General features: G+C 44.0%; 3 protein-coding genes and 2 long non-coding RNA genes across 7 annotated transcripts; all 5 read right to left on the reverse strand.

Moving 5' to 3' along the window:
• Positions 1 to 1,772: 1,772 nt before the first annotated feature.
• On the reverse strand, positions 1,773 to 4,110 carry LOC121541715. The gene is made up of 2 exons (XR_005995785.2): positions 2,755 to 4,110; positions 1,773 to 2,560 (listed from the first exon to the last, which is right to left on the reverse strand). It is a non-coding gene; the product is annotated as an uncharacterized LOC121541715 (long non-coding RNA).
• Positions 4,111 to 4,149: 39 nt separating this feature from the next.
• Positions 4,150 to 22,840, reverse strand: mamdc4 (MAM domain containing 4). Of its 2 annotated transcripts, none has more exons than XM_041850967.2 (29): positions 22,683 to 22,840; positions 22,002 to 22,094; positions 21,519 to 21,680; positions 21,200 to 21,325; positions 20,824 to 21,060; positions 20,496 to 20,621; positions 20,258 to 20,416; positions 20,056 to 20,159; positions 19,361 to 19,516; positions 19,086 to 19,176; positions 18,796 to 18,912; positions 18,589 to 18,675; positions 18,290 to 18,427; positions 18,015 to 18,154; positions 17,744 to 17,852; positions 17,503 to 17,607; positions 17,178 to 17,312; positions 16,853 to 16,980; positions 16,476 to 16,689; positions 14,103 to 14,240; positions 11,762 to 11,889; positions 11,459 to 11,549; positions 10,990 to 11,139; positions 10,647 to 10,772; positions 10,194 to 10,318; positions 5,458 to 5,563; positions 5,159 to 5,364; positions 4,939 to 5,010; positions 4,150 to 4,831 (listed from the first exon to the last, which is right to left on the reverse strand). In XM_041850967.2, exons 1-29 carry the CDS (start codon positions 22,732 to 22,734, stop codon positions 4,796 to 4,798), a joined length of 3,657 nt encoding a protein of 1,218 aa, XP_041706901.1. In that variant the 5' UTR covers positions 22,735 to 22,840; the 3' UTR covers positions 4,150 to 4,795. The 2 variants fall into 2 exon arrangements, with proteins under 2 accessions (XP_041706901.1, XP_041706900.1); XM_041850966.2 differs by having other exon boundaries at positions 4,939 to 5,013.
• A 2,584-nt stretch (positions 22,841 to 25,424) lies between these two features.
• Positions 25,425 to 27,878, reverse strand: phpt1 (phosphohistidine phosphatase 1). The gene is made up of 3 exons (XM_041850157.2): positions 27,577 to 27,878; positions 26,153 to 26,280; positions 25,425 to 25,982 (listed from the first exon to the last, which is right to left on the reverse strand). Exons 1-3 carry the CDS (start codon positions 27,740 to 27,742, stop codon positions 25,890 to 25,892), a joined length of 387 nt encoding a protein of 128 aa, XP_041706091.1. The 5' UTR covers positions 27,743 to 27,878; the 3' UTR covers positions 25,425 to 25,889.
• An 82-nt stretch (positions 27,879 to 27,960) lies between these two features.
• LOC121541716 (ectonucleoside triphosphate diphosphohydrolase 2) lies at positions 27,961 to 49,010 on the reverse strand. Its single transcript, XM_041850968.2, has 9 exons — positions 48,699 to 49,010; positions 33,930 to 34,047; positions 32,403 to 32,553; positions 31,441 to 31,600; positions 30,798 to 31,025; positions 29,515 to 29,787; positions 29,181 to 29,300; positions 28,775 to 28,909; positions 27,961 to 28,546 (listed from the first exon to the last, which is right to left on the reverse strand). The coding sequence occupies exons 1-9, from the start codon at positions 48,813 to 48,815 to the stop codon at positions 28,331 to 28,333; spliced, it is 1,518 nt and encodes a 505-aa protein (XP_041706902.2). The 5' UTR covers positions 48,816 to 49,010; the 3' UTR covers positions 27,961 to 28,330.
• Positions 49,011 to 54,973: 5,963 nt separating this feature from the next.
• Positions 54,974 to 56,362, reverse strand: LOC121541179. Of its 2 annotated transcripts, none has more exons than XR_005995724.1 (2): positions 56,053 to 56,362; positions 54,974 to 55,469 (listed from the first exon to the last, which is right to left on the reverse strand). It is a non-coding gene; the product is annotated as an uncharacterized LOC121541179 (long non-coding RNA). The 2 variants fall into 2 exon arrangements; XR_005995723.1 differs by having other exon boundaries at positions 54,974 to 55,474.
• Between the last annotated feature and the right edge of the window lie 15,089 nt (positions 56,363 to 71,451).

The raw sequence follows: 71,451 nt of genomic DNA on the forward strand, positions 1-71,451 counted from the left end.
GCCATTGAAGAGGAGTGGGACAACATTCCACAGGCCACAATCAACAGCCTGATCAACTCTATGTGAAGGAGATGTGGTCACACCAGATACTGACTGGTTTTCTAATTTATGCCCCTACTTTTTTTAAAGGTATCTGTGACCAACAGATGCATACAGTGCATTCGGAAAGTATTGGAACCCCTTGACTTTTTCCACATTTTGTTACGTTACAGCCTTATTCTAAAATGTATTAAATTATTTTTTCCCCTCATTAATCTACACACAATACCCCATAATGACAAAGTGTAAACAGGTTTTTAGAAGTTTTTGCAAATGTATTAAACATAAAAAACAGAAATACCTTATTTACATACGTTTTCAGACCCTTGTATTCAGACCCTTTGCTATGAAACTAAATTGAGGTCAGGTGCATCCTTTTTCCATTGATCATCCTTGAGATGTTTCTACAACTTGAGTCCACCTGTGGTAAATTCAATTGATTGGACATGATTTGGAAAGGCACACACCTGTCTATATAAGGTCCCACAGTTGACAGTGCATGTCAGAGCAAAAGAAGAAATTGTCCGTAGAGCACCGAGACAGGATTATGACTGGGCACAGATCTGGGGAAGTGTCCGCAGCATTGAAGGTCCGCAAGAACACAGTGGCCTACATAATTCTTAAATGGAAGAAGTTTAGAACCACCAAGACTCTTCCTAGAACTGGCCGCCCGGCCAAACTGAGCAATCGGGGGAGAAGGGCCTTGGTCAGGGAGGTGACCAAGAACCCGATGGTCACTCTGACAGAGCTCCAGAGTTCCTCTGTGGAGATGGGAGAACCTTCCAGAAGGACAACCATCTCTGCAGAACTCCACCAATCAGGCCTTTATGGTAGAGTGGCCAGACGGAAGCCACTCCTTAGTAAAAGGCACATGACAGCCCGCTTGGAGTTTGCCAAAAGGCACCTAAAGAACTCTCAGACCATGAGAAACAAGATTCTCTGGTCTGGTGAAACCAAGATTGAACTCTTTGGCCTGAATGCCAAGCGTCACGTCTGGAGGAAACCTGACACTATCCCTACGGTGAAGCATGGTGGTGGCAGCATCATGCTGTGGGGGTGTTTTTCAGTGGCAGGGACTGGGAGACTAGTCAGGATCGAGGGAAAGATGAACGGAGCAAAGTACAGAAAGATCCTTGATGAAAACCTGCTCCAGAGCCCTCAGGACCTCAGACTGGGGCGAAGGTTGACCTTCCAACAGGACAACGACCCTAAGCACACAGCCAAGACAACGCAGGAGTGGCTTTGGGATAAGTCTCTGCATGTCCTTGAGTGGCCCAGCCAGAGCCCGGACTTCAACCCGATCGAACATCGCTCCCCATCCAACCGATCGAACAACGCTCCCCATCCAACCTGACAGAGCTTGAGAGGATCTGCAGAGAAGAATGGGAGGAACTCCCCAAATACAGGTGTGCCAAGCTTGCAGCGTAATACCCAGGAAGACTCGAGGCTGTAATCGCTTCCAAAGGTGTTTCAACAAAGTACTGAGTAAAGGGTCTGAATACTTATGTAAATGTGATATTTCCATTTAGCAAAAAATGCTTTGTCATTATGGGGTATTGTGTGCAGATTGATGAGAAAAAATAAATAATTTAATCAATTTTAGAATAAGGTTGTAACGTAACAAAACGTGGAAAGGGGTCTGAATACTTTCCGAATGCATAGATTAGGGCCTAATGAATTTATTTGAATAAGCTGATTTCCTTACATGAACTGTAACTCAGTAAAATCTTTGAAATTGTTGCATGTTGCATTTATTATTTTGTTCAGCATACTTGTTGCTCCATCACAGACAGTGGCAATTCTCTATGTTCACTGTGAGTCTTTCAATGGTTCATTTCAGAAGAGTGTTTTAATTCAAATGTTATTAGAGCCACATCCACAGTAAACACACCTGGTGGTCTCTACATTAGTGTGAACATGGCCTCACAAACATTTCTTAGTGTCTAAACAAAAAGGACACTTCAAATTCATGGATGCATCTGATGGACTATATAGCTTTTTTGGTGGTGTGGTCTAAAATACAGATCCTGAAGGGAGGATAACAGCTGATTTGGAATACAAACATCACCAAATAACATGATAAAATATGACTAAGACAATATAGATGAACAAATAAATAGACAAACAGTTGAAAATACAGCAATATTCAGCCTTTCCACACTTCCATAGACATTTCCTCATGTTGTACTGTTCTCCGGAGTTTAGACTCCATTGCTGTGTTGACAGACCACATCCCCATGGGCAATGTGCTGCTCAATCACAGCAAAGAGATGCTGCAGCAGATCAAGCTCTTCATACCTGTCAAAGTTCCAAGTTCAAGACAAGAAGAGGTCTTTCAGTCCAACAATCCACTCTGGGGTTGGGGAATTGTCTAAGTTCTGCTCAACAGATGCTCTCTCCAGCTCAGGCCTTTCTGACAATCCGCCTCCCACTCTTCCCAGCAGCCCTCCTCCAGTCTCGTCCTCTCTCTGTCCTGCAAGACTGGCTGCTGACCCGCCAGCTGCTAGGGCAAACTCGAGCACTGAGGGGTAGAGAGGAGGCAGTAACAGCTGAATTAATAATATATATATATATATATACAATATAACTGCATAATAGCCTGTAATGATGAATAGCAGTTCTTCAAACACTAAAATAAAGTTCATTATAATAGCCTTAGCCGACCTTTGATTCATTTTGTTATCCATTCCATAATAGCCTACACATAGCCCCTACCTGGTACTCCACATCGGCCCGGCTCGTTTGCGGGGCTTGGCAGCTTGCCTCCGGTACTGCAACCAGCCGCAGACCAGCTCATGAGCTATCATCATATACAGCAGGAAGATGAGCACAGCGGGATCCATCCGAACGAACGGTAACGGGCTGCTGTGCAGGTATTCGAAGAGGACGGATGGCGCGAGCCTGGAAAGGAGGTTGTTAAAAGGGAGCGGGAGCCAGAATGCGTGTACGCGCGTGGTATACTCTGTTTTTTCTCGAGAGCAATGAAATAATTTGTCCTAATGGAATTGCAACCGAGATTTTCTCGAGTCCTGCTCCCTCCTAATCTGCGCCTAATAACAACCCACATCTATGGGTGTGTGTGCTGTCACCGGGTAGCCTACCCCGCCCGTGCTAATCTAACTATAGACTAGGCTACAGCCGAAATGATGCCCCCCCACACCTATCAATACAGTGTGTACCCCAACTATCTTTGTAGGAGTTGGTAATCTAATCGAAAACAGGCTACTGTGCAAGTGACCATTATGCTTGTAATACTATTGAAGCCACCGAAGAGAACAGGACAGGGGAGGATGTTGCCGTGGCGACAAGGCGGTTGCTAGGGTGGGATGTCGTGTCGTGATTCCCTTGTCCATCTTTTTTTAAATTTTTTTTTTTATCAATCTCATTTGACCAGGGCAAAGCCATCTGGACTCTTGACCAGAGAGCCAAGAGAAATAACACGATTCAATTTACTTACGTTATGATTACATATTAGACCCATAATTAGGCTACAAATAGGTCTGACTGGTTTTAGTTTAATATATCTACCATGGATGTTACTTGTCACAAGATATGCAATAGACTCATAAGAAAATGAATAATTAGGCTATATTTATGGTAAAACATAACTGAAGCAATATGGTGCATGACATTTTCTGTTTTAATTAGTAATATTAATCATCTCAAAACATACAATTAAGCTCAATTTCAAAGAATTTTGCTTGGAAATACATGCTCTTCATTATATTTTCCTTTTAAAGTCTTCTTTTATTTGCCCCAGAACATCTGTACTCTATTTGGAAGCAAATTGCAACAAGGCACCTCTCTATCACAGGTTGTAATATAGGGCATCAAATCCCTCTCTCTGTGTCTTTATCTCTCTTGCTTGAAGTTTAACCAGCTGTACTCTTCTATGACAAAGTTGATAATTAAGCAATAATGCCAGAGGAGGTGTGGTATATGGCCAATATACCACGGCTAAGTGCTGTCCTTAACAACGACGCAACGTGGCACAAAGCCCTTAGCCGTGGTATATTGGCCATATATCACAAACCCCCAAGGCGCCTTATTGCTATTATAAACTGGTTACCAACGTAATTTGAGCAGTAAAAATAAATGTTTTGTCATACCCGTGGTATACAGTCTGATATACCACGGCTGTAAGCCAATCATCATTCAGGGCTTGAACCACCCAGTTTATAAACAGCTATATAGCATGGCTCTCATATCAATAAGCTATAAGTAAAATGTAGCACTGTAGCCAACCGATAGGATTCGGCGACAGACATTTTTGTCAGAGCGTTCTCCATTTCTACTCATTATTAGTAGAATTACCATAGCAGAGCAGTGTCTGTCTTGTCTCTGAAGACAGAAGGGGCAATTTCATGCTTTGGCAGCTAGCACTCCATACAGTGAGCCATCTCATCTCATTGACCTCCAACTATCCTAACTGTCCACCAGCAGAAGTCCCAGACTTCAGGACCCAGTCAGTCGAATCTGCAGCTGCTCCACTGATTGCAATGGTACATGGATGAGCGTGAGTGTGTTTGTGTGTTGTAGGGTTAGTGAAGGTGTGCAGTGGATGCTATAGCCATTCACTCACAGTTAGCAAGTCAATGCTATCCTGATATCCAGGTGTGTGTGTGTGTGTGTGTGTGTGTGTGTGTGTGTGTGTATATGTGTGTGTGTGTCAGGTGCAAGACGACACAAGCAGTTCTTCTGCTGTGATATCGCCTTCATTTCACAAAGCCACCACTAGGAGGCAGAGTCTCCCCTTCTACACCATCGCCTCCCTCACTAATTCTGTGGAATCCTGCAGACACACAAAGACCGATATTTGTAGTTTATTCACAGAGCACATTAGAATAGAATAAATAAGTGAATAGAAGTTCATTCATTCAGAATGGGACATGTACTTACAGAGACACATACTTCGTAAGTGATGTCCTCCGCCATTGGTTGTGCCGGAACTGGAGACACGTTCATTCGGTCCTGCTGAAAATGGACAAAAGGAGAATGATAACAAATGTACAAACATTTCATGTTAGAAACACCTTCTTGAGACGTTCCTTTAACCGTTCTTGAACCAGGTGAAACCCCCCCAGAAATGACCAAGAAATAGTGGCGCCATAATACTCACTGTGAGGCGTGAGTCATACATGTCGTTAGCAATGCCTTCGTTAGCTGAAGGCAAAGCTGATCGCTCCACAGCCCCGCCAGTCGTTGCCTTTGTTTTTTCCTGCGTGTGCAGGTGGTAGTAGAGCAATGCTCCTAGAGTGGCCAGCAGCAGCAGTACCACGATGATGGAAGCTGCAATACCCCCTGTGTTGTCTGGTTCTGGTGTGGCTGTATTGGACATAAGGTGTTATTAGACAAGGGTTGTTCAGCCAGGCCTGGCACGTGGTATGAGCCATGAAAAATATATTCCTTGCATCTTACTTGTCATTGGGTCTTTTGCTTCACCGGCACAGTTGAATCCTATGTTATAGTCAATGTCATCGAGAGCCAAGACTCCAGTGTCTCCTTTGAAACCCTCAAATATAATCTAGAAACACACATTCTCAATGAACAACAACCCTTCCTTGCAATAATACAGTATGAAACAATATATAGTGGTAACTGGCAAAAATAAAGGAAACACCAACATACAGTGCCATCGGAAAGTATTCAGACCCCTTGACTTTTTCCACATTTTGTTACATTACAGCCTTATTCTAAAATGTATTAATGTTTTTTTTCTCTCTCATCAATCTACACAGAATACCCCATAATGATAAAGCAAAAACAGTTTTTCATAAATTTTTGCTAACTGAAATATTACATTTACATAAGTATTCAGACCCTTTACTCAGTACTTTGTTGAAGCAACTTTGGCAGCGATTACAGCATCGGGTCTTCTTGCGTATGACGCTATAAGCTTGGCACACCTGTATTTGAGGAGTTTATCCCATTCTTCTCTGTAGATCCTCTCAAGCTCTGTCAAGTTGGATGGGGAACGTTGCTGTACAGCTATTTTCAGGTCTCTCCAGAGATGTTCGATCGGGTTCAAGTCCAGGCTCTGGCTGGGCCACTCAAGGACATTCAGAGACTTGTCCCGAAGCCACTCCTGCATTCTCTTGGGATGAAGGTGAACCTTCATCCCAGTCTGAGGTTCTGAGCGCTCTGGAGCAGGTTTTCATCAAGGAGCTCTCTGTACTTTGCTCCGTTCATCTTTGCCTCGATCCTGACTAGTCTCCCAGTCCTTGCCGTTGAAAAACATCCCCACAGCATGATGCTGCCACCACCATACTTCACCGTAGGGATTGTGCCAGGTTTCCTCCAGGCGTGACTGTCACGGATTCAGCCGAGGCTGTGTCGTGTATTGAGATTATGACGTTGTTAAATGTTTTTAAGTGGAACTGTTGATTTTAGTATCAAGAGGGAATGTTTTAGTGTAACATCACATACAACAGACAGGAAGTGTGTTGTAGACAGGGGAGACTGGTGATTGGCCAGAAGAGGGAGCCCATCTTTTTGCATTGTTTATAAGTAGGGGGAAAAACGAAGGAGAGGGCAGAGCAGCCATTCTGAGGCGTCGCTCTCCGGGTGGGCATGTCACCTGTCACTTATGCTAAAGCTTGTGATCTGAATAAACCTTATGATCAAAGATTCAGTATGAGCGGACTCCTTTGTTTATCAGCAATAATTGCCACCATTCACCCGATACGACAGCTGCTCCTCCTCCTTGCTCGGGCAGGCTTCGGCGTTCGTCGTCCCCGGAGTACTAGCTACTGCCGATCGATGTTTCGGTGTTTGTCTTGTTTTGTCTTTATTGTTTACACCTGCTTCCCATTATGTTGTATTGTATTCCCTATATTTACCCCTGTCTCTCATTGGTTATTGTGTGTGATTGTTCTTTGTCATTTCCGGCAGTTGCTTTGTGTACGGGTATTGTGTTTTCCTCCCTGTTTTGGAGGTTTGTTGTTTTTGTACGTTTATTACTGTGTTCAGTAAAGTACGTTGCCAGCCGCTCTGTGTCCTGCGTTTGACTTCGCTGACCGCATACACGTCACGTGACAGTGACGCTTGGGATTCAGGCCAAAGAGTTCAATCTTGGTTTCATCAGACCAGAGAATCTTGTTTCTCATGGTCTGAGAGTCTTTAAGTGCCTTTTGGCAAACTCCAAGCGAGCTGTCATGTGCCTTTTACTGAGGAGTGGTTTCCGTCTGGCCACTCCACCATAAAGGCCTGATTGGTGGAGTGCTGCAGAAATGGTTGTCCTTCTGGAAGGTTCTCCCATCTCCACAGAGGAACTCTGGAGCTCTGTCAGAGTGACCATCGGGTGTTTGGTCACCTCCCTGACCAAGGCCCTTCTCCCCCGATTGCTCAGTTTGGCCGGGCAGCCAGCTATAGGAAGAGTCTTGGTGGTTCCACATTTCTTCCATTTAAGAATGATGGAGGCCACTGTGTTCTTGGGGACCTTCAATGCTGCAGAAATGTTTTGGTACCCTTCCCCATATACAGTGGGGAGAACAAGTATTTGATACACTGCCGATTTTGCAGGTTTTCCTACTTACAAAGCATGTAGAGGTCTGTAATTTTTATCATAGGTACACTTCAACTGTGAGAGACAGAATCTAAAACAAACATCCAGAAAATCACATTGTAATTAATTTGCATTTTATTGCATGACATAAGTATTTGATCACCTACCAACCAGTAAGAATTCCGGCTCTCACAGACCTGTTAGTTTTTCTTCAAGAAGCCCTCCTGTTCTCCACTCATTACCTGTATTAACTGCACCTGTTTGAACTCGTTACCTGTATAAAAGACACCTGTCCACACACTCAATCAAACAGACTCCAACCTCTCCACAATGGCCAAGACCAGAGAGCTGTGTAAGGACATCAGGGATACAATTGTAGACCTGCACAAGGCTGGGATGGGCTACAGGACAATAGGCAAGCAGCTTGGTGAGAAGGCAACAACTGTTGGCGCAATTATTAGAAAATGGAAGAAGTTCAAGATGACTGTCAATCACCCTCGGTCTGGGGCTCCATGCAAGATCTCACCTCGTGGGGCATCAATGATCATGAGGAAGGTGAGGGATCAGCCCAGAACTACACGGCAGGACCTGGTCAATGACCTGAAGAGAGCTGGGACAACAGTCTCAAAGAAAACCATTAGTAACACACTACGCCGTCATGGATTAAAATCCTGCACCGCACGCAAGGTCCCCCTGCTCAAGCCAGCGCATGTCCAGGCCCGTCTGAAGTTTGCCAATGACCATCTGGATGATCCAGAAGAGGAATGGGAGAAGGTCATGTGGTCTGATGAGACAAAAATATAGCTTTTTGGTCTAAACTCCACTCGCCGTGTTTGGAGGAAGAAGAAGGATGAGTACAACCCCAAGAACACCATCCCAACCGTGAAGCATGGAGGTGGAAACATCATTCTTTGGGGATGCTTTTCTGCAAAGGGGACAGGACGACTGCACCGTATTGAGGGGAGGATGGATGGGGCCATGTATCGCGAGATCTTGGCCAACAACCTCCTTCCTTCAGTAAGAGCATTGAAGATGGGTCGTTGCTGGGTCTTCCAGCATGACAACGACCCGAAACACACAGCCAGGGCAACTAAGGAGTGGCTCCGTAAGAAGCATCTCAAGGTCCTGGAGTGGCCTAGCCAGTCTCCAGACCTGAACCCAATAGAAAATCTTTGGAGTGAGCTGAAAGTCCGTATTGCCCAGCGACAGCCCCGAAACCTGAAGGATCTAGAGAAGGTCTGTATGGAGGAGTGGGCCAAAATCCCTGCTGCAGTGTGTGCAAACCTGGTCAAGACCTACAGGAAACGTATGATCTCTGTAATTGCAAACAAAGGTTTCTGTACCAAATATTAAGTTCTGCTTTTCTGATGTATCAAATACTTATGTCATGCAATAAAATGCAAATTAATTACTTAACCCCCCCGTTGTCCTAGGGTCAAAATGACCCGCCACTGTGTTGAACCAACATTATTATTACTTTAAAGAAAGTATCACTGCCTCCTTCTCACAAATGATCCAAAAAATATAAAAAATTAAATAAAGTTGGTTCAACACAGTGGCGGGTCATTTTGACCCTAGGACAACGGGAGGGTTAAAAATCATACAATGTGATTTTCTGGAATTTTGTTTTAGATTCAGTCTCTCACAGTTGAAGTGTACCTATGATAAAAATTACAGACCTCTACATGCTTTGTAAGTAGGAAAACCTGCAAAATCGGCAGTGTATCAAATACTTGTTCTCCCCACTGTATGTGCCTCGACACAATCCTGTCTCGGAGCTCTACGGACAATTCCTTTGACCTCATGCCTTGGTGTTTGATCTGACATGCACTGTCAACTGTGGGACCTTATATAGACAGGTTTGTGCCTTTCCAAATCATGTCCAATCAATTGACTTTACCACAGGTGGACTCCAATCAAGCTGTAGAAACATCTCAAGGATGATCATTGGAAACAGGATGCACCTGAGCTCAATTTAGAGTCTCATAGCAAAGGGTCTGAATACTTATGTAAATAAGGTATTTCTGTTTGTTATTTTTTCTACATTTGCAAAATGTATAAAAACCTGTTTTTGCTTTGTCATTATGGGGTATTGTGTGTAGATTGCTGAGGAACATTTTTAATTTAATCAATTTTAGAACAAGGCTGTAACGTAACAAAATGTGGAAAAAGTAAAGGGGTCTGAATACTTTCCGAAGGCACTGTAAAGTGTCTTAATATGCCGTTGGGCCACGATGAGCCGCCAGAACAGCTTCAATGTGCCTTGGCATAGATTCTACAAGTGTCTGGAACTCAATTAGAGGGATGCGACACGAGACATTCCATAATTTGGTGTTTTGTTGATGGCGGTGAAAAATGTAGTCTCAGGCGCCCTCCAGAATCTCCCCTAAGTGTTCAATTGGGTTAAAATCTTGTGAACTAGATGCACGTGCACACGATCTCACGCACACACTTTAAATCCACTATGCTCCTTTGAGACCCCTCTTTCAAAGTCACTGAGATCTCTTCTTCTAGCCATGGTAGCCAAAATAAGGGCAACTGGGCATTTTTAAACATGACCCGAAGCATGATGGGATGTTAATTGTTTAATAAACTCAGGAACCACACCTGTGTTGTGTGTGTGTGTGTGTGTGTTTGTGTGATGTCTGACCTGATACTCGTCAGTAGAGGTGATGTCAACATCGAAGCGTGACCAAACTGTTCCCACCTCTTCCACACTCAGCATTTGTTTCGGGTTCTCTTTAGACTGCCTCCACACCTTCAGATGACTACCATCTGCATGGACACAGTGTGGAATATAATAATAATAATAATAATAATAATATGCCATTTAGCAGACGCTTTTATCCAAAGCGACTTACAGTCATGCGTGCATACATTTTTTTTGTGTATGGGTAGTCCCGGGGATCGAACCCACTACCTTGGCGTTACAAGCGCCGTGCTCTACCAGCTGAGCTACAGAAGACTATAATGGCATTAACAAACCAGGATCATCACCATCATGATTGTCATCATCACATAGAAACAGACAGGTAAGGCAGGTTGTTTGATAGAGTTAAGACAGCAGTGGTGGTGAAGTCCAGTGGTGTAGGTTGGGTCTTACGGGAGACTGGTTTGTACACCCAGAAGCGCAGGCAGGTGCCCTTGGTGGAGGGCAGATGAGGACTCAGCAACCAGGCCTTGTAATTGGCTGTGTCCCTGGTGCTACTAGGGAGGAACAGGAAGTGACCTGCAGAATGGACATAAGGACAATAAGACTGGGACCAATCAGAACATGCATTCTCATCTGGAAGAGTAGGATTTCAGAGGCCAATTTGATGCTTATGACAAATCTTATAATGCATTATAACTGCATCATAATTTATTATACCTGCATGCTTTAAGTAAAGTGTTACCATTTGGTTTATCAAGACCTTAGATTACATTTATAGGTGTCAGTGTGTCACCTCTCTCTGTCCCAAGGGTGTGGTCGTGGGATGGTGTGGGGTAGTGGGTCTCTGCCTCAGCACTGGTCAGCTCCCAGTCCAACTGGTCTAGCTCAGGGTTCTGAGTGTTGGTCCAGTCACACATACCTCTCTCCAGATCACACTTTGTACCTGACAAACACACCAGCATGCATGTCACTAACACACACAATCAGAGTCTCTCTCTCTCTCTCTCTCTCTCTCTCTCTCTCTCTCTCTCTCTCTCTCTCTCTCTCTCTCTCTCTCTCTCTCTCTCTCTCTCTCTCTCTCTCTCTCTCTCTCTCTCTCTCTCTCTCTCTCTCTCTCTCTCTCTCTCTCTCTCTCTCTCTCTCTCTCTCTCTCTCTCTCTCTCTCTCTCTCTCTCTCTCTCTCTCTCTCTCTCTCTCTCTCTCTCTCTCTCTCTCTCTCTCTCTCTCTGTGTGGTGTGTGTGTGTGTGTGTGAAGTACTGACCTAGTGTTTGACAAGGATGGTTCGAGAAAATTATGTCATCAACTGAGACATGAGTGCCTTTGCCACCTGCTCCCTGCACCTCAAACTCCAACTGAAACACAAACAATTTTCAATTCATTTAGCAGACGCTCTTATCCAGAGCAATTTGGGTTAAGTGCCTTGCTCAAGGACATATCGACAGATTTGTCACCTAGTCGGCTCTGGGATTCAAACCAGAGACCTTTCGGTTACTGGCCCAACGCTCTTAACCGCTAGGCTAAGTGTCTGACCAGTGGCTTGATCACATGACATCATGTACACTACCTGCCAGTCTGTGGTGGTGCTGCTGATGTTGCCGTTGCCATGGCGCCAGACATCTCCCTGGTCCTGGCTGTTGGAGAAGATCTTCACCCTGTCTCCTTTCACTGGCTTCATGTACACAGTCAGCAAACCTAAAATCGAACACACACACACTAATGTCAGAGCAGTGGCAGTGGCTTGCGAAAGTATTCACCCCCCTTGGCATTTTTCCTATTTTGTTGCCTTACAACCTGGAATTAAAATGGACTGTTAGGGGGTTTGTATCATTTGATTTACACAACATGCCTACCACTTTCAAGATGCAAAATATTTTTTGGGGTGAAACAAACAAGAAATAAGACAAAAAAACTGAAATCTTAAGCGTGCATAACTATTCACCCCCCCCAAAGTCAATACTTTGTAGAGCTACCTTTTGCAGCAATTACAGCTGCAAGTCTCTTGGGGTATGTCTCTATAAGCTTGGCACATCTAGCCACTGGGATTTTTGCCCATTCTTCAAGGCAAAACTGCTCCAGCTCCTTCAAGTTGGATGGGTTCTGCTGGTGTACAGCAATCTTTAAGTCATACCACAGATTCTCAATTGGATTGAGGTCTGGGCTTTGACTAGGCCATTCCAAGACATTTAAATGTTTCCCCTTAAACCACTCGAGTGTTGCTTTAGCAGTATGCTTAGGGTCATTGTGCTGCTGGAAGGTGAACCTCCGTCCCAGTCTCAAATCTGGAAGACTGAAACAGGTTTCCCTCAAAAATTTCCCGGTATTTAGCGCCATCCGTCATCCCTTCAATTCTGACCAGTTTCCCAGTCTCTGCCGATGAAAAACATCCCCACAGCATGATGCTGCCACCACCATGCTTCACTGTGGGGATGGTGTTCTCATGGTGATGAGAGGTGTTGGGTTTGCGCCAGACATAGCGTTTTCCTTGATGGCCAAAAAGCTAAATTTTTGTCTCATCTGACCAGAGTACCTTCTTCCATATGTTTGGGGAGTCTCCCACATGGCTTTTGGCGAACACCAAACGTGTTTGCTTATTTATTTCTTTAAGCAATGGCTTTTTTTCTGGCCACTCTTCCGTAAAGCCCAGCTCTGTGGAGTGTACGGCTTAAAGTGGTCCTATGGACAGATACTCCAATCTTCGCTGTGGAGCTTTGCAGCTCCTTCAGGGTTATCTTTGGTCTCTTTGTTGCCTCTCTGATTAATCCTTGCCTGGTCTGTGAGTTTTGGTGGGCGGCCCTCTCTTGGCAGGTTTGTTGGGGTGCCATATTCTTTCCATTTTTTAATAATGGATTTAATGCTGTTCCGTATGATGTTCAAAGTTTCTGATATTTTTTTATAACCCAACCCTGATCTGTACTTCTCCACAACTTTGTCCCTGACCTGTTTGGAGAGCTCCTTGGTATTCATGGCGTCGTTTGCTTGGTGGTGCCCCTTGCTTAGTGGTGTTGCAGACTCTGGGGCATTTCAGAACAGGTATATATATACTGAGATCATGTGACAGATCATGTGACACTTAGATTGCACACAGGTGGACTTTTTAAAACTAATTATGTGACTTCTGAAGGTAATTGGTTGCACCAGATCTTATGTAGGGGCTTCATAGCAAAGGGGGTGAATACGCACCACTTTTCCGTTATTTATTTATTTGAATTTTTTGAAACAAGTAATTTTTTTCATTTCACTTCACCAATTTTAACTATTTTGTGTATGTCCATTACATGAAATCCAAATAAAAATTTTAATTACAGGTTGTAATGCAACAAAATAGGAAAAACGCCAAGGGGGATGAATACTTTTGCAAGACACTGTATGGGTTTGTGTACAAGCATGCAAAGTTTTGTAATTTCTTTGTAGTTTTACCCCTTTTTCTCCCCAATTTCGTGATATCCAATTGGTAGTTAAAGTCTTGTCCCATCGCTGCAACTCCCGTACGGACTAAGGAGAGGCGAAGGTCGAGAGCCATGTGTCCTCCGAAACAAGACCCTGCCAAGCTACACTGCTTCTTGACTCACTGCTCGCTTAACCCGGAAGTCAGCCGCACCAATGTGTCGGAGAAAACTCGCGACCGAAGTCAGCTTCGCCCAGCCTGCCACAAGGAGTCGCTAGAGCGCGATGGGACAAGGAAATCCCAGCCGGCCAAACCCTTCCCTAACCCAGATGACGCTGAGCCAATTGTCCGCCGCCTCATGGGTCTCCGGTCACAGCCTGGGATCAAACCCGGGTCTGTAGTGACACCTCAAGCACTGCGATGCAGTGCCTTAGACCGCTGCGCCACTCGGGAGGCCCCAGCATGCAACGTTTTATGTGTGATTGAGGGTGGGTATGTACTGTAAAAGGTATATACTCACCAGGATTCTCTCCCCCCATGTGGTACCAGAAGTGAACACACTCTGTTTGTGCCACGCCTACTCGCACAGGAGATGTAAGGGTGGCCACACTGCCCTGTGGTAGGATCTCCACATCACTGTCTGCCATCATGTAGTACCCTAAGGAACAACAATAGGATATGTTTAAGAAGATTCCATGTTTCTCTGTATCTCTCACTACTTGTATTTGTGAGAGGTATTGACATGTTGAAAGCATCGAGCTGTCAGTTTAAACAACTAGCACACAGCTCAGACACCCATGCATACCCCACAAGACATGCCACCAGAGGTCTCTTCACAGTCCCCAAGTCCAGAACAGACTATGTGAGGAGCACAGTACTACATAGAGCCATGACTACATGGAACTCTATTCCACATCAGGTAACTGATGCAAGCAGTAGAATCAGATTTAAGAAACAGATAAAAATACACCTTATGGAACAGCGGGGACTGTGAAGCAACACAAACATAGGTGCAGACACATGCATACACACACATGATAACATACGCACTATACACACATGTACACATGTATTTTGTGTTGTTGATATGTGGTAGTGGAGTAGGGGCCTGAGGGCACACACTTAGTGAGTTGTGAAATCTGTTATGAATGTATTGTAATACACTGCTCAAAAAAATAAAGGGAACACTTAAACAACACATCCTAGATCTGAATGAATGAAATAATCTTATGAAATACTTTTTTCTTTACATAGTTGAATGTGCTGACAACAAAATCACACAAAAATGATCAATGGAAATCAAATGTATCAACCCATGGAGGTCTGGATTTGGTGTCACCCTCAAAATTAAAGTGGAAAACCACACTACAGGCTGATCCAACTTTGATGTAATGTCCTTAAAACAAGTCAAAATGAGGCTCAGTAGTGTGTGTGGCCTCCACGTGCCTGTATGACCTCCCTACAACGCCTGGGCATGCTCCTGATGAGGTGGCGGATGGTCTCCTGAGGGATCTCCTCCCAGACCTGGACTAAAGCATCCGCCAACTCCTGGACAGTCTGTGGTGCAACGTGGCGTTGGTGGATGGAGTGAGACATGATGTCCCAGATGTGCTCAATTGGATTCAGGTCTGGGAAACGGGCGGGCCAGTCCATAGCATCAATGCCTTCCTCTTGCAGGAACTGCTGACACACTCCAGCCACATGAGGTCTAGCATTGTCTTGCATTAGGAGGAACCTAGGGCCAACCGCACCAGCATATGGTCTCACAAGGGGTCTGAGGATCTCATCTCGGTACCTAATGGCAGTCAGGCTACCTCTGGCGAGCACATGGAGGGCTGTGCGGCCCCCCAAAGAAATGCCACCCCACACCATGACTGACCCACCGCCAAACCGGTCATGCTGGAGGATGTTGCAGGCAGCAGAACGTTCTCCACGGCGTCTCCAGACTCTGTCACGTCTGTCACATGTGCTCAGTGTGAACCTGCTTTCATCTGTGAAGAGCATAGGGCCCAAGTGGCGAATTTGCCAATCTTGGTGTTCTCTGGCAAATGCCAAACGTCCTGCACGGTGTTGGGCTGTAAGCACAACCCCCACCTGTGGACGTCGGGCCCTCATACCACCCTCATGGAGTCTGTTTCTGACCGTTTGAGCAGACACTTGCACATTTGTGGCCTGCTGGAGGTCATTTTGCAGGGCTCTGGCAGTGCTCCTCCTGCTCCTCCTTGCACAAAGGCGGAGGTAGCAGTCCTGCTGCTGGGTTGTTGCCCTCCTACGGCCTCCTCCACATCTCCTGATGTACTGGCCTGTCTCCTGGTAGCGCCTCCATGCTCTGGACACTACACTGACAGACACAGCAAACCTTCTTGCCACAGCTCGCATTGATGTGCCATCCTGGATGAGCTGCACTACCTGAGCCACTTGTGTGGGTTGTAGACTCCGTCTCATGCTACCACTAGAGTGAAAGCACCGCCAGCATTCAAAAGTGACCAAAACATCAGCCAGGAAGCATAGGAACTGAGAAGTGGTCTGTGGTCACCACCTGCAGAACCACTTCTTTATTGGGGGTGTCTTGCTAATTGCCTATAATCTCCACCTGTTGTCTATTCCATTTGCACAACAGCATGTGAAATTTATTGTCAATCAGTGTTGCTTCCTAAGTGGACAGTTTGATTTCACAGAAGTGTGATTGACTTGGAGTTACATTGTGTTGTTTAAGTGTTCCCTTTATTTTTTTGAGCAGTGTATTTTTAAAATTGTATAACTGCCTTAATTTTGCCAGACCCCAGGAAGAGTAGCTGCTGCCTTGGCAGGAACTAATGGGGATCCATAATAAATACAAATACAAATTCACTCAAAGGCTCTCTATTAATTTTTCTCTCTCTCTATCTCTCACCCATCACCGTCTCCAGTGTGTGGTCTGTTTTGGGCCCAGTGTTGGAGGACTGCCAGTTAGTGTGGAGCCAGCGGGCAGTGCCAGTGGTGGTGTAGCCGCAGTGCTGGCCCTCAAAGGAGCACATATTGGGCACGGTGCATGGGCGGTTCACAAATGCCAAGTCATCTAGCGCCAACCGCCCGTCAAAGCCGGAGCGCACTGCTTCAAACATCAACTGTGTGTGTTTGTGAATCAGAGAGGAAGAAGGAGAGGGGAGCAGGGGTGGGGAGAAATGGAAGTGTCATATCAATGTCAACATGAACAGACATATTCTCTTTTTGTTATTAAGAATGTTTATGTGTCACTGGACCTAAAACCTGTATTGAACCCACTCTTACCTGGAAGCTAGTTAGCTGCTCAGATACTGGACAGTGTCCCTCATGCCAGATGTTGCCATGGGCACCGCTGCGAATCCATAGCAGACTCTCAACGCCGTAGGCATCACGCATCTTAACACTGAGTGCACCTGAGAGGGATAGAGAGAGGGGGTAGACGGAGGGTAGGGGAGTTGAGAGAGAAGGAGTAAAAACATATGAAGAGGATGTGAGGAAGAGAACAGGGAGATAGAAATAAGGCGTGGAGAGCAGTTTACATTTTGTTCAGGAGTGACTCTTTAGTTACTGTAACTGTTAGTTATGGACGTCAAGAAGAGCCCATCCTCACCTGTCTCAGGCCCGTAGAGCTTATAATAGAAGGACAGGCAGTGATGTCCGGAGGTGCCTGGCAGACTGTACGATAACAGACGGCCAGACACACCCCGTAACAAGGGGCTCCATACGTCTACAGCAAGGCTTTTACCTATAATCAAAGATATGATTAATTAAGGTGTTATAGACATCTAATGACTTAATGATCAGGTCCATTGGTTACATAGAGAGCAGAGAACACTTGGAGTAATGCTACTATGTGAGAAGTATGACATGTTTAGAATGTAAAACTGGTAAGTGGTTATGTGATCCTAGCTGACTACGCAAGGTCATTTTAGTACCGACGCCAATGGAATGGTCCATCCCTGTGAGCAGGCTCCAGTCAAAGTTGTCAGTTTGATCCTGGTACCAGCCACACAGTCCCTCTTCAAAGTTACATGACAGATCTGTCCAGAAGAAACAAATCATATATCAGCAGAAAATCAACAAAATAAAATACTATATATTGACAGGATGTGTGTGAAATACCAAATGATCACAAAAAAAACGATATTTGTTCAAACTGAAACATAAATTGCTTACCTGTGGGAGAGGATGGGAAATACTGAGCGTGACAGTTGATGAAACGAACATCCTTCACTGTTATTCTGGCACATGGGCACAGCTTCCTAGCACGAGCCGAAAATTCCATCTCGGAAAGAGAGGTGGAGTGAAAGAAAGAGTAAATACCAGAAAGAGTAACCACAGCATCAAAAAAGGAATACATTTACTACAGTAGATGATACAAGATGATTACTGGCTTCAAACAAGGTCCCCCAAACCAAACCATAAGAATATCCTGAAGGTATCATACCTGGAAGCGGTGATCCCTGGCTCCGATGTACACCTGCGCCTGCTGGTACACCCCCTCTACGGATCCTGTTTTCCCACTGAACTCCCAAAGCCTGGGCTGACTGCCCAACAGACTGTCAATCACCCGGATGGACAGCTCACCTAGGGGAGAGAGAGGGGAACAAAGAGGCAGAGGTAAAGACAAGGAGTGGCAGATGTCCTGAACTGTAGGAGGGACATAGGTTTTGGTTAAGGTGATTGTTAGGGTTTGCTTGCAGGTGGCTGAGGCTGTGTTACCGGTGTGATTGCTCTTGCTGGTCAGGGAGTAGGAGAAGTTGAGGGTGCAGGCTGGCCCCGAGGGGCCCAGGAGAGGGGTGCGTGTCTGGGCATCAGTCAACTGCTGCCCTGGGGCTTTAGCTACATACAGGTACTTGACTGAGGGCAGAGAGAGAGAGGTGGTCTGTCACTATACTTAAAAACAAACTAAACAAAATGTACAGCTGACCAGATATGGCCACTCATACCTTATAGTATCTTGATATGCATAGCACACACAAGCATGCATGCACGCACACACACCGCTGTCCAAAAGTTACCTTTGTTGGTGTCATTCAGCACCCACTGCTGGCTTCCAATGCTGCTGTCTGTCCATCCAGAGCTGCCCTTCTCATAGGAGAAGTCCCCTACACAAACACACACACAGCCACTAAGAACATGCAGATTCACACTCAGAATCATGAGACAAATAACACAAACATAATACACCTACAATAATACATACATCGTATACCCAGAGTACTCACCACACTTGGCCTCGTCATCTTTATCCGCACAGTCTTCATGAAAGTCACAGATCTTACTGGTATCGCCAGTGCAAGGATGCCCAGGAGGTTTGGGGAAATTTGCTAATGTGACATTTCCTGCAAGAGGAGAGGTGGGAAGGGGACAGAGTAAGCGGGTAAATAGATACAGTATACATGCTATGTAATGACCATATTGCACTGTGCTGTTGGTTAACATTATTAGTAGTTCAGTTCTGTATACATTGTGTGATTCAAAAAAGACCTTCCTAGTATGTGTTTATTTGGTTCACCTTTAGAGAGGCGGCAGTTAGGAGACATCATTATGCTATCTATAGCAACCCCTCCATACTCCTTGTCTCGGATCGCAGCCACAAACACAAGCTAAGACAGATGAAAGTCATTAAAAGGAGAAAGAGAGCAATATGCAAATGAAAAGGTGGTCAGTATTCAACAGGCTCAATACTGTCCCTCATCTAATGTAAAGCACTTTGAGCATCTGGAAAAGCATCTGGAGCATATGTCCACGCTTTGCTTATGTCCACCCAGCCTTATCCAGTCCACTCACCTGGAAGCTGGTGTTGGTAATGATCTCCACCTCAGCCTTGACCCAGAGGTCCCCCAGGGCACCCCCCCTCTGCCACACCGGGTAGATATCAGTGTCTGCCACCAGCACAGACAGGCCTCCAGACCTGGGCCCAAACTGGTGGCTGTACATCACCATCTACAGGGCAGACATGACATTCATTTAGGTGTTTTTGTTCACATTAAAGACAAGTGTCTATCCCTTTACAGACTGAAGTAAATTAGTCATTATAGTGAACATAATGATGGATTCAACTATTGTTACCTTGACTGAGAGGTTAGCAATATGATGACTGTCAGAGTGATGATTGTATGACTGGTTATCAGCTGCAAGTTGGTCAACTGATGATATAGTGTGTGAGTTTGTGTGATATAGTGTGTGTGAGTGTGTGTGTGTAATGTTCGTTAGGTAGCCTTACACCAGTAACCAAAATGTTGCTGGTTTGAATCCCCGAGTCGACTAGGTAAAAAATCTGTTGATGTGCCATTGATTAAGGCACCAAAGCCTAATTGTTCTTGTAAGTCGCTCTGGATAAGAGCGTCTGTTAAATTACGAAAATGTAAATGTGTGTATAAAGTTCAAAAGACCGGCCTGCCAAGGTAGAAGCCATGTGTGTGTGTGGAGACAGCATGATAGAGGGGTGTTTTGGAGAAGCCATGTTGTGCCTTAGTGCATACCTTGCAAGGATGTGTGCTATTGGTGGGTTCCAGAAGAGGGCTTTGAAAGGATGTCCAATCAGATTTGAGCCCGCCTTCAGGTACAGTGACATACAGGAAGTGACCTTTAGGGCAATAACACAAGTTGAAGACATCTCACTGAGGAATAAAATCAGGACAGAACAATGATTAATATGTTTCTAAAATGACATTGAGCTTGTACCCGATGCAGTATTGTTGGAATGGTCTCTACCGGGTCCTTTAAAAGGGTCTGTCATGGAGATGTTGGCCTGACTGGTCCTTGTCCACTTCAGACCAGTGGAGATAGTCCTCAGGTCCCAGTTACACACTCCGTCCTCAAAGTCACAGCCCCAGTAGCCTCCTAAACACACAGAGCCACACAGAGTTCATAAAAATAGTGGAAGAGGGTTAAAATAAGGATGGAATAAGTTGTCTCTCACCACAATTCTGCTCGTCAGTTTTGTCACCACAGTCATCAGTGCCGTCACAGACCTGACGCTGCTCCACACAGCCCTCCCTGTTACACTCCAGTAACCCCGCAGCACACGACTCCCCTGGGACTGGCACTGAGAGAGAGAGGTAGAGGTAGAGGTGGAAAGAGAGAGAGAGAAAGAGAAAAAAGAGAGAGAAAATAGAGCGTATCTGAGAAAACAGAGTAATCTCTCTAAACTCAAAGTGACGTTAACACACTGACGCAGAATAACAGATCTGAGGAAGAGAACATAAAGAAACAGAGGAATCAAAAGACAGAAAAAGAGAGAGACTCACGAGGCAGGGCACAGTCCAGGAACTGCAGCTGGTCTATAGCCACGTCTCCGCGGCGCCCCTCGGTGCGTTGGGAGTGGAGGCGGATCTGGAAGGCGGTGGGGATGTGTCCCAGGAAGACGGTTGCCTCCCTCCAGCCACGCACGCTGGTGCTCTCAGGACGCCACACCACTGCCTGCTGGGTGCTGTCCTCCCTATACACAGAGGCCAACAATGGGGCAGGCCCCAGCCCTGTGTACCCTGATAATAATCAACGTATAAAGGTTAGAATTTGAGGGAAGTGACCTCATTCTAGACAGCGGCTAGATGCTAAAACTGATCAGAAAAACTAGCTAAGTATTACTGTAAAAACCTTGCTATCGTAATGCTATTGTGTTACCTGGGTCCCAGAGGAAGTATCTGAGGTGCATTCGGCATGAGGGAGAAGACTGTTTCATCGTGGGAGATGCCATCACTGCAGTGCTGGGAGAGTGTGCCTTCACTTCGGTCACTCCCATAAACCAACCTGAAAACACAACACACAACATTGCATAATCTCCCACACACAACTAGAAGATGTGAATGACCATTTTTAGTAGTGTATTACACAAACCTTCTTAGCCCTGTGTTTTTCTACTTGTGTAAATTGACTGGGAGAGCAGGAGTGTGCATAAGCACTGAGTACATATCCGTGTGTGCTAGTACTGTGGAGAGTGTACCTGTGGCTGTCCCAATGGTGAAGTCTGAGGAGGGTCCGCTGTCCGGCAGCGTGTCCCCTCTCTGACGCCTCTCCCAGGAGTAGGCCTTCTCCAAGGACAGGTCCTGCCAGCCACACAGGTATGGGTCCTCAAAGTCACACACAAAGTCCGTCCCTCTGTAGCCTGGGGTTTCACACCAACACGCATGATACAGACAGGCAGACAGACAGGCAAGCAGGCAGGCATCACTTAAAAATCTAAAGCTTGCATTGCAATTTGTTGGTCTGAGGGAGCTGTGTGTTCTATGGTCTGGCAGTGTGTGTTCTTGGAAATGGGTTATTCTTGACCTTGAACTTTTTCCATCCCGTTCTAGTGATATAACATAACGTTTGGTAAATGGCATGATTGGTGTTCAGTGGCAAATGTGCATTGTCAGTGGAGCACAGGTACTATAATTGATACGTAGTGACTTGTCTGGCTTAGTCAGAGCAGAGGGAGTCTTACCACAGCCGTCCTCATCGCTGCAGTCTGTGCAGTCACACACAAAGTCACACTTCAGCTCTGGGGTCTGGCATGCAAGTGTCTGTGAGCCAATTGCTGCAAAACAACAGACTCATCATTGATGTTGAAAAGAATCTCCATCTACAGTAGCAGTGTGATTTTAGCATACATTTTTCTGTCTTTTTAAGTGGCCAATTGCATAAATGCCCCAGTAGGATCTTCCACTCTTGGACCTGAATACGTGCAAGAATTGCCTGGGCGGTAACTCACCCTTTAATTCCACTCTTATCAGAACCCATTCCAATCTAAGTTTAATGAGGCTGCTAATGTTAGCAGGCTCAAAGACCATACAGTGCAGTAATCTGGTAAAGGTAAATGTTGTTCAACCCAAGGTCCCTGATAGCAGGTATTACAGAATCCATGCCACAAGAGTCCATAAAGTAACACTGTAGACAATAAATAACGGTTTTCGTGGTAGCAGTACCTTTTGAAGCCACATGACCTAGGTTTATCATGCACCTGTGATCTACACAGCCTAGTTCAAGTCAAAAACAAATACGATATTGCACTTCCTTGATAACTGTGAATGAAAAATGTGTCCTTGTTGCTCTGACACGGACAGTGAGTTCAGTAAACACTAGCCTACACAGTATTGCATGAAGACTACAGTGTCAATGTTCTTACCGCAGTGAAACGTCAGTAGAACCAGGGCTGAAAACCGTCTGTTTAATCCCATGTTACCCTTCTCTTTCTCCTGGAGCTGTGGAGAAGGTCTGAACACCACCAGTCACCTATTAGACTGTGATAACAGCCACTGTCTACCTGTGACCTCCTCTGCTCTGCTCTGCTCTCCCTCCTACTGATAGATAACTGCTAGACTTTAAACCCACCTGCATCGGTCAGAGCCTTCAGTCGTAAAACAGCACATTCTATGTTGAAAGATACTTTACTGAACACAGGACTAAATATTGTGGCTGAATGCATTCATCAAAGGTCTTGAATTCCTCTTCGTGACACTGAGCACTGCAAAGGTGCCATGTAGAAACTTGGCTCTTATGAGCATGTAGAAGTCGAGGCACTGAAAACTGAATGCCTGAATAGGATACTAATTTGCAATGTATACCTTTATGAAAGTATCAAACTTGTGTGACATTAATACTGTACATTAGCTATAGATACATAATTTAATTGGCAGTAACACATACTGACATGGAGGTATATTTTAGGTACTTGATTGAGTGTAGACTTGCAGTATACTGTATGTATACAGTGATGTAGTGGTAAAAACAATACAGTGAGGGAAAAAAGTATTTGATCCCCTGCTGATTTTGTACGTTTGCCCACTGACAAAGAAATTATCAGTCTATAATTTTAATGGTAGGTTTATTTGAACAGTGAGAGACAGAATAACAACAAAAAAATCCAGAAAAACACATGTCAAAACTGTTATAAATTGATTTGTATTTTAACGAGGGACATAAGTATTTGACCCCCTCTCAATCAGAAAGATTTCTGGCTCCCAGGTGTCTTTTATGCAGGTAACGAGCTGAGATTAGGAGCACACTCTTAAAGGGAGTGCTCCTAATCTCAGTTTGTTACCTGTATAAAAGACACCTGTCCACAGAAGCAATCAATCAATCAGATTCCAAACTCTCCACATGGCCAAGACCAAAGAGCTCTCCAAGGATGTCAGGGACAAGATTGTAGACCTACACAAGGCTGGAATGGGCTGCAAGTCCATCGCCAAGCAGCTTGGTGAGAAGGTGAAACAGTTGGTGCGATTATATGCAAATGGAAGAAACACAAAAGAACTGTCAATCTCCCTTGGCCTGGGGCTCCATGCAAGATCTCACCTCGTGGAGTTGCAATGATCATGAGAACGGTGAGGAATCAGCCCAGAACTACACGGGAGGATCTTGTCAATGATCTCAAGGCAGCTGGGACCATAGTCACCAAGAAAACAATTGGTAACACACTACGCCGTGAAGGACTGAAATCCTGCAGCGTCCGCAAGGTCCCCCTGTTCAAGAAAGTACATATACAGGGCCGTCTGAAGTTTGCCAATGAACATCTGAATGATTCAGAGGAGAACTGGGTGAAAGTGTTGTGGTCAGATGAGACCAAAATTGAGCTCTTTGGCATCAACTCAACTCGCCGTGTTTGGAGGAGGAGGAATGCTGCCTATGACCCCAAGAACACCATCCCCACCGTCAAACATGGAGTTGGAAACATTATGCTTTGGGGGTGTTTTTCTGCTAAGGGGACAGGACAACTTCACCGCATCAAAGGGACGATGGACGGGGCCATGTATCGTCAAATCTTGGGTGAGAACCTCCTTCCCTCAGGCAGGTCATTGAAAATGGGTCGTGGATGGGTATTCCAGCGTGACAATGACCCAAAACACACGGCCAAGGCAACAAAGGAGTGGCTCAAGAAGAAGCACATTAAGGTCCTGGAGTGGCCTAGCCAGTCTCCAGACCTTAATCCCATAGAAAATCTGTGGAGGGAGCTGAAGGTTTGAGTTGCCAAACGTCAGCCTCGAAACCTTAATGACTTGGAGAAGATCTGCAAAGAGGAGTGGAACAAAATCCCTCCTGAGATGTGTGCAAACCTGGTGGCCAACTACAAGAAACGTCTGACCTCTGTGATTGCCAACAAGGGTTTTGCCACCAAGTACTAAGTCATGTTTTGCAGAGGGGTCAAATACTTATTTCCCTCATTAAAGTGCAAATCAATTTATAACATTTTTGACATGCTTTTTTCTGGATTTTGTTGTTGTTATTCTGTCTCTCACTGTTCAAATAAACCTACCATTAAAATGATAGACTGATCATGTCTTTGTCAGTGGGCAAACGTACAAAATCAGCAGGGGATCAAAAACTTTTTTCCTTCACTGTAGGTGGGTAAACTCTGATCGCGGTGTAAAAAGTAACACTCCCTATATTTTCAATGAATTTTTCTGCAAAAGGTGGGGAAAATGTTGGGCAAAAAAAAAAGTGGCTACACAACGTTTACCCTCCACTATACCACCGTATGGCAACATCGGAAGTCAATGCATTTTAGATCAATGAGTTCACCTGACCTTATCTGATAGCCACATTTATGATCACTCACGTAGCAGTTGATCAGCAATTTGAAGTTTAGTGGCTGCCAAAACCATATGAACTTCCTGTAGTTAGATACACAGTGAGATAAAGTAGACAGAAAAGCAATGACAGATGAGTTTTTCTGGTCTGAAACCGGAGGGAGCTATTTTGGAGTGTTTTATTTCCCCTATATTGAACCACATTGCTCAACATAATGGTTTTATGACTCCATGACCGGAGATGGAATTTCATACCCATTCCTTTTCAGGTAGCGGTATTGAATGATATAAATGTCCTTACTAACATGACTTCATGCTAATAAAGCATACATTACAATTTATTAAATCAATGTAAACATTTATTAGTTTTATTGTTAAACATAAAAAGATTCCTGTTAAGTAATATGTTTTCCATGTATTGTTTCACTGAAACAAAATACAAAATCAAGCACTGTTCTGGGTATATTAGTCAGCAACTAGGTCAGCATTTCCCAAACATTTTACCCCAGCACTACACAGCTGATTCAAATAAACAAAGCTTGATGATGATTTGATAATTTGAATAAGCTGTGTAATACTAAGGCAAAAAAACAAAATAAGCACACCTTGGGGTCCCTAGGACTGAGTTTGGGAAACGCTGAACTAGGTAATGTGTAAATCTTAGTCCCAGCTTTGTACCGACAGGTTTGTCTTCAGATGTCACATAATGCGATGCCACTGAGGTTTTGCGGTGTTCTGTTGGCCCACACTCAGGAAGGAGTTAGGCCTGAACCAGGTCCAAGCACAGAGGGTGGGTCCAGTGTAGGTCAGTATCCCTCATCAGCCCAGGTGATCTCGTATTTAGGATAGCGCACCTTCAGTTTCTCTGTGGAAACAGCGTGATTTGCTTTGCCAAAGCCCTGCAAAGAACAAGAAGGCAATTGAAAGGATAAATTGGCTGCTACGAAATAACGAACCTCAAGAGATGTAATATCTGTCATGCAATATCAGAAAATGAATCAAGGAAGACCCAAACAATAGGCGTACATGAGTTCCACTGAAATAACAACACTATTCTGCATTCTCTTACCATGGAGTAGCCATAGACGTGGATCTTCTTTGACTGGCAGTCATGCTTAATCCTTCCTCCTCCAATACATTCACAGTCCAGGTGCCCTCCTTTCTCAAGCTCCTCTGCTACCTTGTCATAGATATCGGCTGCAGTGACAAAAACATTAATGTACTCAAAGTTTCATAACGCGTCTTTTGGAAATACTCAAAATACACAATATTTCAAAGCACTGTGAGGTGCAAAATAAACCAGTGAAAGTGTGTTCTTTTTTGTAGGAGGAATGTACACTATATATGCAAAAGTATGTGGACACCCCTTCAAATTAGTGGATTTGGCTATTTCAGCCACACCCGTTGCTGACAGGAGTATAAAATCGAGCACATAGACGTGCAATCTCCATAGACAAACATTGGCAGTAGAATGGCCTTACTGAAAAAAATATGTGACTTTCAACGTGGCACCGTCATAGGATGCCACTTTTCCAACAAGTCAGTTCGTCAAATTTCTGCCCTGCTAGAGCTGCCCCGGTCAACTGTAAGTGCTGTTATTGTGAAGTGGAAACGTCTAGGAGCAACAACGGCTCAGCCGCTAAGTGGTAGGCCACACAAGCTCACAGAATGGGGCTGCCGAGTGCTGAAGGGTGTAGAAATCGTTTGTCCTCGGTTGCAACACTCACTACCTAGTTCCAAACTGCCTTTGGATGCAACATCAGCACAATAATTGTTTGTCGGGAGCTTCCTGAAATGGGTTTCCATGGCCGAGCAGCTGCACACAAGCCTAAGATCACCATGCACAATGCCAAATGTCGGCTGGAGTGGTGTAAAGCTCGCCTCTCTGGAGTGATGAATCACGCGTCACCATCTGTCAGTCAGACGGACGAATCTGGCCCTGTGCACAATGCGAGGTTTGTCGAGATCGGTGTGGAAGAACTTGACTGGCCTGCACAGAGCCCTGACCTCAACCCTATCGAACACCTTTGGGATTAATTGGAATGCCGACTGCGAGCCAGGCCTAATCTCCCAACATCAGTGCCAGACCTCACTAATGTTCTTGTGGCTGAATGGAAGTTCCCGCAGCAGTGTTCCAACATCTAGTGGAAAGCCTTCCCAGAAGAGTGGAGGCTATTTTGCAGTAAAGTAAGTACAAACTCCATATTAATTCCCATGATTTTGGAATGAGATGTTCGACGAGCAGGTGTCCACATACTTTTGGTCATGTATTGTATTTTCTGTCGCCACACCAGCTGAGCTGTGCACTGTGCCGTTGGGGCTGGACTGACTGACACCTCTCTGACATGTTTGTGACATAAGCCCCACCTACTGGCTCGCAAGCGTCACAGCCAGCACAGTACGAGTAGTAGGCTGTAGCTAGTAGAACAGTGACATATACATGAATCATACTAAAACTGAAAGACAAATCATCATCATTCTTGGTCCTCTTACCATGATATTCGGCCCAGGCATATCCACGTACAATATCTACGCTCGAGTCGTCGCCGTCTTCTTTACTGTGTACTCGAATGAGAACGTATTTGAACACACCCGTCGGGTCGATTTCTGCCTCTGGAATGTTCGCCATAAGGGCAGCAGCCTTCGTTTGAGTACACATTCTTTCCCTCAAATACTTCCACGAAATGCAACGTACTTAGCTAGCTCGCACAGCTGATAATTCTTGAATTTGAAATAGTAGACAATTCTTCCTGCGATGATCAATGTGGGGAAAAAAAGGTCCGTAGCACACTTCCGGAAATACAGATGAATGGCATTATGGTACTTGTAGTTTTAGTCAGTAGTAGTCAATATACAAACGCCTTCAAAAACCAGCACTCATGTACAAAACAAAACAGTTTATTTTTTGTTATCGGAATACAAAATACAGAAAGAATATGAAGCACAAACAAATGGCACTTAAATGTTGGGTAAATATGTTGTGAGAGTGATGTTGAACATTAATTATAGCCTACAATGCGTGCTGTACAGAAACCCCCCTATTTGTTAAGCGAGGATATATAAAATGTGTTGACAGCCTGGGAGGACTCACTTTTTATCCATATGTAAAGAGACATTAGAATCAATATTTTATCCAACATTATATCTACACACTCCAGGATAGTACCACCAGCACACTCACAAAGAGTTTGCCATCTTCCCTCCAAGCCCAGTGAAATAAGGCCTCAATGGGATTCCCTTATGATGATTAGCTGTCAATGTTACTGCTTCCTTTCTTCTTCCTACGGCAGGCTTGCAGGGAGACATACATCAGGGGGGTGGTGAGGAGGAGGGCGAAGAGGAAGAGCAGGGCCGCCCAGGCTCCAGGTTTCAGGGCCTTCCTCAGGCCTACGCTCTCCCCCGGCAGCAGACTGCTCAAACTGAGCATGTAGCCCAGGGCCCAGCCCACAGAGGCATCCCCTGCCTAGTGACATCACAAACAAACACCTCAGGTCAGCCTGGATACACTCAGAGCATTCTGATAGGCACTTGGTGCACTAGGGGTTAAAGCTTAAATGGAGAGGCTGTAGCCTAAAAAGAAGTAAATTACAAACACTAACAAACACTTTGTGTAATATCAATGATTATGCTGGTATCTGGAGTAAAAGAAGGAGATAGAGAAATAAATAATATTCCCATCAAGCAAGCTTACCTTTTTCTGGAAAGAAATGCGGGGGAATGAGATCTCGTCAAAGCCATAGCCTCTCATGAAGAGCACCTTGGTGAAGACAGAAGCAGCACAGAAGTCTTGCAGACGAGGCTCCTGGTCTGGGGCCAGCACCAACATCTGAAACAGGATAGAAAAATGTGCATTACATAGCCATGATATCCATCCAGAAATACATACAAAACCATAATTAATGGAGAAACACATACAAACACTGACAGTGTCTCTCAAATGCATGGAGGCTATCTCTCCTTCACACACAAATGTTCACTCTCACTCTCTTCCACGCACGCACACGCACACACACACACACACACACACACACACACACACACACACACACACACACACACACACACACACACACACACACTAAGAGAGGGCTGCTGACCTCATTGATGCTCATGTTACAGACAGCACGGGCTGCCTCTTCCAGTTGGGCAGGGGTGGTGACAAGGATTCCTGTAGTAGTCTGTAGGAACTGGTGAATGTAGAAGAAGGCTGAGAACGCCTGGTGGACAAATGGAGAGAAAGAGAGAAAAAAAGGATGAGTTCAGATTATGGTCAGAACTGTAGTTAGGGTTAGGGCTGGAGCAAGGCCTTGGTTAGGTTTGTGGTTGAGGCTAGGGTTGGGGTTAAACTAGGATGTGGACATTAAACTAGGGTTAGGGTTGAGGATTAGGGTTGATTCAACCACTGTATGGGCCCCTCCTAATGCCTCTCACCATGAAGCTGCCACTGACATTGGGCTGGAACACCTTGTCAAAGGAGCACTGGGAGAAGGGGCAGCTGTGGAAGGAGAAGATCTCAGTAATGTTGCCCAGGCAGTGATCATAGTCGCCAGTGCCCTCCACAGACAGGGTTGCCTGGGGATTGTAGCCAGAGCTTGGTGTCTGGGCCGCCGTGCAGGTAGAGTCAAACAATGTCCCCACCTCCATGGTGACGCTGTAGCCTGCAGGGAAGCACGGGTGGGACATTATCCCTGTGTGACCCTGAGCCTGGGAGAGAGAGAGAGATTGGGAGAGGGATTGAGTGAGTGTGAGAGGAATGATTACAGTAACTTGACACATTCCTATAACAAGTAGAGAGCAATCTACAGTCATAAATGGAGTACTATGGTACTGAGTGCCAAGATCTATTGTTGGAATTAATGCCTGGGATGAATTTTAAATACACATGGTGACCTAAATCTGTGATAGATACAACACATAAAAACAATCTGGGGGTGATATATTAGTGGGTGGGTTATGAATGATTAATAACAAAGTTTCTTTATTTCAATGGTGCTGATGTAGACTATGATGGTGTCTTGTAATGTGACATGACTGGGAAAGACTCTGGGCACTTGCTGTAGTGCATAAGGGTACATTCACACACTACGGAGACGGAAAGTACAGAGCATAGCACGGTGCGAGGGGGTCAAATACTTATTTCCCTCACTAAAATGCAAATCAATTTATATTTTTTTTTACATGTGTTTTTCTGGATTTTGTTGTTGTGATTCTGTCTCTCACTGTTCAAATAAACCTACCATTAAAATTATAGACTGATCATTTCTTTGTCAGTGGGCAAACGTACAAAATCAGCAGGGGATCAAATACTTTTTTCCCTCACTGTACATATGAAATGGGTAAAACAGTATGTAAACATTACTAAAGTGACCAGTGTTCCATTATTAAAGTGACCAGTGTTCCATGTCTATGTACACAGGGCAGCAGCCTCTAAGGTGCAGGGATGAGTAAACGGGTGGTAGCCGGCTAGTGACAGTGACTACGTTCAGGGCAGGGTACTGGGTGGAGGAGGCTGGCTAGTGATGGCTATTTAACAGTCTGATGGTCTTGAGATAGAAGCTGTTTTTCAGTCTCTTGGTCCCAGCTTTGATGCCCCTGTACTGACCTCGCCTTCTGGATGATAGTGGGGTGAACAGACCGTGAAGTGGAGTGACGCTTACAGTAAGTAACCTTTAGGTGGTTCTGATGTTGTTGTGGCCAAACAAAATGTTTCCTACCGTCACCAAGTGAGCCAGTAGGCGTTTGAAGACCTGGTCTCGTCCGTAGCACAGGAAGCTGTGTGTGTACAGGGAGTAGTCATGGCCGTACAAACTTAACTTCATCCTGTCGCTCTTGTCCTCCACCTCGTCCTTGGTCACAAAGGTGATCTGGGTGGAAGCCCCACCAAAGTCCAGCGCCCCCACAGTCTGTCTGCCTGGGCTCAGCCAACGGCCCACAAAGCCATACTGCAGCAGGCACACAGGGACAAACAAAGTAACATGAGAGGTGTGTGGGTAGCTTGTCTCCTCAGCAGATGTTCTCTGTGTTGTAATTGCCACTAGAGGTCCTCAGGTAGCCATCTACTCAACCAATTAATCCTAACGCAAGAATCAGCCTTAGTGGAAATCTGTCATATGGTAGCTTTAATCTATTTTCTTTCAATCTTCAAAGAATGTCTACAAAAGCTTGAAATGAAACTAACACAGGATCCTTAAGTTTTTAAGTGCTTATGGTTGCATTGAAAGAAAAGCATAAGGTAGGGATCCATTTAGAACCACCATAGCAATGTTAATGCAGGATCTTTATTTACAAACAACTGTATACACACTTATTTGGGGTACCATAAATCACTATAGAATGGTGAAAGCTGGGCCATGGTACCTTGATGAAGTTCTCCAAGAGATAGTTGACAGTGACCCAGCCGTACGCTCCCTCCTCCTGGCCACTTAAGATGGCTGCCCCCCGGTAGTTAAAAGGATAGGACTGGATTTTTTGACCCACTTCTTTTAAGACCTGGGCTGACTGGACAGGGCTGGAGATACTGTTGAGAAAGGTAAATGTACGACTTCAGATACTTTAGACGACCAAAGAGTAGGTACGGGCACGAATCTACATGGGGGTATGGAACGAACAACATTACTCAGCCTGACAACAATAACCTATTAACCAGACAGACGCACATCTCTCAATCTTGTTGTTGACTCATCTCAGAACCACAACATGACTCACATTTTACCCTGCAATAACACAAAGAGAAAGACGAGGATGCAATTCAATATTTGTATTGGTTAGAAACTCTTATTGTGCAACTTTGTGTGTAAATGTACTTTATAGTTACATTATGTCTATGTGTACATGTCTGTATGGGTATGAGTGTCTTAGTATAACTTTGTGTGTACATGATGTATGTGTGTGTATCAGTGGAGGCTGCTGAGGGGAGGACGGCTCATAATAATGGCCAGAATGGATGTGTTTGATACCATTCCATTCACTCCATTCCAGCCAATACACTCCATTCTAGCCATTATTATGAGCCGTCCTCCCCTGAGCAGCCTCCACTGGTGTGTATGTTTCTTTGAACAGAATGTAGGAATATGACAGCCCTTGTGTTTTAAACAGGTGTGGTAGTGTTTGCTTAGAGCTTGGCATATTAAAGGTGGGGGCTTGTTCTTGCCTGTCTGCCTCGAAGTGGGAAATACATACCCACTGATTGTTTACATATCAAAGATACACATACACAACCATGGGTGCGCGCGCTCACACACACACACACACACACACACACATCCTTGTGCACTCACACTCGTAAACACACACACATGCATACACAAACTATAACTCACTTGAGCAGCCTCATGCCGGCGGTGGCTCCAAGGTAGACAGGTGTGAGGTGGTGCCTGTCTCTGGGGATGTCCAGCATGGCCTGGTCCAGACAAGACTTGAGGCTTCTCCCTGCCTCTCCCTGTCGTCCCGCATAGCTAGAGATTCCTCCACCTGCATAGCGGGAACACCCAGACACACTTTATGGCAGGACAAACACCCCTCAACAGGGTGTCCATGCCCTGGTTCATGCAGCAGGCTTAAGCCCAGGCAGTGACCCAGGGATCAGGTCATGCATGCCTTCCCCTAACTCAGAGCAGATCAAGAGAATACCCTGCATTCTATGGGGCTTTGAAGCAGGAGGCAGGGCTTTCTGCTAAACACATTAGATTGTGAGGGAGAAGTTGGGTAGTCTCACCCCTTGGAATGCTTATGTTCCAACACACAGAACTCATACATGCACACACATAGACACATGCACAAACACACACAAACTACTTTCCAATACAGTTAGCTAGCTTAGCTGGAGCCCGACGAATTCCAAGACCAAACTGCCCCGGTGCAACTGGCCTTGAGTCTAACACCCTTGAACTCTTTGTTTCTAATAACCTGTGAGGAAGAGAGGAGGAAGAAGAGGTCTAGACTTCAGTGTTAGATCCCATCATGTTATACTGGTCAGAGAATCCCAGGATATTTAAAGGTCTTAGCCCATGCGGTTGGTGAAAGACAGTAAAGTACAGTAAGTGAAGCAGGTATTGTTTCTTGGCACCAGATGTACAGGTGAGGACAGATGGGAGGAGCTGTTGAGGAGTTGTTGTTGCTGCTTGAACGCCCTGGCTGCAACCTACTAGCACTGACTTCGCTGATAACTGTGATATGTGGTTGTCTGACCTAGCGATCTGAACACACTAGTTGTAAGTCGCTCTGGATAAGAGCATCTGCTAAATGACTAAAATGTAAATGTAAGTGCTGTTTACATGAACTCTAGGAGAGCTGGTGTACTTGCAAATACTTCACATTAATTAAAGCAGCCGACTACCGTGATCTATTCAAACACGTAAGTCATGACAGGACTGGAAAACCACACAGTGCACTGAGTCACTGCGGAACTACTGAAACATCCACCGTTGCTAGGCACCCATGTTTTTCTGCTTCTTTATCTATAGCCTTGTGTGACGAGATACTGTAACCCACACGGTGTGAACACAGCACACAATGGGGGACTGTTCTTTGCCAACTGGAGCGCCCAAAACTTTTTTTTCTACTTACTCGGTACCCAACAAAAGTATAATTGTAATTTTAGGGGTTAAGGTTTTGGGTAACACAGAATCATTTTCGAGTCTGTATTTGACAAATAAATTGGATGTAAATCTGTACTTTCTGGTTAATCACTGGTAAGAAACTGTAATAGTGCTTGTTTTAATAAGTCTTAAAAGGAACAAAAGAGTATTAACAATGTCATTACATTCTACCAAGTAAGTTCTATGTAAACACTTGGTAAATAGCAGACAAACACCTGGAAGAATCCTTCCATTGGGACAATGTCTTACCCTTGGGATGGCATTCAGTGTGCTGAGTGACCACACCTGTGCCATTCTGCTTGTCTGCCGGCCACTTGTAGATGTACATAGCTGTGTGAGAGGAGCCTGCGTCCAGGACTATCCCATACTGGGGAGAGGGGGAGAGGGTTGGAGAGAAGAGAGGAGAGGGAGATTAGAGACATAGGGACAAATCCTGAGAAAAAATAGCTGATTTAGAATAATCCCCAAGAAAAGACAACCTAACTGGGTCTACTCCAAATCATAAAAGGCTACAAACGATCAGGTGTTGAAATCCATCTACACCAAGACATTTAATAGGGATAGAGGCATCTGGAAGAAATTTTACTAGATTGAATATAAACCTTTTATTTTAAAGACCGGCCTGGCCTCTGGCTTTTATGACATTGTGGATATATTTTGGCAGCAAGAATGTTGCTTGCATGTTTACTTCAAGTTAAGATTGATGGAAAGTTGTGATGGAAAGTTGTGGAGGAAGTGAAAGAGGATGAGGGAATTAATTAGGAGAAGCAAGAGGCCCTGTCTGGACTGAGAACAACCCATGTTTGCAAATCATGAAGGAACTGTTTAGAGTGTGTACACTCCAATCCTGATTATGCTATGAATCATAAACTCTAAACATGGTAAATTGTGTGCAAATATTCAAATGAGAAAGGCAACTTTAACTTAAACCTTGGGCCAACATCTTGCATGAGGCCACTTTATAATGATGAAATTATTACAGCTGAACTTACTATGGCCAAAATATACTGAATACAAATATAAATGCAACATGTAAAGTGTTGGTCCCATGTTTCATGAGCTGAAATAAAAGATCCCAGAAATGTTCAATATGCACAAAAAGCTTATTTACATCCCTGTTAGTGAGCATTTCTCATTTGCCAAGATAATTCATCCACCTGACAGGTGTGGCATATCAAGAAGCTGATTAAACAGCATGATCATTACACAGGTGCACCTTGTGCTAGGGACAATAAAAGGCCACTCTAAAATGTTTTGTCACATACAATGCCACAGATGTCTCAAGTTTTGAGGGAGCATGCAATTGGCATGCTGACTGCAGGAATGTCCACCAGAGCTGTTGCCAGAGAACTGAATGTTCATTTCTCTACCATAAAATTTGTTTTAGAGAATTTGCCAGTACGTCCAACCGGCCTCACACCCGCAGACCACGTGTAACCACACCAGCCCAGTACCTCCATATCCGGCTTCTTCACCTGCGGGATCGTCTGAGACCAGCCACCCGGACAGCTGATGAAACAGAGGAGTATTTCTGTCTGTAATAAAGCCCTTTTCTGTGGAAAAACTCATTCTGATTGGCAGGTCCTGGCTCCCCAATGGGTGGGCCTGGCTCCCAAGTGGGTGGGCCTATGCCCTCCCAGGCCCACCCATGGCTGCGCCCCTGCCCAGTCATGTGAAATCCATAGATTAGGGCCTAATACATTTATTTCAATTGACTGATTTCCTTATATGAACTGTAACTCAGTAAATTCGTTGAAATTGTTGCATGTTGCATTTATATTTTTGTTCAGTATAGTTATGCATCATGAAACAAATATCATAAACCAGTCAGATGCCAAACACAGTTAGGCAGTTAAACAAGTTTCAACAGTAGCGTCAGAGAAAGAGCGACAGCAATTAAAATCTGTAACTGTGGGTGTGCGCCACAGCTACAGCAAAGGCAAGGCAGGGGGTGGGAGGTGTTTGGGAATAGTCTACAGCAGGGGTGTCAAACTCATTTTAGCTCAGGGGCCACATGGAGGAAAATCTATTCCCAAGTGGGCCGGACCGGAAAAATCATGGTATATATAACTTAAAAACAACAACTTCAGATTGTTTTCTTTGTTTTAATACGATCAACATACAACATAAAGCTGGAGCCTGAGGACAGTGTGTCCAAAATAATACAAGCACAACATCACTATTAATCATAAAACACGTCAAGTTTATTTGAAAATTCTAAAGAAAAAGAACACAAAAACACACAATGCCTCAGTGATTAACAGAACTGTTTCACAGATCACAGAACTATATCAGGGTGTCATTTCTCAGGCAGAAATGTAGATAAAAATAATGAAATCCTGTTCCCCAAACAAGTGCAAGAACCACAGAGTCAAGAATAGGTTAAATATACAAATAAAATAAAATCAATTAAAAACAATAGCACATCAACATAAAAACATATAAACATAAAGCTGGAGCCTGAGGACAGTGTCCAAAAGCACAACATCACTATTAATCATAAAACACCTCAAGTTATTTGAAAGTTCTGAGGACAAAGAACACACAAACACACAATGCCTCAGTGATATACTTTTTACTTTCATGTAGCTCCCAACGAACAGTTCTTGTGCTGACATTGCTTCCAGAGGCAATGTGTTTGGAACTCAGTAGTGAGTGTTGCAACAGAGGACAGACGATTTTTACGCACTACGCGCTTCAGCACTCGGCGGCGCCGTTCTGTGAGTTTGTTCGGCCTACCACTTCGGCGGCCCCGTTCTGTGAGTTTGTTCGGCCTACCACTTCGGCGGCCCCGTTCTGTGAGTTTGTCCGGCCTACCACTTCGGCGGCCCCGTTCTGTGAGTTTGTTCGGCCTACCACTTCGCGGCTGAGCCGTTGTTGCTCCTAGACCATGTCACAATAACAGCACTTCCAGTTGCCCCGGGCAGCTCTAGCAGGCAGAAAGGTTACGAACTGACTGGTAATGAACTGGAAAGGTGGCATCCTATGACAGGGCCACGTTGAAAGTCACTGAGCTCTTCAGTAAGGCCATTCTACTGCCAGTTTGTTTAGGGAGAATGCATAGCTGTGTGCTCGATTTTTATTTTTTATTTTTTTATACACCTGTCAGCAACGGGTGTGGCTGAAATAGTGGAATCCACTAATTTGAAGGGGTGTCCACAAACTTTGGTGTGTATTTTCAAAGAAGTTTGGATCGTCATTCTTCGGTCCATATATAATTATGAGCCATAACTGTTCATCATCAAGTAGTATATTCAAGGCATACCATCTTCCTTGACAATCTATTTGAACATATTGTACCTCAAGATCCAAATTGTTTTTGTGTAGGATCATAACACCTTTTGAATTTCTTAACCCACCGACTGAAATAGATTTTACCATTCCATAATTTTTCCCAGGCCACTTCATTAGAAGATATTGAATGAGTTTCCTGAAGACAATAAACATGTAATCCTTCTCCTTTAGCCATGTAAAAACGGCTCTTCTTTTCTTATCAGCCAAACCATTGGAATTATAGCTAGCTATACTTAATACACCAATTAGCATGATGGGTTACATTTGAAGATGCTTATCACTGTCCTTACCACCATTTTGAGATACTTATCCATAGTAACTCTAAGTAGACCTCCAGTTGTCCTCCAAAACCCCTCCCACAAAAACTAAAAACAATAACCGGTACATTGATCATTTGTCCTGGCCAGCGTGATAGGCCTATCTCTTGTTTTTTTTAAGCCAAATGAAAGGAATAGGTTATCCCTCTCAGGGTCAATAAGAGAAAACCAACATAAAAAACACTTGCCATCACCGTGTTAATTGAAAATAAAATGAATTTGATTATTTAGGAATTAGGCATCCATATAGTATATTAAAGAGAAATTCTTTCAAATCTCCATATAATTCTCCAATGAAATAAATGCAAACAGATGCAGGACTATTAACCACTGGAGTAGCCTACAGCTACGTTGTACTGCACGCAACCACCTATGGGGCGCACTGGTTTTGTCCCACCGTGGGACAAAACGGGCGGCTCACTAAGAGCGGGGTGGTATAATGACTTGTAACATCAATGCAACAGGCACCAGTAGAGCCAAAGCGAGTACGTCCATTTATCGGCTACATGTTCTGTTGGCCTAGCTAAATGTCTTGTACATTCCACCTTGGGATTCAGTGAATTCATCTTTGATGCATCTTTCTTTCGACACCAAACCCACCACTGGTGTGCGTGGGCAAAGAGGTCTATTTTCATGTCATCGAACAAATGTAAACGCCTGGAGATTGCTAAACAGCATTGCCACTTGTATTAGAATCAGATGACATGAAAATAGCAATTTTTTACAAACACTATAGCTCAGTATTTGTATTTATTTTATAGTCTTTTTTGCTCTTCGTCAAGAGTGCCAATCATTTTTGACCTGATTGTATGTCCCTCACAGCATGCATGCATATGTGAAACTGCAAACAAGAAACGTGATACTAACATGTATATTAAGTAAGTAGCCTTGCACGAGACTTGGCTTGTGCAAGCCTGAACAGCTCATATGAGCAGGAGCCTATTTCCTGTCTTTGTAGCATGAGGAAGCTTGATTACCATTACCCGCAATCTACAGTGTATTTGGAAAGTACCGGTATTCAGACCTCTTGACTTTTTCAACATTTTGTTATGTTACAGCCTTATTATAAAATGGATTAAATTGTTTTGAGAGTTGAACGAATTTCTCTCTTTAATATACTATATGGATGCCTTTTTCCTAAATAATCAAATTCATTTTATTTTCAATTAACATGGTGATGGCAAGTGTTTTTTATGTTGGTTTTCTCATGTTATTGACTTTTTCCACATGGTCAGAGTCCTTTTAAGTACCTTTTGGCAAACTCCAAGCGGGCATTTGGAAAGTATTCAGACCCCTTGACTTTTTCCACATTTTATGTGACAGCCTTATTCTAAAATGGATTGAATTGTTTTGTTTTCCTCATCAATCTACACACAATATCCCATAATGACAAAGCAAAAACAGGTTTTTAGACATTATTGCAAATTCATGAATAAAAGTGATATTACATTTATATAAGTATTCAGACCATTTACTCAGTACTTTGTTGAAGCACCTTTGGCAGTGATTACAGCCTTGAGTCTTCTTGGGAATGACGCTACAAGCTTGGCACACCTCTATTTGGGGAGTTTCTCCCATTATTCACTGCAGATCTTCTCAAGCTTTGTCAGGTTGGATGGGGAGCATCGATGCACAACTATTTTCAGGTATCTCCAGAGATGTTCGATCAGGTTCAAGTCCGGGCTCTGGCTGGGCCACTCAAGGACATTCAGAGACTTGTCCCGAAGCCACTCCTGTGTTGTCTTGACTGTGTGCTTAGGGTTGTTGTCCTGTTGGAAGGTGAACCTTCGCCCCAGTCTGAGGTCCTGAGCACTCTGGAGCAGGTTTTCATCAAGGATCTCTCTGTACTTTGCTCCGTTACTCTTTCACTCAATCCTGACTAGTCTCCCAGTCCCTGCCTCTGAAAAACATCCACCAACATCCTTCACCGTAGGGATGGTGGCAGGTTTCCTCCAGACGTGACGTTTGGGATTCAGGCCAAAGAGTTCAGTCTTGGTTTCATCAGACCAGAGAATCTTGTTTCTCATGGTCTGAGAGTCTTTAGGTGCCTTTTGGCAGACTCCAAGCGGGCTGTCATGTGCCTTTTACTGAGGAGTGGCTTCCGTCTGGCCACTCTACCATAAAGGCCTGATTGGTGGAGTGCTGCAGAGATGGTTGTCCTTCTGGAAGGTTCTCCCATCTCCACAGAGGAACTCTGGAGCTTTGTCAGTGACCATCGGGTTCTTGGTCACCTCCCTGACCAAGGCCCTTCTCCCCCAATTGCTCAGTTTGGTCGGGCTGCCAGCTCTAGGTAGAGTCTTGGTGGTTCCAAATGTCTTCCATTTTAGAATGATGGAGGCCACTGTGTTGTTGTGGACCTTCAATGCTGCATAAATGTTTTGGTACCCTTCCCCAGATCTGTGCCTCGACACAATCCTGTCTCGGAGCTCTACGGACAATTCCTTCGACCTCATGGCTTGGTTTTTGCTCTGACCTGCACTGTCAACTGTTCAACCTTATATAGACAGGTGTGCCTTTCCAAATCATGTCCAATCAATTGAATTTACCACAGGTGGACTCCAATCAAGTTGTAGAAACATCTCAAGGATGACCAATGGAAACAGGATGCACCTGAGCTCAATTTTGAGTCTCATAGCAAAGGGTCTGAATACTTATGTAAATAAGATATTTTTATTAACATTTCTAAAACCTGTTTTCACTTTGTCATTATGGGGTATTGTGTGTAGATTGATGACGAAATTTTTTTTTTTAATCAATTTTAGAATAAGGCTGTAATGTAACAAAATATGGAAAAAGGGAAGGGGTCTGAATACTTTCCGAATGCACTGTATCTCTTTAATGCTGAACGCCAAGCAGAGACGCATTGGGTCCCATTTTTACAGCCTTTGGTATGACTCAGCTGGGGATCGAACTCCCAACCTTCAAACCTCTAACCATAAGGTCACTGAGTTGGTCTGCATACTGTGCATAGCTGAAATTATTATTAACTCAAGTGCTGTCCGTGTCCATTAATCTGGCACTAAATGGAATAGTAACAGCTGATTGGCATGGCCTGCATGTTCCACCCCAGGATTACAACTTCCTGTTTTGACCTACCACTAAACCCCCCCAAAACTCTTCAGTTGAAAACGAGCTCACACGATGACGTGATTGATGGGGCAGAGGGGGGGAAACAGGATGAGACCTTCAAACTTTTTTCTAAACAGACTGACTGTTAACGAGTTCACCAGCTAACAGGAAGATATGGTTGATGGCTTCGGTATGGGGGGAAAAAAACTGAGCGAGCCGATAGGGGCTGCACACAGAAAACCAATAGTAGTCTCTAGCTATGATGATATAGGAGATTTTCAGACTTTTAAACAAATATTTCTTAAAATGGCACAAAAATGTCTCAAGAAATGACACACAAAAAACTCACCCAATGAGAGGAAAGAGGTAGAGACGGAAGAAAAGTCTTCCAAAAACAGAGCAACATGGATATGCATCAAAATGAACATAAAGGATATGCACCATTGACAAAATATGTATCAGTAGTCATTCTTAGGGTTCTACGGTGTGATCAGACAGAATGTCTGCAGACCAGTCCTCCACAAAGAGCTGCTTTCCTGTTTTTCCATTGACAACACAATGTAGGGTATTCATACAACTTCAAGGGTATTCATAGGATTTATGAGGATCAGTAGAGGTTTGATTAATATGCTTTATATACACAGACGGTCAATAACACATGTAAGAAGTAGTAGTTATCAACTGTTATGGTTCAAGAGCATTCAACTACTCTTCTCTCCTGAGGTTTTTTAATTCACCCAAACATACATGGGGTTGAGCCATTGGCAATGTCTGTTCAAGCAAACAGAGGCTCCTTTCAGCATTGCACAAAGAGCCAGGCATGCGACTGTTGGACTACAAACACTTCACTACACCTGACCACATACACACCACGTTGCCCACATTGTGTTGTTAGTTTACACGCCATCCGTGTAAAGAGCATTTTGAAGAAGTCCAGGCAACTGCTCCATGAGCAGTGAAAAGAACACAGCGAGAGAGAGCGACAGAGAGAGACTCACAGAGGGAGAGAGAGACACAGAGAGAGAGAGAGAGAGAGAGAGACAGCGAGAGGTGAGAGAGCAGACACCACCAATAGGATATTTCAGATGAAGGTATTGAAGTTCCAAGGACCCTGGTAGCAATGCAATGCCAGTGAAACATTGTTTCTGTGGAGGTCAAGGCTTCACTTCTTGTGAAAACAGAAGGCGTGTAGATGCACACACACACTACATGTTAATGTTTTTAAATGTACCCTACCGTTCAAAAGTTTGGGGTCACTTAGAAATGTCCTTGTTTTCGAAAGAAAAGTAATTTTTTGTCCATTAAAATAACATCAAATTGATCAGAAATACAGTGTAGACACTGTTAATGTTGTAAATGGCTATTGTAGCTGGAAACGGCTTATTTTTAATGGAATATCTACATAGGCGTACAGAGGCCCATTATCAGCAACCATCAGTCCTGTGTTCCAATGGCACATTGTGTTTGCTAATCCAAGTTTATCATTTTAAAAGGCTAATTGATCATTAGAAAACCCTTTTGCAATTATGTTAGCACAGCTGAAAACTGTTGTGCTGATTTAAAGAAGCAATAAAACTGGCCTTCTTGAGACTAGTTGAGTGTCTGGAGCATCAGAAATTGTGGGTTCGATTACAGGATCAAAATGGCCAGAAACAACTAACTTTCTTCTGAAACTCGTCAGTCTATTCTTGTTCTGAGAAATGAAGGCTATTCCATGCGAGAAATTGACAAGAAACTGAAGATCTCGTACAACGCTGTGTACTACTCCCTTCACAGAACAGCGCAAACTGGCTCTAACCAGAATAGAAAGAGGAGGGCGAGCCCCAGTGCACAACTGAGCAAGAGGACAAATACATTAAAGTGTCTAGTTTGAGAAACAGGCGCCTCACAGGTCCTCAAGGTGAAAGATACATTGTCTCAGCAGATTGCTTTGGACACCACAAAGTAGTTTCACTAGGTTGTTAGCAACTCACACCCATTTTAACACTTCTCAGGGTGAAGATTATATGATGACAATGTGAAGCAGACACACTAATGGCCAAATAGGTTTTAGAACTTTTCAGTGACTATTATTGGTTAGGAGCTCAGCAAGGTTGGCCATTAACCTTATTCAAAGGTATGGAAGGATGCATTTTAAGCCTATAAACCTAAGATGGTAGGCTAACTAAATTGCTACAAGTTTCTTATTATTTGATGTATCAGGTGAATCAGCCTGGTCTCATAGACTAGATGTAACATAGTAACATAATCTCATCATGGTTAACTTTAGCATTTTTGCTAATTAGCAACTTTTCAACTACAGTTGAACTCGGAAGTTTACATACACTTAGGTTGGAGTCATTAAAACTTGTTTTTCAACCACTCCACACATTTCTTGTTAACAAACTATAGTTTTGGCAAGTCGGTTAGGACATCTACTTTGTGCATGACACAAGTAATTTTTCCAACAATTGTTTACAGACAGATTATTTCACTTATAATTCACTATCACAATTCCAGTGGGTCAGAAGTTTACATACACTAAGTTGACTGTTCCTTTAAACAGCTTGGAAAATTCCAGAAAATGATGTCATGCTTTAGAAGCTTCTGATAGGCTAATTTACATAATTTGAGTCAATTGGAGGTGTACCTGTGGATGTATTTCAAGGCCTACCTTCAAACTCAGTGCCTCTTTGCTTGACATCATGGGAAAATCAAAAGAAATCAGCCAAGACTTCAGAAAAAAAATTGTAGACCTCCACAAGTCTGGTTCATCCTTGGGAGCAATTTCCAAACACCTGAAGGTACCACGTTCATCTGTACAAACAATAGTACGCAAGTATAAACACCATGGGACCACGCAGCCGTCATACCGCTCAGGAAGGAGACGCGTTCTGTCTCCTAGAGATTAACGTACTTTGGTGCGAAAAGTGCAAATCAATCCCAGAACAACAGCAAAGGACCTTGTGAAGATTCTGGAGGAAACCGGTACAAAAGTATCTATATCCACAGTAAAACGAGTCCTATATCGACATAACCTGAAAGGCCACTCAGCAAGGAAGAAGCCACTGCTCCAAAACCGCCATAAAGAAGCCAGACTACGGTTTGCAACTGCACATGGGAACAAAGATCTTACTTTTTGGAGAAATTACCTTTGGTCTGATAAAACAAAAATAGAACTGTTTGGCCATAATGACCATCGTTATGTTTGGAGGAAAAAGGGGGAACTTGCAAGCCGAAGAACACCATCCCAACCGTGAAGCACGAGGGTGGCAGTATCATGCTGTGGGGGTGCTTTTCTGCAGGAGGGACTGGTGCACTTCACAAAATTGATGGCATGATGAGGAAGGAAAATTATGTGGATATATTGAATTAACATCTCAAGACATCAATCAGGAAGTTAAAGCTTGGTCGCAAATGGGTCTTCCAAATGGACAATGACCCCAAGCATACTTCCAAAGTTGTGGCAAAATGGCTTAAGGACAACACAGTCAATGTATTGGAGTGGCCATCACAAAGCCCTGACCTCAATCCTATAGAAAATTTGTGGGCAGAAGTGAAAAAGAGTGTGCGAGCAAGGAGGCCTACAAACCTGACTCAGTAACACCAGCTCTGTCAGGAGGAATGGGCCAAAATTCACCCAACTTATTGTGGGAAGCTTGTGGAAGGCTACCCGAAATGTTTGACCCAAGTTAAACAATTCAAAGGCAATGCTACCAAATACTAATTGAGTGTATGTAAACATCTGACTCAATGGGAATATGATGAAAGTAATAAAAGCTGAAATAAATATTCTCTCTACTATTATTCTGACATTTCACATTCTTAAAATAAAGTGGTGTTCCTAACTGATCTAAGACAGGGAATTTTTACTGGGATTAAATGTCAGGAATTGTGAAAAACTGAATTTAAATGTACTTGGCTAAGGTCTATGTAAACTTCTGACTTCAACTGTACTTAATACTTTTAAGCTACTTTACAACTACTTAGCATGTTATCTAACCCTAACCCCTAGCTAACTAACGTTAGCCATGTAGCTAATTGTAGCGTTAGCCAACTAGCTAACGTTAGCCACTACAAACTGGATTTCGTAATATATCATACCTTTTGCAAATTCGTAACATATTGTATGTTTAGCAATTCATAACAAATCATTCAAATTGTAATTTGTAACACATTACAGTGGGGAGAACAAGTATTTGATACACTGACGATTTTGCAGGTTTTCCTACTTACAAAGCATGTAGAGGTCTGTAATTTTTATCATAGGTACACTTCAAATGTGAGAGACGGAATCTAAAACAAAAATCCAGAAAATCACATTGTATGATTTTTAAGTAATTAATTTGCATTTTATTGCATGACATAAGTATTTGATCACCTACCAACCAGTAAGAATTCTGGCTCTCACAGACCTGTTAGTTTTTATTTAAGAAGCCCTCATGTTCTCCACTCATTACCTGTATTAACTGCACCTGTTTGAACTCGTTACCTGTATAAAAGACACCTGTCCACACACTCAATCAAACAGACTCCAACCTCTCCACAATGGCCAAGACCAGAGAGCTGTGTAAGGACATCAGGGATACAATTGTAGACCTGCACAAGGCTGGGATGGGCTACAGGACAATAGGCAAGCAGCTTGGTGAGAAGGCAACAACTGTTGGTGCAATTATTATAAAATGGAAGAAGTTCAAGATGACGGTCAATCACCCTCGGTCTGGGGCTCCATGCAAGATCTCACCTCGTGGGGCATCAATGATCATGAGGAAGGTGAGGGATCAGCCCAGAATTACACGGCAGGACCTGGTCAATGACCTGAAGAGAGCTGGGACCACAGTCTCAAAGAAAACCATTAGTAACACACTACGCCGTCATGGATTAAAATCCTGCAGCGCACGCAAGGTCCCCCTGCTCAAGCCAGCGCATGTCCAGGCCCGTCTGAAGTTTGCCAATGACCATCTGGATGATCCAGAGGAGGAATGGGAGAAGGTAATGTGGTCTGATGAGACAAAAATAGAGCTTTTTGGTCTAAACTCCACTCGCCGTGTTTGGAGGAAGAAGAAGGATTAGTACAACCCCAAGAAGACCATCCCAGCCGTGAAGCATGGAGGTGGAAACATCATTCTTTGGGGATGCTTTTCTGCAAAGGGGACAGGACGACAGCATCGTATTGAGGGGAGGATGGATGGGGCCATGTATCGCGAGATCTTGGCCAACAACCTCCTTCCCTCAGTAAGAGCATTGAAGGTGGGTCGTGACTGGGTCTTCCAGCATGACAACGACCTGAAACACACAGCCAGGGCAACTAAGGAGTGGCTCCGTAAGAAGCATCTCAAGGTCCTGGAGTGGCCTAGCCAGTCTCCAGACCTGAACCCAATAGAAAATCTTTGGAGGGAGCTGAAAGTCCGTATTGCCCAGCGACAGCCCCGAAACCTGAAGGATCTGTATGGAGGAGTGGGCCAAAATCCCTGCTGCAGTGTGTGCAAACCTGGTCAAGACCTACAGGAAACGTATGATCTCTGTAATTGCAAACAAAGGTTTCTGTACCAAATATTAAGTTCTGCTTTTCTGATGTATCAAATACTTATGTCATGCAATAAAATGCAAATTAATTACTTAAAAATCATACAATGTGATTTTCTGGATTCCGTCTCTCACAGTTGAAGTGTACCTATGATAAAAATTACAGACCTCTACATGCTTTGTAAGTAGGAAAACCTGCAAAATTGGCAGTGTATCAAATACTTGTTCTCCCCACTGTATATGAAATGGATGATGGACATTCAAAAATACCATATGAAACGTAACATACAGTGGGGAAAAAAATTATTTAGTCAGCCACCAATTGTGCAAGTTCTCCCACTTAAAAAGATGACAGAGGCCTGTAATTTTCATCATAGGTACACGTCAACAATGACAGACAAAATTAGAGAAAAAAATCCAGAAAATCAAATTGTAGGATTTTTTATGAATTTATTTGCAAATTATGGTGGAAAATAAGTATTTGGTCAATAACAAAAGTTTCTCAATACTTTGTTATATACCCTTTGTTGGCAATGACACAGGTCAAACGTTTTCTGTAAGTCTTCACAAGGTTTTCACACACTGTTGCTGGTATTTTGGCCCATTCCTCCATGCAGATCTCCTCTAGAGCAGTGATGTTTTGGGGCTGGGGCTGTCGCTGGGCAACACGGACTTTCAACTCCCTCCAAAGATTTTCTATGGGGTTGAGATCTGGAGACTCGCTAGGCCACTCCAGGACCTTGAAATGCTTCTTACGAAGCCACTCCTACGTTGCCCGGGCGGTGTGTTTGGAATCACTCTCATGCTGAAAGACCCAGCCACGTTTCATCTTCAATGCCCTTGCTGATGGAAGGAGGTTTTCACTCAAAATCTCACGATACATGGCCCCATTCATTCTTTCCTTTACACGGATCAGTAGTCCTGGTCCCTTTGCAGAAAAACAGCCCCAAAGCATGATGTTTCCACCCCCATGCTTCACAGTAGGTATGGTGTTCTTTGGATGCAACTCAGCATTCTTTGTCCTCCAAACATGACGAGTTGAGTTTTTACCAAAAAGTTCTATTTTGGTTTCATCTGACCATATGACATTCTCCCAATCCTCTTCTGGATCATCCAAATGCACTCTAGCAAACTTCAGACGGGCCTGGACATGTACTGGCTTAAGCAGGGGGACACGTCTGGCACTGCAGGATTTGAGTCCCTGGCGGCGTAGTGTGTTACTGATGGTAGGCTTTGTTACTTTGGTCCCAGCTCTCTGCAGGTCATTCACTAGGTCTGGTTCTGGGATTTTTGCTCACCGTTCTTGTGATCATTTTGACCCCACGGGGTGAGATCTTGCGTGGAGCCCCAGATCGAGGGAGATTATCAGTGGTCTTGTATGTCTTCCATTTCCTAATAATTGCTCCCACAGTTGATTTCTTCAAACCAAGCTGCTTACCTATTGCAGATTCAGTCTTCCCAGCCTGGTGCAGGTCTACAATTTTGTTTCTGGTGTCCTTTGACAGCTATTTGGTCTTGGCCAAAGTTCTCTCACGTCACCCTGCTCCTCCGCACACTCCACTGGCTTCCAGTTGAAGCTCGTATCTACTACAAAACCATGGTGGTTGCCTACGGAGCTGTGAGGGGAACGGCACCTCCTTACCTTCAGGCTCTGATCAGACCCTACACCCAAACGAGGGCACTACGTTCATCCACCTCTGACCTGCTAGCCCCACTACCTCTACGGAAGCACAGTTCCCGCTCAGCCCAGTCAAAGCTATTCGCTGCTCTGGCACCCCAATGGTGGAACAAGCTCCCCCACGACGCCAGGACAGCGGAGTCACTGACCACCTTCCGGAGACACTTGAAACCCTACCTCTTTAAGGAATACCTGGAATAGTATAATAGTAATCCACTGTCTTTTGTCTAAACTAACACCTGACTTATTTCACCTGCTAGCACTGACTTGTTTAAATAAATGTACTTATTGTGATCGAGATGTAGTTGTCCCTGATTGCACTGACTTTGCTCACAGCTGCTTGTTTGAAGAAGTGTACTGACTGTGATCAAGATGTGGTTGTCCCACTGGCTATCCTAAGTTGATGCACCAATTTGTAAGTCGCTCTGGATAAGAGCATTTGCACTGCACACTTTTTTGTTGTTGTTTTATTTTACTTTTTTATTAAAAATAAATGCACTGTTGGTTAAGGGCTGTAAGTAAGCATTTCACTGTAATGTCTGCACCTGTTGTATTCGGCGCATGTGGCCAATACAATTTGATTTGATTTGATTTAAATGACTTAAATGTAAATGTGTCTCGGATTTAGGTACAGAATAATACTAAATGCTCTGAGATCAGGTTGCAGAGGTGGATAGACTGACTGAATTATTGAATGCTTGTTGACAATTTTCTTATCTTCAGTGTTGTAGTCAGTGGACATAAATTACCTTGTAAAATATGCAGTTTATATTCTGTATGCGCAGCAGTGGCGCGCGCGGATAGACACCTCACTCCACTCCATTCACAGCCCTTACAAAAAAAGATAGCAGTTTTGAAACTGCAGTAAAAGTGCCGTAAATGCAGTCTACTGTAGTATTTTGGACGCAGCAATTGCAGAGACACTGTAACTGCAGTTACACTGCAAAATTACTGTAGTAATTTATGTATTTATTTTGGACGCAGTTATTTGCAGCATACTGCAGTTAGACTACACTAACTGTAGTACTGCATTGTACTACAGTTAAACTGCACTCTCACTGCAATCTTTTTTCGTAAGGGGTTGGTGAGGCTAATTGTGTTAATCTTACATTTCACAAACCAGCATAAGTCCAGAAATAGCCCAAAGAATCTTACCATAAATTTCGGAGGTTCGGTCAAGTCCTCGGTGGGAATAGTTAGAAGGAGAATGGCTACTATTCCAAAGAGTAATAGCGCAACTGGGGCGAAAATATGACAGCGTCGCTTGGCCATTGTTAAACATTAAGCGGTGTTCTTCTTGCAGATGAATTCCACATTGAGTGCGCTGCCTGATTTGGTAGTGAAGGCAAGAGAGTTTAATAACAGCTTGAGGTAACTTCAAAATGGGTTTGGCTTCATACAACTCATCATTTAAATCACTTCGGTATGACTTGCAATTACTTATTTACTTCCCATCACAAAACCGCACAGATAGAACCATGTGTAGTAGGGCTGGGAAGTGCCTGACAATAATATATTATCACTTATACATTGGCGAAACCATATGTATTGCCATTCTACATGTATCACGATTTATCACGATTCTGTGGGTTGTTCCATCAAATTAGGTGCCTTTTGAGTAGTGTAAATTGGTGGGAAGAATACGTTTTATTTCACAGAATTTTAATTGCAGTTAAAATCTTGTACACTGAAGAAAAAGAAAAAACTCAACATGCAACAATTTCAAAGATTTTACTGAGCTACAGTTCATATAAAGAAATCAGTCAATTGAAATAAATTCATTAGGCCCTAATCTATGGATTTCACATGTCTGGGAATACGGATATGCAAAAATAGGGGAGTGGATCAGAAATCCAGTCAGTAGCCTCCCGAGTGGGGCAGCGGTCTAAGGCACTGCATCGCAGTGCTTGAGGCGTCACTACAGACCCGGGTTCAATCCTGGGCTGTGTCGCAGCCAGCCGTGACCGGGAGACCCATGAGGCGGCGCACAATTGGCCCAGCGTCGTACGGGATAGGGGAGGGTTTCACCGGCCGGGATGTCTTTGTCCCATCGTGCTCTAGCGACTCCTTGTGAAGCGCAGGCACGCTGACTTCGGTTGCCAGTTGTACGGTGTGTCCTTCGGCACATTGGTGCGGCTGGCTTTCGGGTTAAGCGAGCAGTGTGTCAAGAAGCAGTGCGGCTTGGCAGGGTCGTGTTTTGGAGGACGCATGGCTCTCGACCTTCACCTCTCCCGAGTCCGTGCGGGAGTTGCAACGATGGGACAAGACTGTAACTACCAATTGGATATCACGAAAAATAGGTAAAAAGTACAAAGAAATATATAAACATTTATACCAGACAGTACCACCATTTGCCTCATGCAGCCCACTCATCTCCTTCGCATAGAGTTGATCAGGCTGTTGATTGAGCCCTGTGGAATGTTGTCCCACTCCTCTTCAATGGCCGTGCGAAGTTGCTGGATATTGCCGGGAACTAGAACACGCTGTCGTGCAAGTCAATCCAGAGCATCCCAAACATGCTCCATGAGTGACATGTTTGGTGAGTATGCAGGCCATGGAAGATCTGGGACATGTTTAGCTTCCAGGAATTGAGTACAGATCCTTGCAACATGAGGCTGTGCATTATCATGCTGACATGCACGACAATGGGCTTCAGGATCTCGTCACGGTATCTCTGTGCATTCAAATTGCCATCGATCAAATGCAACTGTGTTCATTGTCTGTAGCTTATGCCTGCCAGTACCATAACTCCACCGCCACCACAGGGCACTCTGTTCACATCATTGACATTAGCAAACCGCTCACTCACACGACGCCATACACACTGTCTGCCATCTGCCCGGTACAGTCGAAACCGGGATCCATCCACACTTCTCCAGCGTGCCAATGGCCATCGAAGGTGAGCATTTGCCCCCTGAAGTCGGTTACGACATCGAACTGCAGTCAGGTCAAGACCCTGGTGAGGATGACGAGCACGCATATCAGCTTCCCTGAGACGATTTCTGACAGTTTGTGCAAAACATTTTTGGTTGTGCAAACACACAATTTCATCAGCTGTCCAGTTGGCTGGTCTCAGATGATCTCACAGGTGAAAAAGCCGGATGTGGAGTTCCTGGGCTGGCGTGGTTACACGTGGTCTGCGGTTGTGAGGCCGGTTAGACATACTGCCAAATTCCCTAAAACGATGTTGGAGGCGGCTTATTGTAGATAAATTAACATTAAATTCTCTGGCAACAGCTCTGGTGGACATTCCTGCAGTCAGCATGCCAATTGCACGCTCCCTCAAAACTTAAGACATCTGTGTGCTGTGTGACAAAACTGCACATTTTAGAGTGGCCTTTTATTGTCCCCAGTACAAGGTGCACCTGTGTAATGATCATGCTGTTTAATCAGCTTCTTGATATGCCACACCTGTCAGGTGGATGGATTATCTTGGCAAAATATAAATGCTCATTAACAGGGATGTAAACAAACTTGTGCAGAATATTTGAGAGAAATAAGCTTTTTGTGCATATGGAACATTTCTGGGATCTTTTTATTCAGCTCATGGAATATGCGACCAACACTTTACATGTTGTGTTTATAGTTTTGTTCAGTGTAGTTGCTACATCCATTTTTGGACCTATAAATTATTGATATGTAGCCTACCCATTGATTCTTGAAGAATATAACTTAAAAATGGCTCATGAGCTTAATTCAACCATCATACCCCATCAGAACCCAAAATACAAGTTGTTATTTTTTCAACTTCAGATTGCCGCTTTAACATTCTGGCATAAAGAGCACATGTTCAACTTAATAAAAAACATGTTTTTTCCATCTCAGGAGGTTAAATAAAAATGACTATAGTAAGTGCTTATTATGTGCCAAATAAAGTAAGTGTTGACGATGTCATCTCAGATCAGCAATACATCACCTTATGACAGGGGGAATGGAAGCTTATTGTGTGCAACAGGGAGGGGCAATTGAATGCAAGCGTCACAAAAAAAAAGGTAATTGTGAAAACATTTCTAGCTTGTCCATCTATGGGTAACAAGGTTGACGTGTTATACTCGACCCGCTCAGTTTTCCGCCAGACAGTTTTCAAAAAGAGTAGAACCAGGTCACCTGCTTTTACACTACCATTTTTGAAAAAAATATTTTAAAAGGAATAGTTTCACCATATTAAAACGAGAGTTCAGTTCACATAACAGGGTTCACTAATCATATTAAATAAAACATTATTTTCAGAAATGACTTTGTCAAAGCAACAAAATAAATAGGGCTTTACAATGATGGTGAAAGCTTAGAAACATTTTTGTGTTAAGTGGGTTAAAATCTTCCTAGAAGTCACAGAGGATTCACAGAGGGACATGTCAAAATACAGAATTTTGGCACTTTAGCAAATCTTTATTCATATAAAAAAATCTGATTTATTGAATTTTCCATGTGGTCTATATTAAAGGGCACTTCATTTAATATAACAGGCTTTTACAATTCAATATTTGTGCACAATTTCTACTTAAAATATCAAAGGGACGCAAAAGGCACTCATTTTGTGGAACGACCCATGTATTGTGATTCGAAACTGCGATTTTATTGCGATTCGATGTTCCAAACATATTGCTCACTGTATATATATATATATATATATATATGTATGCTGCAGAGGGACAAGAGAGAGCCATGAGAAAACTACTTTTGAAAAATCATGGAAATAAAAATGCTGAAAACATGTTGTCTCACCATTTACAGTAAAAATAAGATTATAGAGGCCAAGCTATAGAAGGAGAAATACCAGAGTTTTGGCACAGGTAGAGCCGACTAGTGCTAGCTAATGTTAACTACCTAGCAAAGAAAAACATACATATTTTCTCTCGATTCTTGGAGTCATAGAATCGATTAAATATCATAAAAAATAATATTGTGATACTCTACTGTATTGAACAAGTTTCGTCAAAATTGGGCCAGTGCTGTCTGAGTTATCGCATGTGACTAATTTAAGAACGAACGTACAAATGAATGTACGTACGGAGACAGATCCACAGTCCCCTCCCCGTTGTCATCGTGGGGGACAATAAAGATGGTGGGGTAGTACAGCATTGCACCAGTGTTGGTAAAATTATGGTTGGCATTATAAACTAGGCCTACATGGCTACTTCATTCCACAACAAGTGCAATAATGACCATGTTTTAATTTGCCCTCACCTTTTTGAACGACAATATGACACCATTCAAGATAGTATGATAGTAGTAAAACAATTTTGATGACATAAACAGGAATTGTCCTGTTTTGACAATGATTTAAACATTTTGTCCGCTCTCATAATGTTTTTTACCAGCCTTCTGATATGTCTACTTCCCCTCCATCCCTTGGGCTCATGCCTCATTGCCTCCATTGGAAAATCTGTGATTTATCCCCTGAAGAATGGCATAACTACCGGTCCTTAACAAGAAGGACCTGTGTCCGCTCAACGTACCTTTTATCCTTAAGGACACACATGGCTAAACAGCCAATGCCAAGGGACCAATGGTCATTTCCTCGAACCAGACAGGGCCCTGGGGCCCCAGAATCTAAGGGTCAGAATGGACTGTTCCACAAGACTCACTCATGACAGGAACACTGTTGCATGCAAAAGGCCTGGGATGTATTCGTTACGTCTTGCAACGGAAACCGTTTAAGAACCAACCAAATGGAATGAAATGAGGAAAGAGCTTCCTGAATTTGTCCAATAGAAACTCTTGTTTTCATTACAAAACGTTTTCTGTTTGGAATAAACAGTTTGTTGCTAAACGTTTTGCAACAGACGAAACGTTCCGCAACAATCTGCGTAATGAATACACCCGATACCACCCAAGCGCAAACCACATTCACATAATCACACACATTTTCCTCCATGCTTGACCACAGAGGCATCACAATGTAGACACACAGTCCATTGGAGAGCCACCCTTGGTTTAAATTAGCAGGAAAATCAGTGAGACCACCTTCAACCCCAAAAGACATGCAAAACACAATAGTTAGTGCTGCACCTTGAAACATCTGAGAGCTGGGACTTTATGTTTTATTTATGGTCAACACCTCCCCCCTGTGGTAAAATACAACAACAAAACTACAGTAGGTTGGCAAACTTGAATCGAGCTTAATATGACACAGAAGTACCTTTATTTCTAGTGTAGGAACACTTACAAAATATAAAATCATCCTCTAATATTCACAAAAGAAATAAGAGCATAAGAGCTTTGAAATTAAACCGTTAAAGGCACTGATCATCATAAAATAATAATTATGATTTATTCAACTTTTATAGCGCAAACAAAAAAATAGTTGCTTGTGTTGAGTAATACACTACATGGTAAAAAATTAATAAATCAGTGAAAGTTAATTATTTTTGAATGAGGAATGTACACTATATATACAAAAGTATGTGGACACCCCTTCAAATTAGTGGATTCGGCTATTTCAGCCACATCCGTTGCTGACAGGTGTATAAAATCGAGCACACCGCTATGCAATCTCCATAGACAAACATTGGCAGTAGAATGGCCTTACTGAAGAGCTCAGTGACTTTCAACGTGGCACCGTCATAGGATGGCACCTTTCCAACAAGTCAGTTCGTCAAATTTCTGCCCTTCTAGAGCTGCCCCGGTCAACTGTAAGTGTTGTTATTGTGAAGTGGAAACGTCTAGGAGCAACAACGGCTCAGCCGCGAAGTTGTAGACCAAAGAAGCTCACAGAATGGAACGGCCGAGTGCATATTGCCAACTATAAAGTTTGGTGGAGGAGGAATAATGGTCTGGGGCTTTTTTTCATGGTTCGGGATAGGCCCCTTAGTTCTAGTAAAGGGAAATCTTAATGCAACAGCATATGACAATCTAGACGATTCTGTGCTTCCAACTTTGTGGCAACAGTTTGGGGAAGGCCCTTTCTTGTTTCAGCATGACAATGCCCCCGTGCACAAAGCGAGGTCCATACAGAAATGGTTTGTCGAGATCGGTGTGGAAGAACTTGACTGGCCTGCACAGAGCCCTGACCTCAACCCCATCGAACACCTTTGGGATGAATTGGTATGCCTATTCGCCCACCATCAGTGCCCGACCTCACTATTGCTTGTGGCTGAATGGAAGCAAGTCCCTGCAGCAATGTTCCAACATCTAGTGAAAAGCCTTCCCAGAAGAGTGGAGGCTGTTATAGCAGCAAAGGGGGGACCAACTCCATATTAATGCCCATGATTTTGGAATGAGATGTTCGATGAGCAGGTGTCCACATACTTTGGCCATGTGTATTTCTGAAACTGAGTTTTAAACAAACAAAAATCTGACAGTAACTGAAAAACCTGGCACCCATTGATAACTTATATGGAAAAACGAACATTGTGCAAAATGTATCTCACCATAGAATCCAAGCAGAAAACAAACAGAAAATCAGGACAGAAATGTGCTAGTTAGTGTATGTTTGGATAGGTTTAATGTAACATGCTTTCGGCCGTGAAACTGGCACTCTCCTCTCGCATTATCACTCCCTAAACCTGCTCAAGCAGCCCTAGTCTCTCCCCGAGAGTGCTGGTCCTATACCCCCCCCAATCATCTTAGGGAAGCCAGAGTGCTCGTCCAGGCAGAGGTGCCACACCATGATGCAATGGTAGTTCCACAGTAGCAGCAGTGCCATGACAGCCAGGGCCACCATAATGAGGATGGCCAGGAGGATGCGCTGGCGAGAGCAGCAACTGGAGGGACTGGTAGTGCTGTCTTCTAACTGTCCTGCATGATGCCTCTCCCTGTCTTCATCCTTGGGTCTGGAGGTTGGAGGACGCCACAGCCATTGTTTGATCCAGGAGACAGGGGGGCGATGGACAGGGGCTTCCCATGGACCTCCAGCCCTGATCCATGGCTCTGTCTCGGCCATCCTGACTCCTGTATAGATCTCACTTGAGAACTTGAGGCAGGCTGGACTGGACAAAACACAATGGTAGTGTCATACAACTTCTTATTGATACTGTTGGCCTACTATTATTACTACAAAATACCATTATGACATCAGTTTGTACTGTAATTGTTTTTAAACCCAGACATCAAAAAGTGTCTGGCTATGCAGGCTCAAGGCTGAGTCTGTGGGTGTTGATGTCAACTAGTACATGTCAATTAGTACAGATAGCGACTTTTCAACAAAATGTACTGTCATAACTTCATTATTCTTATCATTGTGATGTATTTGTAAAAGACTAACTGAAGCTTTAACACTTTATAGATGATCATGCCAAGGCTTCACTATTCACAGTTGTATAAATAACTTCAATAGGCCTACAGTAGATTCAGCAGTGAAGTAGTCTGTAAATTATGATTCTACATAGTAAGTCGTCAAACAGATATGGGCTAAATATTTGCTCATTTTTGTTGTTGTAATTTTGTTACTGTTTAAATACAAGAGTAGTAGTCTGTACAGGATCGGCACACAACCCTGCGGGTGAATACTGTACCGTCTACATATTTTGCTGAAAAGTAAAAGCGCTGAGTTCGTCGAGCTTCTTACCTTACAAAGTCTAGAACTCAGATGAGGTTCAGCTCCAAACAGGTGTGGACGGTGGTAACACGTATAGGTATATTTTCTCTCTAAAATAGTGCCATATGATATGCCTAACTTCAAAAACGATTCACGACCACTGTCTCTTCTGAAGAAACAACAACAGGCTAAAAATAATAATCGTAAACCACACCCAATTGGAAATCTTCTACCTGATGAGCAGGCGCGAGAGCGTCCTCCTGTCCTAGCCCCAACCTCCGGTGTCGTCACTAATTACCACAGCCACAAAGTCAGAAACTACGCATATTTCTACATCTTCTTCTTAAAATCTGATTTTAAACCTAACCCTAGCCTCAATCCTAACCTTAATCATACTGCAACCCTTATGCCTAACCCAAAATGAAGACTATAAAGCACATTTTTGTTTTCATGAATTTCTACGATATAGCCCAATTTGGCTTTGTGGCTATGGTAACTAGTGGAAACCCCCACCTCCAGCCACTGAAAATGAACGCGCTTGATTTAGCTCGCCCGCGTGCCGTTTGGATTGGGTTCACACAAAATTAAAATACCTTAATATAAGGGGCACAACTTTGGATTTAGAAGTGGGGGGACATAACCTTGCGAGGGGTCTAGGGGAGGGGCATCTAAAGCAAATTGCCTGCATTTCTACACAATCCAATATGACCCATGGCCCTTCTAGCCTTCTCCATTTAGAACATAAATTAAGCAGAAATGCCCACAGTCATCAAGCTAGGTAAGAGATCATTGTTAAATATGTTGAAGTGATAGATAAGACTGAACTAGATAAAAGGTAATTCAATAATCAATATTGTGTTGCACCTTTAACCAATAGCCTAACATATCTAACATTTTGTATTTTTGTATTGTCTTTATTTCTGTCAGACCGCCCAGCCAGCCTGAGCCACCTGCACGCCCAACCCCCACCAGTCTAGTCAATACCTCAACTCTCCCAAAACAATTTCTTCCCCACCTTTTTTTGCTTTATTCCCAAGGGAAAGGTTTGGAAACAAAAGTAAAAAAACAACAACAAAAAAACACATACAAAACACATATACATTAACACACAAAAACAGCACATCCTCCATATAATTAATATCATAGGCCTAATAGTATTGTAGAGCTCTTTTTACTTGCACATGTAACAGGTCAAAGAATCACAGATTTTTGCAACCGTTCATTTTCTATTTTTTATTTTATTTTGTGAGTTGATTTCACCAAAATATTGTATTGTTCAGCATTTCGTGTAGTTTACAGATATTGGGAGAGTTAGTTGTGTAAGTGCGCCCTCTAGAGTGTTGGTTTGGTTATATGCGGAGTTGTCTCATGCTTTTCTCAGTCTGCATTCTACTCGACTGAGAGAGGTATGTGTTCACTTCGGCGTGATATAAACTTGATATACCTGTTAAAACTAAAACGTTTCAGTGCACATAGTAACTTGTATGTATATTATATGATGAGTGTACATACATTTAATCAAGCTGTGTCGTGAATTTAGCTATTTTTGAGAGTTTGAGAAACTTAGCTAACCTCGTGTTTTGTTTAGCTGTAAGTTAGCGATCGTCATTCTATCCTCTTGTGTTGAAGCCCACGTTTCAGTTTTTTTTTTTATGTTAGGCGGATTCTGGTCGAGGGTAGAGTTTTGAACATTTTCTCTCCTTGATGTTGAACAGGTATGTATTCCCTATATCAGGTTAAAAATATGTGTTCATTTAAAATGTTTTCATGTATTGATTAGTGTTTAATGGCACTGAAAAGTTCAAATGTGAAGGATTACATGTTGCTTCGTGCATATTACTGTATGTATTACCTATTTGAAAGATGGTTTATGTCATGTTGCACAGTATTAATGTAAAGGCTAAAAGCTCAGAGTTTTTGGCAGAGATAACATGCAATATGACACATACATAAGATATACACCAGATGCGATGTTTATTTTCCAATTATGTTGTATTTTATTCCTTGGATTTTTGAATGTGATTATACTGAGTCTGCATTCTACTCAACTGAGATAGGCGGATTCTGGTCGAGGGTAGAGTTTTGAACATTTTCTCTCCTTGATGTTGAACAGATTGAGAGAGTTGTACACAATAAAGTGCCTTCAAGTACGCCAGTGTCTTGTCTTCAGTGCACCGGAACACAACGCAGTAGTCGGCAACGAGCAGACCGCGCCGGCTACATTGGTGCCGTGACCCGGATATCTTCGCTTCAGATCATCGCCAGGGTGATCGCCGGTGGTTGCTGTGACGAGTAGGAACCTCTTCGGAACGTTGACAAGTATAAGGGCAAACATTAATGTGTAAATTGTAGCTCTTAATTGCTTACCTCAGCTACTTCTATAATTTTACAATTTTTTTTTAATATTCACATGTTCTGGTGATTCACATATCATTACCATAGTCTATTACAACTTTCTATTTTTTTTTTAAAAAATGACTGATGGTAAGGATGCGCAGACACCATTTAGTGTTGGAGATGCTGCAGGGGTAAGCCTGGGGAGAGGCAGGTTTATGAGTAGGGTGGAGAGCACGCCGGTTAGGGGTGCTGGTATACTAGGCAGACCTGTACTCTCGTCCACACGCTTACGCACTGATGAATATTCCCCGCACCACACATGCGTAGCTTAAGAGATGCTCCAGACATTGCAAGCAGCGTTAGTTCAGTGGGCCGTCCTGCATTTTCATACACTCACACCCAAACAGATGAACATTCTCCACGTCAGCCAGTGTCTAGTTCACATGTGAGTTCTGCAGACCTAGGGAGTCTCATCACACAGTTAGCTCATGAAATAGGAGAGAACATTGCTAGCCAATTACAGAGATCTGTTGGTAGTGCAGATAACCAAACCACTCCTACGCCTAGCCTGAACTTAGGATATGGACAGTCTGATTTGAACATGACAGGAGTAAAGTTAGTCATGAAGACAGATGTCAAAGAGCCGCCGTACTTCAGGGGTGATGGAACAGACAAACACACAGTGCATGAGTGGGAAGAGATTATGAGCGTTTACCTGAATAAGAGGGGTGTACACCCGCAAGAGCACTCCCAGGAGATAATGTCAAGACTAATGGGAAAGGCTAGAGACATTGTTAAAGTTACCCTGTGCAGTATGCCATCGCTGCAGCCAGCTGAGAACTCCAAGCTCGTCTTTGATATTCTGAAACAACATTTCAGTGAGTTAACCTACTCCTCTATGCCTTTAGCAGATTTCTATAACACACTTCCTCTGGCCGGAGAAAGTCCCATGGACTATTGGATACGCTTGAACAAGGCTGTGGATGTCGCAGATGAGTGTCTGAGAAGGCAGGGGCGAAACATTGAGGACCCCTCTCACGAAGTCACAATGATGCTGGTGAAACACTGTCCCGACCCCCGCTCTTGCAAGTGTCCTAAAGTGCAAAACAGCTGAAAAGTGGACAGCAAATGAGATTCAGGAACACCTCGTTGAACATCAGAGAGAGGCTAGAACAATGTGTCAAGCCAAATCTTATCGGCCAAAGAACATTGGTGCACATGCTCAGGCATTAACCACAGAGACAGTCGCTGCTGAAAACCCAACAGACCTTACTGGTTACCCAAAGGCAATGGGGCTTCCATCCTCTCCTCAGACAGAGAGCATCTGCATGCAGTCTCTCATTGGCTTGCTGAACCGTGTGCTAGAGCAGACGGCACACACAACAGCAGTCGTGCCACCAAGCAGGGGGCCAGCAGCCATTGTTCAGAGTAGATGTAAAGTCTGTCAGTCTGCCGAACACTCAACTACTGCACACTGTAGACAGGCGAACCTCTGTATGGGCTGTTACAAGCCCGGCCACTGGAAGAGAGAATGCCAACAGCGCCGGCAAGAATTAACGTTCAGCCACAGTTAGTGCACACACCACCTAACTCTGAGCAAGGTGGAGCCAGTTTAAACTAGATAGCTCACATACGGAAAGGGGATGTGTGAGCGTTGAAGATTCAACCCTTGAAGAAAGTGAAGGATTGAAGGAGATGTATGTCAATGTCTGTAAAGCAATGTCTGATAATTGCACGGTAATTGTTCAGAATATTCACAGAGTTGAGACGTTCAGTGAGTTATTTCACGCACCGGTGACAGTTAATGGCTGTGCTCAGTTGCAAGGGCTCCTCGATACAGGCTCAATGGCCTGCACGATAAGTGAAGAGGCAGAGCAGAGACTACTATCGGATAGCGTCTTGACCCCACATCAAGAACTCTCACAGCATATCATCCTTGTTGGCTGTGGAGGAGTACAAGTGCGCCCCAAGTGCATGTATGACATGGAACTAAGTCTGTATGGGGTAAAGTGCATGGTCCCAGTTCTGGTGATCACTGGTCAGAAAGACGACATAATAGTAGGCACCATCATGTTGAAACGTGTACTGCATCAGCTGAAAAACGAGAACAGTTATTGGACACTTATCTCGAGCAACACAAAAGGGTCTCCAGATGGCGAACAGTTTCTAGAAATGATGACCAGTCTCACAAGATGGAGGGGTGAAGATGTCCCAGGAAAAGTAGGGACAGTGAAGCTAACTCAGGCGGTGACTCTCCTTCCCAAACAAGAGTACCTGCTGTGGGGAAGACTGCCAAGTAATATGCCCAAGTCACCTGGGAGTACAGGTATGGTGGAGCCTACAACCTCCAGGTGTGTGCCTCGGGGCATTATGGTGGGGAGAGTGGTAACACCGCTATGGGGAGATGGCTGGACTCCCATGAAAATCACTAATATCTCAGACAAACCACTCACACTGAAAAGGAACAGCAAGCTTGCGGACGTCTCTACTTGTGTTGCAGCTGAAGATCTCACACTGTTCCAGGGTTCCTGTCAGAGTGATGCTGGCTCTGTTAGAGTGACTCATGTGAAACAGGACGACAACGGTGACCTGAAAGACAGACTGCAGAAGTCTGGTCTAGGAAATGTCGACATTGATCATTGTGAAGCGAGCCCCTCCACCAAGCTCCAACTTGTGACATTGCTGGAGAAATATCAGGATATATTTTCAAAGCATCATCTTGACTGTGGAGAAGCCAAGGGCTTTGCCCATAGGATCCGCCTCACTGACGACCGTCCCTTCCGTCTTCCATATCGCAGAGTGCCGCCAGCCCACTATCAAAAGCTGCGCCAAGTTCTCACCGAGATGGAGGAACAGGAAATCATACGGAAATCAATGAGTGAATATGCTTCTCCACTCGTGATGGTTTGGAAGAAAAATGGCGACCTCCGGATATGCACAGACTTTCGATGGCTGAATGCAAGAACTATCAAGGATGCTCATCCTTTGCCCCATCAATCGGACTGCTTGGCTGCCCTTGGCGGTAATGCTGTCTTCAGCACCATGGACCTCACGTCTGGATTTTATAACTTGCCCATGCATGAGGAGGACAAAAAGTATACCGCCTTCACAACACCATTAGGCCTGCACGAGTATAACAGAATGCCACAGGGGGCTTTGCAACAGTCCAGCGTCCTTCATGAGGATGATGCTGAGTATCTTTGGCGATCTTAACTTCAGCAGTCTCTTGTGCTACCTAGATGATCTCTTGATATTTGCCCCCAATGAACAGCAGGCCCTCAGCAGATTAGAGGTTGTTTTCCAGAGGCTACGGGAGCACAATCTAAAGTTGAGTCCAAAAAAATGCCATCTGTTGCGGAGATCTGTGAAGTTTCTCGGACACATCGTTGACAGTGACAGTGTTGCTGCTGACCCAGAGAAGGTCGAGGTCATCACCAAAATGTCAAAGAGGGACTTGATGGAAGATGATGGCTGCACTCCTTCAGTTCACAGAGTGAAGTCGTTCCTGGGGATGGTATTTTATTACCAACACTACATACCAAATTGCTCCTCCATCGCAAAACCCCTGTTTGCTCTCACAGCTGGCCAGAAACGGAGAGGAAAGGGCGGGAAGAACAGTCAGAATGCGGGAGTCTACAGAAAGCTCAAACCTGCGGATTGGACCCTTGACTGCGATTCCGCTTTCGCCGGCCTTAAGGGGAAGCTCCTGAATTGTGTGGTCTTTAGCCATCCAGACTTTTCTAAGCCATTGGTTCTGTCCATTGATGCATCTCTTGATGGCCTTGGGGCAGTTCTGTCCCAGATACCAGAAGGAGAAACGAAGGCACGCCCGATCGCCTTTGCCAGCAAGACCCTCACTGGCTCACAAAAGAGGTATCCTGCTCACCGACTGGAGTTCTTGGCGCTCAAATGGAGTGTTTGTGAAAAATTCAGCCACTGGTTGAAAGGCCACACTTTTACAGTGTGGACCGACAATAATCCTTTGACCTATATAATGACCAAACCAAAACTTGACGCTTGCGAACAGAGGTGGGTGGCAAAGCTTTCCCCATACACCTTCAGTATCAAACACATTCCTGGGGTAAAGAACATTGTGGCAGATGCCCTGAGTAGAGATCCATTTGCTAAATCAGTGAGCCAAAGGTTGATCAGTGAGCCCTATGAAAGTCTTTTGGCCGAGGCGGAGGGAACCAAAGAGGAGAAAGTCCAAGATCTCTTCCGGAGTAAGACCCAGTGTCTCCAGGCACATGACGCAGGGTGCTGTGTAACTATGGACCCCACTCAAGACAGGCTGGCCGGCAGTCAAGAACCCTCTCATGTGAAATCTGCTTGTGAAGCTCATGTAGAGTGGGAAAGGGGAGCAGAGATAAGAGCAACACAGTTTCTCAATGTTCTTCCCCAGGCGGTGCCCTCAGAACAAGACACACTTCCAGCCCTCTCCATCGGCGAGCTGAGGCACAGCCAGGAAATAGATCCAGTTATCAGGGAAGTCCTGCCACTCATTCAGAGGGGTGAGCCACCACCTAGGCGAGGGAGGAGGAGGTTAGCTCTTACGACCCAGACACTGTGCAAGCAGTGGCATCATCTAAAAGTCCAGGACGGAGTCCTATATAGGGTAACCAAAGACCCATTAAGCAGAGAGAAGAGGTATCAGTTTGTGCTGCCTGCTAGCTTGAAGGCCAAAGCTCTCGCTGGTGTGCATGATTTCGCTGGGCATCAAGGGCAGGCTAGAACAGCACACCTCGCCCGACAGCGTTTCTTCTGGCCGCAAATGGGAAGAGACATCAAGGAATATGTGAAATGCTGCCAACGCTGTATCCTTGCAAAGACCCCTGAACCAGCTGCCCGAGCTCCCTTGGAGAGCATTCGCACTTCGGCACCCATGGAGCTGGTGTGCATTGATTTTTGGAGTGCTGAGGACTGTAAGCAAAGATCTGTCGATGTGTTAGTCATAACAGACCACTTTACAAAATTGGCTCATGCCTTTCCCTGCATAAACCAAACTGCAAAGCAAATAGCAAAGAAGTTATGGGATAACGTATTCTGCATCTATGGTTTCCCAGAGCGAATACATTCTGATCAAGGGGCCAATTTTGAAAGCAAACTCATAGCTGAACTCCTCAGCCTCACAGGGATTATGAAAACACACACAACAGCATACCATCCCATGGGAAATGGGCAAACCGAAAGGTTCAATAGGACACTTGGCAGTATGTTGCGTGCCCTACCCCTGACAGCTAAGCAACACTGGGTCCAACAGATACAGACTTTGACTTTTGCGTATAATGCCACCACTCATGAAACAACTGGATATCCTCCATTCTATTTGATGTATGGTCGAGTCCCCAGACTCCCAGTAGACATGGTCTTCAAACAAGTCTTGAGGGATCCAGTCGTGGTGAATTATAAGACCTATGCGGAGAAACTGATGGCGAACCTCCATGTGGCTGCCGACATAGCTCAGCAGCATGCGAGTAAAGGACAGCAACATCAAGCTGATGGCTACAACAAGAGAGTTCGTGGAACCCACTTGAACGTTGGCGACCGAGTTTTGTTAGCTAATAAAGCAGTGAGAGGGAAGAGGTAGTTAGCGGATAAGTGGGAAGCCACTATGTATACCAGCATAGACCGGAACCCTCAGACTCACGTTTACAAAGTCAGAGACGAAAGTGGGAAAACAAAAGTTGTTCATCGGAATTTGATGTTGGACGTGAGCTTCTTGCCCATGCCAGAACTAAGCGATGAAGAGACGAATGGAGCTGCCTCAGATGTGGCCAGTGAGTTTCAGCCTCCTTCTGTTGATGCTTTGAGTGGCCTAGCAGTAGATGCTTCTGAGGACCGTACATGTTCGTGGTTAAACACATCCTCTGACTCTGAGTGTCTATTGGAGAAGCTGATGAGTCTGAGATGGAGAATGAGATGCCCCACTCTCTGTCCAGGAAGTCTGTTCAACTGACACCCACGAGAGCCCAGTCTAAAGAGGTCAGAGGCCAAGGGGAAAATGAATACTCACCTGTGAGAGACTTGTCGGATTCCAGTGACCCCCCTGATTTGCACATGACTGACACTGACTCTGTTGCCCCAATTGATGTTCCTGACTTTTCACCTGTTACACTGACTGATAGTCAGATACCCTCCCAAGTACAAGGGTTTGAAAGTCAGGTTGTCAGAACACGTACTGGCAGGGTTGTTAAGGCAGTCGATCGCTTGATAGAGAACATGGTGCAAAAACCACTCACCAAGGGTTTTGTTACAGGAGTCAGAAGGTCACTGTCTTTCCATTCTTTATTTTAGATACATTTTTGAGATTAAGATATTTTTCTTTATTACCAGTAGTATGACCTGGGTCATGAGATGTTCATATTGGAGGGAAAGTGTTCCAAGATCTCATATGGTGTATAAGGCATCATATTCACTAGAAGGGGCAGTAGCCTGATCAACTGCTGTTTTCTTTTAACTTACTTTGTAAGTAGCTTTATGCGCTGTATATGGGAAATGGAGTCCCAGGGCTATCTTGGACCAAGTGGACAAGAGTTTTATTCTATATGTTTTTGGTTATTTTCCACCCTCGACGTGCGAAGGATTTTGGTGAAATTAAAGAGGGGTGAATGTAACAGGTCAAAGAATCACAGATTTTTGCAACCGTTCATTTTCTATTTTTTATTTTATTTTGTGAGTTGATTTCACCAAAATATTGTATTGTTCAGCATTTCGTGTAGTTTACAGATATTGGGAGAGTTAGTTGTGTAAGTGCGCCCTCTAGAGTGTTGGTTTGGTTATATGCGGAGTTGTCTCATGCTTTTCTCAGTCTGCATTCTACTCGACTGAGAGAGGTATGTGTTCACTTCGGCGTGATATAAACTTGATATACCTGTTAAAACTAAAACGTTTAGGTGCACATAGTAACTTGTATGTATATTATATGATGAGTGTACATACATTTAATCAAGCTGTGTCGTGAATTTAGCTATTTTTGAGAGTTTGAGAAATTGCTAACTTAGCTAACCTCGTGTTTTGTTTAGCTGTAAGTTAGCGATCGTCATTCTATCCTCTTGTGTTGAAGCCCACGTTTCAGTTTTTTTTTTTATGTTAGGCGGATTCTGGTCGAGGGTAGAGTTTTGAACATTTTCTCTCCTTGATGTTGAACAGGTATGTATTCCCTATATCAGGTTAAAAATATGTGTTCATTTAAAATGTTTTCATGTATTGATTAGTGTTTAATGGCACTGAAAAGTTCAAATGTGAAGGATTACATGTTGCTTCGTGCATATTACTGTATGTATTACCTATTTGAAAGATGGTTTATGTCATGTTGCACAGTATTAATGTAAAGGCTAAAAGCTCAGCGTTTTTGGCAGAGATAACATGCAATATGACACATACATAAGATATACACCAGATGCGATGTTTATTTTCCAATTATGTTGTATTTTATTCCTTGGATTTTTGAATGTGATTATACTGAGTCTGCATTCTACTCAACTGAGAGAGGCGGATTCTGGTCGAGGGTAGAGTTTTGAACATTTTCTCTCCTTGATGTTGAACAGATTGAGAGAGTTGTACACAATAAAGTGCCTTCAAGTACGCCAGTGTCTTGTCTTCAGTGCACCGGAACACAACGCAGTAGTCGGCAACGAGCAGACCGCGCCGGCTACACACACATGGCCAAAAAATATGTGGACACCTGCTAGTCGAACATCTCATTCCAAAATCATGGGCATTAATATGGAGTTGGTCCCCCCTTTGCTGCTATAACAGCCTCCACTATTCTGGGAAGGCTTTCCACTACAATTTGGAACATTGCTGCGGGGACTTGCTTCCATTCAGCCACGAGCATTAGTGAGGTCGGGCACTGATGTTGGGCTAATAGGCATTCCAATTCATCCCAAAGGTGTTCGATGGGGTTGAGGTCAGGGCTCTGTTCAGGCCAGTCAAGTTCTTCCACACAGATCTCGACAAACAATTTCTGTATGGACCTTGCTTTGTGCACGGGGGCATTGTCATGCTGACACAGGAAAGGACCTTCCCCAAACTGTTGCCACAAAGTTGGAAGCACAGAATTGTCTAGAATGTCATTGTATGCTGTAGCGTTAAGATTTCCCTTCGCTAGAACTAAGGGGCCTACCCGAACCATGGAAAACAGCAGACCATTATTCCTCCTCCACCAATCTTTACAGTTGGCACTATGCATTGGGGCAGGTAGCGTTCTCCTGGCATCCGCCAAACCCAGATTCGTCCGTCGGGCTGTCAGATGGTGAAGCGCGATTGATCACTCCAGAGAACACGTTTCCACTGCTCCAGAGTCCAATGGTGGCGAGCTTTACACCACTCCAGCCGACGCTTGGCATTCCGTATGGTGATCTTAGGCTTGTGTGCGGCTGCTCGGCCATGGAAACCCATTTCATGAAGCTCCCGACGAACAGTTCTTGTTCCGATGTTGCTTCCAGAGGCAGTTTGGAACTCGGTAGTGAGTGTTGCAACCAAGGACAGATGATTTGTACGACGTTTCCACTTCATAATCACAGCACTTACAGTTGCAAGGCAGACATTTAAATAACTGACTTGTTGGAAAGGTGACATCCTATGACGGTGCCACCTTGAAAGTCACTGAGCTCTTCAGTAAGGCCATTTTACTGCCAATGTTTTTCTATGGAGATTGCGTGGCTGTGTGCTCGATTTTATACTCCTGTCAGCAATGGGTGTGGCTGAAATAGCCTAATACACTAATATGAAGGGGTGTCCACATACTTTTGTATATATAGTGTAGCTGGGTCACCCCGTCCTTCCCCTAGGGGTCCACCCCCCTGCAGCACCACAACACACCCCACTCATCTTTAGGATCTTAGTGAAACATTCATTATTGGTTTTGGGTGTGTTATGCCAAAGCCAGAGTTACAACCCACAGGATGGTAGACCCCCAGGGCCAGGATTGAGCAGCCCAGCAGCTAGGAATTGCCTAAATAATTATCTGCCCTGATGTGAGCATGTTTTCAATACAGACTCCTTTTGTCGTACTGTATTCCATATAAGGCATCCAGACCTTATGAAAGTTGCCCAGTATACCCTTAATATTGTAATAAATCAAATCTAGTGATACATAACTTGACATTTCTGCCATCCATTGTGACATTGTGGGAGGATAACCAACCTTCCAAATAATGGCAATGCATTTCTTAGATGCTTGGTTACACAATTTTGTTTGATAACAGTTTCCAGTATCAACATTTACAAGCAAAAACAAAAACAGGGAGAATGGAGAATCTGTAGACATGCTGAGATAAAAAAACATACTGCCAGATTTCAGCCAGCATTCACAAGACCATAACATATGCAAATATGTCCCCTTTGTATTTTACAGCTCCAGCAGAGGAATTACATTTCTGAGTGCATGTTATTCAGTTACACTGGCATATAGTACATTCTATTGATGGTCTTAAACTGAAGTAATGTACAGTTATTCGGAAAGTATTCAGACCCCTTGACTTTTTCCACATTTTGTTACGTTACAGCCTTATTCTAAAATGGATGCAATTGTTTTTGTCCCCCCTCATCAATCTACACACAATACCCCATAATGACAATGCAAAAAACAGGTGTGTTAGACATTTTTGAAAACCCCCCCTGAAACATCACATTTACATAAGCATTCAGACTCTTTACTCAGTACTTTGTTGAAGCACCTTTGGCAGCAATTACAGCCTCGAGTCTTCTTGGGTATGACGCTACAAGCTTGGCACACCTGCATTTGGGGAGTTTCTTCCATTCTTTTCTGCAGAGCCTCTCAAGCTCTGTCAGGTTGGATGGGGAGTGTGGCTGCACAGCTATTTTCAGGTCTCTCCAGAGATGTTTGATCGGGTTCAAGTCTGGGCTCTGGCTGGGCCACTCAAGGACATTTAGAGACTGCACTTTGCTCTGTTCATCTTTCCCTCAATCCTGACTAGTCTCCCTGTCCCTGCTGCTTAAAAACAACCCCACAGCATGATGCTGCCACCACAATGCTTCACTGTAGGGATGGTGCCAGGTTTCCTCCAGGCGTGACGCGTGGCATTCAGGCCAAAGAGTTCAATCTTGGTTTCATCAGACCAGAGAATCTTGTTTCTCATATGCTGAGAGTCCTTTAGGTGCCTTTTGGCAAACTCCAAGCGGGCTGTCATGTGCCTTTAACTGAGGAGTGGCTTCCGTCTGACCTGATTGGTGGTGTGCTGCAGAGATGGTTGTCCTTCTGGAAGGTTCTCCCATCTCCACAGAGGAACTCTGGAACTCTGTCAGAGTGACCATCGGGTTCTTGGTCACCTCCCTGACCAAGGCCCTTCTCCCCCGATTGCTCAATTTGGCCGGGCGGTCAGCTCTAGGACGATTCTTGGTGGTTCCAAACTTCTTCCATTTAAGAATGATGGAGGCCACTGTGTTCTTGGGGACCTTCAATGCTGCAGAAATGTTTTGGTACCCTTCCCTAGATTTGTGCCTCGACACAATCCTGTATTGGAGCTCTACGGACAATTCCTTCGATCTCATGGCTTGGTTTTTGCTCTGACATGCACTGCCAACTGTGGAATCTTATATAGACAGTTGTGTGCCTTTCCAAATCATGTCCAATCAATTACATTTACCACAGGTGGACTCCAATCAAGTTGCAGAAACATCTCAAGGATGATCAGTGGAGAAAGGATGCACCTGAGCTCAATTTAGAGTCTCATAGCAAAGGGTCTGAATACTTATGTAAATAAGGTATTTCTGTTTTACATTTTTAATACATTTGCAAAACAATCTAAAAACCTGTTTTCGCTAAGTCATTATGGGGTATTGTGTGTAGATTGATGAGGAAAAAAGATTCATCCATTTTAGAACAAGGCTGTAATGTAACAAAATGTGGAAAAAGTCAAAGGGTCTGAATACTTTCCGAATGCCCTGTATGTCTGAGATTATGAACATGACTGGGCATTCAAACATATCTGTATCAATTCATCACCATCAATAGCTTCTACCAGGTCTTCCTCACATTTTTGTTTTACATGCTTTGTGTCATCTGGAAAAGCCTCTATCAACCCTTGTTGCAGTTTGGAAATCACCTTTGGAGGTTTGTCAGACTGCCTTAAAATGGTTTAAATCTTTGAAGCATCTGGGTTTTCCAGTGGTTGCGGCACAAAGAGAATAAAGTGTTGTATCTACATAAATTCACCTCAGCTCCGTCACAGACTGGTCTTCCCTGGCTGCCTGACCCTGCTGCGACCCGTCACCATCTGATCCTCCTAAGATGAGGCATGACAAAGAATTACCTTGGTGAATATTTAGACATTATATTATCCAAGAATAGAATCAATGGTTCAATAATTGAAATGACCATTATTCCCATATCCCAGACTGTAGCTTTAAGCTTAAGATGCTGTCCTGTAGCTACTGTAGATCTACCCATCAACTCAAGATGGAACTTTGTATCATTCACTGATATTGTTAATATACTGCAAAATTCACCTGAGCTCCGTAGACAGGTCTTCCCTGGCTGTCTGACCCTACTGGAACACCTGTCACCATCTGGTCCTGCTAAGACATGATGATCATAGTGTTGTGTACTGACGGTGCACCATGACAGTGAAGCCTGTAGAGCTGTTTATTACTGTTTCAGTGTTAAAAGTAGGCAATTAGCTAGGGATACTGACAAATCAATAACATGACATTGCTATACTGACTCTAATAAACTCACACTGCACTAAGAAAACGTCAGAATTATCGGTCTTCAATCATTTGGCCACTGGTTTCATCATTTGTTTCAGGTCTAGTGTGAATGAGGCAAAAATAATCCCTACCTACAGTGAGGGGAAAAAGTATTTGATCCCCTGCTGATTTTGTACGTTTGCCCACTGACAAAGAAATGATCCGTCTATAAATTGAATGGTAGGTTTATTTGAACAGTGAGAGACAGAATAACAACAACAACAAATCCAGAAAAACGCAAGTCAAAAATGTTATAAATTGATTTGCATTTTTTAATGAGGGAAATAAGTATTTGACCCTCTCTCAATCAGAAAGATTTCTGGCTCCCAGGTGTCTTTTATACAGGTAACGAGCTGAGATTAGGAGCACACTCTTAAAGGGAGTGCTCCTAATCTCAGCTTGTTACCTGTATAAAAGACACCTGTCCACAGAAGCAATCAATCAATCAGATTCCAAACTCTCCACCGTGGCCAAGACCAAAGAGCTCTCCAAGGATGTCAGGGTCAAGATTGTAGACCTACACAAGGCTGGAATGGGCTACAAGACCATCGCCAAGCAGCTTGGTGAGAAGGTGACAACAGTTGGTGCGATTGTTTGCAAATGGAAGAAACACAAAAGTACTGTCAATCTCCCTCGGCCTGGGGCTCCATGCAAGATCTCACCTCGTGGAGTTGCAATGATCATGAGAACGGTGAGGAATCATCCCAGAACTACACGGGAGGATATTGTCAATGATCTCAAGGCAGCTGGGACCATAGTCACCAAGAAAACAATTGGTAACACACTACGCCGTGAAGGACTGAAATCCTGCAGCGCCCGCAAGGTCCCCCTGCTCAAGAAAGCACATATACAGGGCCGTCTGAAGTTTGCCAATGAACATCTGAATGATTCAGAGGAGAACTGGGTGGAAGTGTTGTGGTCAGATGAGACCAAAATCGAGCTCTTTGGCATCAATTCAACTCGCTGTGTTTGGAGGAGGAGGAATGCTACCTATGACACCAAGAACACCATCCCCACCGTCAAACATGGAGGGGGAAACATTATGCTTTGGGGGTGTTTTTCTGCTAAGGGGACAGGACAACCTCACTGCATCAAAGGGACGATGGACGGGGCCATATTCCGTCAAATTTTGTGTGAGAACCTCCTTCCCTCTGCCAGGGCATTGACAATGGGTCGTGGATAGGTATTCCAGCATGACAATGACCCAAAACACACGGCCAAGGCAACAAAGGAGTGGCTCAAGAAGAAGTACATTAAGGTCCTGGAGTGGCCTAGCCAGTCTCCAGACCTTAATCCCATAGAAAATCTGTGGAGGGAGCTGAAGGTTCGAGTTGCCAAACGTCAGCCTTGAAACCTTAATGACTTGGAGAAGATCTGCAA

Source organism: Coregonus clupeaformis, chromosome 27 (assembly GCF_020615455.1).
Source record: "Coregonus clupeaformis isolate EN_2021a chromosome 27, ASM2061545v1, whole genome shotgun sequence".
Taxonomy (NCBI): Eukaryota; Metazoa; Chordata; class Actinopteri; order Salmoniformes; family Salmonidae; genus Coregonus; species Coregonus clupeaformis.

Coding starts and splice junctions, on each gene's coding strand:
- mamdc4 (XM_041850966.2), bottom strand. CDS start 22,734: ATGGGATTAAACAGACGGTTTTCAGCCCTGGTTCTACTGACGTTTCAC. Junction 21,326..21,518: donor CACCATTGGGACAGCCACAG/GTACACTCTCCA, acceptor TTGTGTTTTCAG/GTTGGTTTATGGGAGTGACC. Junction 14,241..16,475: donor CACACTGGAGACGGTGATGG/GTGAGAGATAGA, acceptor GTTGTTCCTTAG/GGTACTACATGATGGCAGAC.
- phpt1 (XM_041850157.2), bottom strand. CDS start 27,742: ATGTGTACTCAAACGAAGGCTGCTGCCCTTATGGCGAACATTCCAGAG. Junction 26,281..27,576: donor TGCCTGGGCCGAATATCATG/GTAAGAGGACCA, acceptor TTGTCACTGCAG/CCGATATCTATGACAAGGTA. Junction 25,983..26,152: donor ACGTCTATGGCTACTCCATG/GTAAGAGAATGC, acceptor TGTTCTTTGCAG/GGCTTTGGCAAAGCAAATCA.
- LOC121541716 (XM_041850968.2), bottom strand. CDS start 48,815: ATGGCCAAGCGACGCTGTCATATTTTCGCCCCAGTTGCGCTATTACTC. Junction 34,048..48,698: donor CCGAACCTCCGAAATTTATG/GTAAGATTCTTT, acceptor CCCTCTCCCCAG/TATGGGATAGTCCTGGACGC. Junction 29,788..30,797: donor TACTGGCTCACTTGGTGACG/GTAGGAAACATT, acceptor TCTCTCTCCCAG/GCTCAGGGTCACACAGGGAT.